Source organism: Phaethon aethereus (assembly GCF_964289735.1).
Source record: "Phaethon aethereus genome assembly, chromosome: 2".
Taxonomy (NCBI): domain Eukaryota; kingdom Metazoa; phylum Chordata; class Aves; order Phaethontiformes; family Phaethontidae; genus Phaethon; species Phaethon aethereus.
The window spans coordinates 100,121,143-100,193,231 of record NC_138582.1 but is presented as its reverse complement, the minus strand read 5'-3'; the positions used below and the strand labels follow the sequence as shown (position 1 = coordinate 100,193,231).

The window sequence follows — 72,089 nt, the reverse complement described above, 5'->3', positions numbered from 1 at the left end:
ACATCAAAGAAACATTGCAGCGTGATCAAATTTACATGCTATACACTATTGTCTTGCAGGAAAGTATTATTCAACTGGATAAAAGGGAGTCATGTGTCAACTGCTGATGCTGTTGTTCACAGCATATGGAAAGGGAAGAGCAGTGTTTTCATACGTATGTCACTACCTGTGAACGTGTGTCATAGGGGAACCCTTAGTATTTCCAAGCTCATGGATTCCTTCTCATCCAGGGCTATCCTGGGGGGTGTACACCAGCACTGCCCCTCTGCCTGGCACCTTGCTTTGGGATCTGCCTCTCATTTTGAGCAATGTCTTCCCACCGGTTCCGTGTGTCCTTACACGTGCACCTCCTGTCTCCTGACTCAGACTGAAATTGCTTTATTCTCTCATTCTGTTCTGCATTAGTTCAGTGGGATGCCAGGGACAGGATCCTTGGAACTGGAATGATTGTTAGCCTTGCTGTCAACAGCAAAGCAGGGGTGTGCAGCACCCCGAGAGGATGGGGAGGGGATGGGGATGCATCGCCCGGACTACACCATGTGCCATGACAGCACAAGCCTCTCCTTGGGCAGCACTAGCTGGGAAGGGGGAGCGCAGGGTAGTTACAGTCCTCTCAACTTGCCTCGTTAAATTGGCTCCCTTAAGAACGATTCAGGCTGACCTAGAAAATGTAACAGGAATGGATATGTCGGTTACCAGGTTACTGCTGTGCCTTGTGAAAGCAAGCTCTTGGCAAGCTCTTTCCTAAGGGATGAACTTTTACTTCCTGCCCCAAGTGATAATGCCCTCTGAAAGCACAGGGGTAACTGTACGTTAAGTGGATTTAGTCACAGCATAGTTGAGACTGCCTACAGGGTGGAAAAGACAGCAACATCTGTGAAAAGACCCTTCTGCGTAAAATTCAAAGAAGGATTTCTGCAGGAGCTCAGACTGCACGTCTCCAGCTGAGCACTGGAGAAAAGTCACAGTGGGCTCTCAACACCCCCAGAAACCTCTGCAGTCACATCACCAAATCTACAAACAATATTTTTATGTGTTGTGTTGAACAAAATAGCAGAATTTTATCTTTAAAGACAGAGGAAATGCGCTGGGCCCCACGGTAGTGATTCTTACTGACTTTAGTATCAGATTGTCACCCGTGTAGAACGCTCTGCCTGTATTCCCAGGCAACGTGAAACTACAGCTAGGAGGACCATGAAGCTTGCCCATTTGTTTACAAAGTGGTGATAACTCTGAGACTCAAAAGGGACATTACGAATCTATAATCTGTCGCTTGATCCACTGCCAGAACTTCTAACCTTTTGTCCTATATCCATCAGTTTCTAGGAGTTTGTGTTATTCTGGTTCAAGAGCACTGCAGCATAGCAGAAATGAAAATTTGAGAACTAGCAGAGAAGAGAGAGAAGAATTTTTGATCTCAAATGAGTAGCACTAAAGCTGCAACACTGGGTGTATTTTTTCTTTCCATACTTAAATCAATCCTAAAGAGGGATTTTCCAACTAATCTGCATTTGTTACAGAACTTGGAGGATTTCTACCATTGTGCTACAGACCTAGGCAATCATGTGGCAGAATTTAGGCTTCCCTCCTTACAGAGTACACCAGTTCTTTGTTAAGATGGCGATGATAGAAAAAAAAGGACCAAAAAGGCTGAACACAGGCCGGGAAGGGCTATATACCCTGGGGTTGTGGAGAGTCACTGGCAGCACAGATTTATTTGCCTTCATTCAGTTAACTTGTGTTAGCAACAAAATTGCCAGGTCTGCAGGAGGTGGGGTAGCATCCAATTAAGTGACTAACCAGCTATTAGCTGGACAAAACACACACTTTTCACCTGAAATGGCATGTATCTCTCCAGTGAGCCGGGGGGGGGGGGGGGGGGGGGGGGGCGGGGAGCTGAGATTTAAGGGTGTAACGCTTCTGATTTCAGGGTTGCCGAGTATGAAAATGACAGAAATCATCTGTGGGTGGGAAATGTGGCAGCAAGGCATTGTACATATGAGCTCAAAATCTGGATTTTTGTTGTTTATCTGGTGCTACTAAAACTAGCATTACACATCCTGAGATCCTATCTGAGGGTAAAAACACCGGGGAAAATGTGTAGATTATAAACCAAAAGATATTTCACAAAACTGCTGGAAGTTTTTTTTTAATTGCTGTTGTTTTGGTTATGACTCAGAAGTTTGACTTGTAAGGCAACTTGGTATTTTGTTCACCAGACCACTTCTTAGTGCTTTGGACAATGTTGGTACAATGATTTAGGAGCTGATTTAGCAGGAGTAAGTACACCGAGTCCTGCAAACAGCACATTTTCCATCATTGCTGGCAGTGTCCCAGCTGTATTCAAAGCATTCACACCATGGTTAAGAAGAGCTGGAACTGGAATATTTGCACGTGAACTGACCTGTGGCATGCCTGGCCTTGCATATCTCCAACCTGTGCACAGCTCACGTGTAAGAACTTGGTCCTGCATGTGTGATCAGGCTCCTTCCTTGCAGAGTGCATGCTTACATGCAAATAGTATAGATGAGAGGTAAACCCGGTCATGACCACAGGGTCAGACTTGCATTTCCCAGCACAGCCCGCGTATCACTTGAAGAGTTGTTGTCCTTCACCAAGAAACAGGCAGTACTCACGTTGTCGGTGCTAAAAGACAACTAAGTTAATACTAGCACGCAAACTCTGGGGTTTGCAGATGCTTGGCACGTCTGAAAATCAGGCATTTTATTTTGGTGCTTGTATACAACTGCCTTGGGGGTCTCATTTCAGAAATGCCATTTGCAAATTTAGTTCTAAATATTTTATCATGTCTATTCCCTTCAGAAGGCGCTGCGCAGATTAAATACAAAACGCTTGTAGGGTCCTCAGATAAGATGCGCTACTGACACAGAATGTGTTGTTAATTACGATTAATTATTATTATGCTGCTGTCTGACAGACATCTGACTGACGGATACTTTCTAATCCCTATTCTCTCCCCAGATTTTCTTCCTAATTAGTGCCCTCTAGAACCTTGTAATCACTTGCCATGCAAAAGAACTGTATGTTATTTAGCCAAAAAGACGATAGCAGATTGGGTGACTCCCTCTGTCACAAGCAGGCTTCAGAAAAAGAAAGAGAGAGAAATTACACGATGTAAATTGTTATTTTCTCTTGCCGGGAAGAAAGAAGTCGGCACTGCTCTGAGCTCTGAGCGGCGCGGATGACACAAAGCAAGCGGCGGCGGCGGCCTGCGATGCAAGAGTAAAGCTGCCCTCTGCAGGTTAGTCTGTCCACGCACAATAAATCACGTCACAGCTTCTAAAGGGCGTAATGACGTGGTTCGGAGATACGGGGAATAAATCGCTTCCTACTACGTTGCTAAAAGATCATCTTCAGCGGAAAAAAAAAACCAACAAAAAAAAAACCAAACACCAAAACAGAATCTGGAAGATGTGGCATCACCATTTGCCAGTGGGAATCCCTCCATACGTTCACGCGCTGGCCCTGAGGCAAGGCCGAACGCAGGGGACGGGCTCTTGGCCTGCCCAGCCTGTGGTGCGAGGTGGGTGCCTGGCTCGGACCCCTCTGAGCCCCAGGGGCCCTGTGCCCATGAGCAGGGGTCTGCGGCGTGGTGGCAGCGGGCAGGGAGCTTCGCCGCAAGTGCTCGTTCCCCTCGCGTCCTGGTAGAAGGCGCTGAAGGAAGGAGTGTGGTACCTCCGACGCACAGAGGGCATTGCTTGAATGGTCCAAGAGTGGCTCGTCCCTTTTTCCGGCTTGTGCATCCCCCAGAATGGCAGTAGCTCGGTTGCTCCTGGTTGCAGAGCTGATGCTAAATCTCCCTCACCTCAGAGGAGACTGAGCTGCTGCTAATGGCTAAGAGCAATTTGCAGTTCCCTGGCTGAGGGAAACACAGTGTACAGACCTCTGGCAGTCACTGATCCCTTCCCACTCACTGGCACCCTACCTCCCAACCTGCCTAGTATCGCCTAACTCATCTAATATTTGCAACCACTTGTGCGATGCCTCCAGCACTTCCACAGTTTCCAGAGATGCTGCCACGTGTGTTTCTCCAAGGCACTTACACCCCCACTTGCTCCAGTGCCTGTGTCTTTCTTACTGAAGCTCTGGCCCAGCTGTTCATGTTGCCACACCTGAAAGCAGGTCACGGGATAAATAAAACTTCTTTTGCTGGATTATCTTTCAAGTTGAGCAGCACTTCTAATACAGTTTTTGTGCAGAGGCACAGCCTGAGGGACTTTTGCAATGAGAGGAGTGTGTGGGGAAGCATGGAGGCAGAGGAAGGGGAGGAGGAAAAAAGCGGGGGGCTACTTGTGCTAGTTGGATCAATCCTGGAGCCAAACATGAAACTTGAGCCTGTGAAACACTGACTGACACAAAGCTGTGGACAAGTTAGGACAGGACTGTTGTGGCCACAATGCATGTAGGCCTGTTCTTTACCAACAAAAGCTTACAAGCTCAATGTCACCAGCAGCAACATCCGCCTGAAAAACCTCTAAAGCCACAGATGTGGCATCACAGACTTGTTACAAGCTGTATTGTCATAGAAGTGGAGATGGCTGCTGTCAGTTGTTGCCCATTTGATGCCTCTACATTATGTAAGTGACTCTCATGTCAGGTCTTGGTGAGCTTTCCCCGATGAGTGTTTACTAAATTGCTGTGACAGGATCAGATGTTCATTCCCATTAGGTCCACAGGTCTTGACAATGTTTAAAGATCTTTTCCAGGTCTTGCATGTCAAGGTATGTAGTTCATTTGCATGCTTACACCACAGAACAAGAGAACAGTAGAGGCTGGAAGGGACCTCTGGAGGTCATCTGGTTCAACTCTCCTACAAAAGCAGCATCACCTAGAGCTGGTTGCCCTGGACCATGTTCTGATGGCTTTTGAATATCTGAGCCTTGTCTTTGATGCTCCCATCCGGCTGTTGAGGCATTAGAAGCAAGTTCCCACTTCTCCTGAAGGTCACCTCTCCAGGAACATGCACTAGAGGAATGTGTCACAGGTGTGGCACATACTCCCTCAGGACTCCACTAGTCTTCCTCATCAGAGTCAGTGGGGTCAGCTTTAATACCAGCCCTCTGAACTCTGAGACTGTAAAACTCGGTGACCAAAATGGAATAGCGTCAGCTCTATTAAGTACAAGGACCAGATGATTTTCATGCTCAACAAAGCACCCTCTGATAAATCTGTTCTGGAGTAGGAGCAGCCTGGTGTCCCCAGCACCCAAGATTACAGAATCACAGAATCACAGAATCACAGAATCACTAGGTTGGAAAGGACCTTTAAGATCATCAAGTCCAACCATTAATCCAGAACCACCATGTCCCCTAAACCATGTCCTGAAGCGCCACATCCACACGTTTTTTGAACACTTCCAGGGATGGCGACTCCACCACCTCCCTGGGCAGCCTGTTCCAATGCCTGACCACCCTCTCAGTGAAGAAATTTTTCCTAATATCCAATCTAAACCTCCCCTGGCGCAACTTGAGGCCATTTCCTCTTGTCCTATCACTAGTTACTTGGGAGAAGAGACCAACATCCTCATCGCCACAACCCCCTTTCAGGTAGTTGTAGAGAGCGATAAGGTCTCCCCTCAGCCTCCTCTTCTCCAGACTAAACAACCCCAGTTCCCTCAGCCGCTCCTCATAAGACTTGTGCTCCAGACCCTTCACCAGCTTCGTTGCCCTTCTCTGGACACGCTCCAGCACCTCAACATCCTTCTTGTAGTGAGGGACCCAAAACTGAACACAGGATTCAAGGTGCGGCCTCACCAGTGCCGAGTACAGGGGCACAATCACTTCCCTACTCCTGCTGGCCACACTATTCCTGATACAGGCCAGGACGCTGTTGGCCTTCTTGGCCACCTGGGCACACTGCCGGCTCATATTCAGCCAGCTGTCAACCAGCACCCCCAGGTCCCTTTCCGCCGGGCTGCTCTCCAGCCACTCCTCCCCAAGCCTGTAGCATTGCATGGGGTTGTTGTGGCCAAAGTGCAGGACCCTGCACTTGGCCTTATTAAACCTCATACAGTTGGCCTCTGCCCATCGATCCAGCCTGTCCAGATCCCTCTGCAGAGCCCTCCTACCCTCCAGCAGATCAACACGCCCACTCAGCTTGGTGTCATCTGCAAACTTACTGAGGGAGCACTCAATTCCCTCATCCAGATCATCTATAAAGATATTGAACAAGACTGGTCCCAGAACCGAGCCCTGGGGAATACCACTCGTGACCGGCCGCCAGCCGGATTTAACGCCATTCACCACAACTCTCTGGGCTCGGCCATCCAGCCAGTTCCTCACCCAGCGAAGAGTAAACCCGTCTAAGCCACGAGCCGCCAGTTTCTCCAGGAGAATGCTGTGGGAGACGCTGTCAAAGGCTTTACCAAAGTCCAGGTAGACAACGTCCACAGTCTTTCCCTCATCCACTAGGCGGGTCACCTGGTCATAGAAGGAGATCAGGTTGGTCAAGCAGGATCTGCCTTTCATGAACCCATGCTGGCTGGGCCTGATCCTTTGGCTGTTCTGCAGATGCCCTGTGAGCACTCTCAAAACCAACCGCTCCATAATCTTCCCTGGAACGGAGGTCAGGCTGACAGGCCTGTAGTTCCCAGGATCCTCCTTCCGGCCTTTCTTGTAGACGGGCGTCACATTGGCAAGCCTCCAGTCTTCTGGGACCTCCCCTGTTAACCAGGACTGCTGATAAATGATGGAGAGTGGCTTGGCAAGCTCCTCCGCCAGCTCTCTCAGTACTCTTGGGAGAAAACCAGCAGCAGATATCCAAAATGGAGTCCAGTTCACCCAATGGTTATGCATAAAGAGCCCCCAGTAAAAAAACATGTTTATAAACTATACATAAATAGCTTCTCCAAATCATTCCACATGCACAGATTTTGTAGGGGAGCTACATAGCTGGCACTCCTGGTACTCATGGGTAACCTGCACCATGTAATGGAGGAGTGCTGTGCAGCCCAGCACTCCTACCTCTCAAGCCCTCCTGACCCGTGCTAAACAAAATACCGGACCTATATCCAGCCAGGCTGGAGGGCTCACAGAGCTCACCAGCATGGCCAGCATGATGCACAGGGAGAGAGCACATAGCATGCATGCCAGAAACATTAGTTCTGATCACTCAGTCTAGCTGTAGAAATTAGCAAGAATTGAAGAGTCGTTTGCAAGTAAGAGGAGACAAAATTCTAGACAAGCTATAATTGGCAAACCTGAATGAGAACAAGGAGAGAGCTAAGATCTCCTTCACCTGATTAAGTGATGCCTGGAAGTGTTCCAACGACGCAGTAGGAATTTTTAAGTAGTAGCCATATATACTTGTCAAGATTGCTTCATGACAAAAAACAATGCCAAGATTTCTGATCTGCCTGCCACTGAAATAAAATCTGACTCATTCAAAGGCATTTGATCAATTATAAATATAAAGTCTACATTCTTCAGAAGAGCTATACCAGCTGAGGTTTAGCCCGTATCTCCCAGGAACTGGAGTTCCATTCTGTCCTTTGAATATCTACCAGTTCCTAATAATTTCCTCAGTCTATAGGTTTGCTGCAATAGGAGTGCTTCTGATGTACAGTTTTTATATATATGTACTCTGTGTATGTCTATGTCCCTATTGTTCTCTAAAACACAAATTTAAACCCACATTGTGCTCCAGCATCAGAGGCATATAAGAGTAGAAGGCTCCACGTGTAGCATGGACAAGCTAGACAAAGTCTTGGATGTATTTTCCCTCCAGCCAAGCCCACCACCACATATCCCATCACATCCTGCAATGCTGGGCAGAGAAGTCAGTGGCAAGTCCCCTCCTGGAAGGGGCTGTGGCATGAGATGGCTTACTGGGAGCCACAGGCAGCTGAGCTTTGAGTGTGTCATGGCATTTTCCGTCGCCTCTGGCTTGCACTCCCCATGGTAGCAGGGGCACGGTGCAGTGGAGATCTGCATCCTCCCTTCAAAAACATTTGGTACACAACCCATCATGCCTCCATTACCCTTCTCCTCTGCCAAGCAGCTCAACTACCATGTTCATCTGATCAACTGGTTTGATTTTTCCTTTTTTTTTTTTTTGAACCACACTTGAGCCAGCAAATTTAAACCTAGGGATTACTTTTTTTTTTCATAGTCTAGAGTGAGCAGGGGGACAAATAAGCTGTGGCCTCCATATTTCTGTCATGCAAGACAGAATTAACACTGTACCCTGTTACCCTCTTCCACCTCACAGCTGTGTGCAAGCCCTGCTCAGCTGAGATTCAGACTCCTCTCTATCACATAAGAAATTTATCATCATCAACATTTCATCACATTCTTTTCCCCAGACTTCCTGTTAGTAGCCAACCAAAAAAAGGTGACAGGGTGGGAGGAGGGGGAGGATCTTAACATTGCAGAAGCAGAAATCAGCTTTCATGATAACGTCTGATGACCCAGTAACTGATACAATCTCTTCACACATACACTCTTGTCATAGCAATTAGCATTTCTGGACTTTTTGCCAGGAAAGAATTGGGAAATTAATGAAGGCAAATTAAGTATTTGTCCCCATGGTTTCTGATGTAAGAATACAGCTGTTCTTTATCAGCATAATTCATTATTAATGTCTCCCAAAGCTCAGCTCAGATATATGCCCATTTTCTTCACCTGCCACATCTCTGTTCTGATTAAATATCAAATGGTTTTTAAGTATCAAAACAGTACACCATTTCAGAGCTCTGTTCCGAGTTGTGGGAAAAGAAAAACAATGACTCCTTTTGATCATACACACATGAGTTTTACGTGATGACACCGTCATTGGCTCCTGTACACGTAGTCCCAGTTTACACTTATGTAAGTGAGGGAAGCTAGATTCACAGACTATACCAGTCTGCTACACCACAGCCCAAATGTTGGCTTAGGAAAGTGATTAGGAGTAAAGAAAGAGATGTCTTTTTGTCAGATTTGGCACCAGACACAGTAATTCAAGTGGAACAATCTCAAAGATCAGGAAATCAAATGTTTACAGCCATTTATTTATTCCTATCTTTTTCCCCACATGACAGTGTAGCCCCACACAGCTCATTTAACAAATTCCACAAGACTTGTTTACCTGGCCCCAAAGGGACACTGCAGCTCATCGATTTTCTTGACAAGTTCTTGCTCTGGTGAGCGATACATATTACCACCTGACAGCAGTGTGTCAGGGCGAAAAGAAGTAGCCTGCAGTTGAATGCAAGAGGGTCCAGAAACATGGGAGCAAAAATAATTGAGCTAAAATGATGTGGAATGAGAAAGGGGGAGTGTGAGGAAATGCCCCGCTGTGTTCTGCATTGACCACCTGAGCTCTCCAAGGGCCAGTTGTGCGGCCTTGGGTGGGTGCCACAGCAGCATACGAGGAAGAGCAGGGAGCGGCGATGTGGCCACAGCCGGGAGCGGGGCTGGCTGCAGCTCCAGTGCAGGGGGGTCAAGTAAGGGGATTGCAGGGAAGGCAAGGGGCTGCTGGCCCCGGAGCTTAATGAGGCTAATTATTCCCTTTCCCACAGAGCTGGGCAGAAGGGCTCAGAAAAGCAATTGTGTTTTGCCTCGTTCTTTCTGAGAAGAGAATGAGGTGCTGCTTAGGCAGCCTGGAGGAGCTGATTATTGCTTTCCTCACAGCGCTCTGCCTAAAGAGGAAGAGCCTTTGCCATCTGAACACAGTGGAAGGCAGAGACAGAGACGGGACTCAGAAGTCCAAAGAAATACCCTTACGCTGGTCCTTTTTGCTCAGGATACAGGATCAGCACAGACTTTACAATGTACTGCAGGTGATCCGATACGGCAAATGGGAAACAGGACCTGAATGAAATCCAGATGAAGCAAGCAAACTCAAGGGGAATTGTCAGAGAAGCTATTGAGAACAAAGCGGCATTTGGTAGTAGGAGAGCCAATTCTGCCTTACAAAAGAATAGCCACCCTTTTGTAAGGAGGGAGCTAACAGAACAGTGATTACGAGCGCGCCTGAAGCAAACGCTCATGGTATCGCTGAGATGTTTGACAATTTAGTCAGGGGAGCTCAAGATAAAAGCAAAACCCTTTAGCACGGTGTGTGCTGCGGGGAAAAAAAAAAGGAATGAATGGTATCTTATATTTATATCACACCTTTCATCCTGAAGGATCCCAAAGCATTCCGCAAACGACGTATGGAAGTGACTTCTGCCTTTGCTGAAATATGGATGTCAGGGGTGAAACCTGCCAACGCTTTTAACATCAGAAACCAGCACTGCTGCACCGCAGCTCGGGAAAAAGGGAGACACAGGTAGGTGCAAATCAAAATGCAAAATAATAATTTGCTAGGCAAGGATGTGGAATAACAGACAAAAAATATGCGGTATTTTTGGAAGTCTTCATTATGCTAATGCAAAAAGACTGAAGTCAGGATCCATGCCTTACTGACTCTGGGTGCTGCATACACACTGCGACAAACAATGTTCATACTCCACAGAGTTTCCCAGCAAAGGCACTACGTACAAGACCGAAATCCAAGTAAAGAAGTGATCGTGAATTTAGCCCCTTGTTCTCCTACCAGAACAGTCACTTAAATTCCTTTGAATTCTCTTGACAGAATGCATATATCTATCTATCTACCACTTCTAAGGACTTCATTTTAGTTTATCCCTGGATATATTTTGTAAACACATGAGTTCACAGGAAGGGCAGAACAGCTAAAGAGGATCTGCTTTCTTCCTAAAAGTTTCAGTTTCACGTCATATTTGTCCTATTCAATTACTGAAATATCATGGACACGCAAACTGCATGTTAGATATAAGCCAATAGCTACGGATGCACAGCTACTGTGGCCTTACATGAAAATAATCTTCATTTTTTAAACAGCCTTGCAAAACTAGTGCATATTTTACAACCTCGGGCATTAAATTTTCCCTTCCCATTTTATCATAATGATATATGAGAATATTTAGCAAGGTTTTATTTGCTGTGGGAAAGAGAGGGAGCATTTTCTAGGTCATTTTAAGAATATCTTTAATTTTAGGGAGTGAAGAATTACGGGTAAAAAAGGCATAGTGGTGACAACTGAGTTGATGTTACTTATAATCCCTATGTAGGTGTTTTATGAAAAAGTGTGTGACAGCTGATAAATGCAGAAGCTGTTATCTACATCCCATTAAACTCTCAAAATGCAATAAAGGTCCAAGCCAATCTTGTTTTCTATTTCCCCATGATAAGACGCAAATTAACACAAGTTCTGCAGAAGCAAAACCCCCTGGCCAAAGCATGCAAAGTATTTAAAGTTGTGGGAAACGTAATTTTAAACACAAAATGTGTAAACCCTTCATACTTATTGAGATTAAAACTGGAAAAATCCACTTTTATTTATTAATTGCAATAATTAAAGTGCATAATACAGTTCTAACATTTTGTAGTATCAACATGGGGGGGGTTTGCCTGTAGGTGGTGCAGTTGGGCAGCAAAGTTATTAAGCTTTTCTTTAAATAAAGATTAAATTGGATTTGAAAGCTAGTCATTACCAGACGTTCATAGTCCAGAAACATTTCTGCAGCTTAAAATTTGTAGCAAGACTTCCACCCAATACGAAAATGTCAAGGAAAGCCCAGAAAATAAAGGGAATGCCATTTGGTTATATATATATAATTTTTTTTTTTTAATTAATGATGTTCTTTTAATTTCTGTCATAGAGCAATGGCAGTGTGCTTATTCAAACAGGCTTTGGGCACCAAACCAAAAAAACCCCAATTACCAGGGTTAAAAAAGGCAATGTCCTGACCCTTCTCCATAAGCAAGAAATGGCCTTTCAGGACCTTAGTCTGTCTTATGCCTGAAGGACTGACCAAATCAATAGTGTTAAGCACAAGAAAACTATTTTTTTTTCTTTTCTGTGTTAACCACCTTGATCCTGAGTAATGTAAACTCAGGGATAAACCTACAACTCACTAATTCCACAAGAAATAGGTTAACATGAAGGAAGCACGATGTACAGGTACATTAAAAGTAAAAAATTAAGAGGCAAACAGCAGTATTAGTCTTTGCATTGCCCCAGCAGTGCTGTGACTTCTCTATTGCATACTGTAAAATCAACTGCTGGCGAGAAAAACAGTTGTGCAAAATTACTTCTTGAATCCCATATTATCCTCTCCTTACGTGAGCAGGTTGAATTGACAATGGATCCTTGGGAGTCTCTAGGCTAAAAATGATGGATGAAGCTCAGGTGCAAGCTTGCATCCAAGTGGAGGATCCCATGCAAACACAGCGGCGAGGATGGGGTACAGGCAGACCCAGTAAAGTCTAGCTTGTAACATGATGAAATTCTCACGCACTGTTATGACAGTAGGTGATTTGCTGACAAAAAATCATCAGCTGGTACAGAGAAAACACCGGAAGTTTATTTTTGATGAATTCTTCTCAGTCCAAAGCCTTCTGCAATTTTGCGCTATTGCTTTTTTAAATTTATGTATTTATTTGGAATTATAATTCCTTATTTACTGAGGCAGTTTTGCTAACTCACTTGAGTATCTTTTGGAAAATCCTGGTAAATCAGCTTATGTCCAGTCAAGACAAAAGACCTCCATCCCCTCAACCTGAGATGGGGGACGCCAGGTAGGCAGGCTGTCTAATGATTTTAGAGGACAACAGATACAAAAACATGGGCACGCATGAGGCTCCAGGGCCAAAGCAAGATTCGGATGGAGGAAAACACAGGAGAGGCCCTAGAAATGCCCACCCCTCCCAAAAGAAATCCAAGGAGCCACAAATGGCACACCAAGGAACTTTTTAAGAGATTTAAGGAAAAAGTATAGATAGGGACCATTGTCAGAGGGTCCCTTCCCTACTGAGCTTTGTGATGTTGCGAATAACCACATTGGGTGCGGCTAGGAAGAGACTGATGAAGAAGTGACTCTGTGGGCCTGCAGGCAATGTGTATGCAACACACAGACAAAACCTCATGAGAGCAGAGGAGGAGCTTGAACATAGAGCGTGACATGGAGCTCTGCCAGGCTGAGCGTACCCTGAGATGAGAGCTGAGAACTCCTGCTTGATTTCAGTACCAACCCTAAAAATGACCCTCTCTATGACTTCGGTCAGGAGGGCTAACAACTCAAGGCCAAAATTCACCGTGTTTTGGTGGTAACAAATCCTAATGATGCTAATGTGAGTGAGTCCACTGTATTTGCTGTCTGAAGTCAACTTGCTATAAACACCAAATCAGTGTAGGCTATGGCACTTTGCCACTCATCTCAGATGAGTCTACTCCACAGCCTATTTCTCCCTGTAGTGGTATTAAGTAGGGACAACTCCACCGAGGTCAGTAGAGTTTTACTGCTATAAAGCCAGTGTGAGATCATAATCAGCGTTCCGATATGTAACTTGGATAGGTTTTTGCTTCATCCCTGAATTTGTCTTTTCATGCCTTTCTGTTACATAAACAAGCTGTAATGATGCTTAGGACCATCAAATAAAGTATTTAATGACCGGAATTTTTAAAGTCCCTCGAGATCTTGCAAGGGAAGATACTCTGTAACGACAAAGTAATGTACAGAACCACTGAATCATAGAGTGTCTGAGGTGGGCAGGGACCTCTCAAGATCACGTAGTCTAACCCCTGCTCAAGCAGGGTGAGCCAAGGCATGTTGCCCAGGACCATGTCCAGTCAGATTTTGAATGTTTCCAGGGACAGAGACTCCAGAATCTCTCTGGGCAACCTGTGTCAGTGTTCCACCACCCTCACAGGAAAAAAAAAGCATTTTCTTGTGTTCAGATGGAATTTCATGTGTTTCAGTTTGTGCCCATTGCCTCTCATTCTGCCAGTGGGCACCACTGAGGAGAGTCTGGGTCTGCACACAAAGCTCTGTAGCAGCAACAGAACACCTGTTCCATCCTGTGAGATGGCTTAAAATTTCTATGGACAGGAATCTCTCTTTCTTTTACCAGAAGACTTGTGTGGGGCTTGGATGTAATTTACAGAAATATCAGGTCACAATGCATAGTATACAACAGGTTTTGTCCCATTTTTCATAACAGTAAAGCCCTGTACTGGACCAGTGCATGGCCATAAGCTCTACCATGCAATGGTCCATACTCTTTAATTAGTATCACACTCCCTTGGGCAACCTGGCCAGCTAGCACTTTGCCAGGTAGTCTGAGGACAGTTCAGGGAACAGCATCAGACTGTTTCCAACATGCAGTATGAGTGAAACCCCTTGAAGGTCACATATGGCATCTAAACGGATGCTATGTGTGATCAGCACTCTGTCCCTTGCCTTGCAGGAATAGAGATTGGGTTTGCTCCACTATATTTATCAACACAGACAGACCCTAAACGTATTTCATAAGCCAAGGAAGGTCAGAGTCTCATTAATCATTAATTGCTGTGATACTTATAATTAGCATTTGAAACCTGCTGAAATCAAATGGGAATGGATACTTACTTACTCTTAAGTAAACTGTACCTTGAATGAGAGGTTCTCCTACTCAGTTCAATGTGGGCCCAGGGTTGAGTTTATGATTACTGGTCTACCCTAAGACCTTTGAATTTAATGAAAATACTTATGGCATACCAGTCTCTTCACTTCATAACAAGTGATCTTCACACACGTGGCTGAAGTCTGCTCGACACAGCTGTGTACATCAGGGATGTCAGCCCCACTCCTCCCATTTCTGGTGGCTATCAAGGCCAGCAAAAGCTCTAGCGTAGATGCTGTAATACTAGTGATAGTTCAGAGAAACCTCCTTATCTCCACAAACAAAAGAAATCTTCTGCTTGCATTTGCAGGGTTTGACGAGTTAGGTCTCTTGATCCACCTACTGGGAAATGCTATTCAGTGTAGACAAGGCCCAAATTCAAACAGAATAATAGAAGCGGTTCAAACTTCTCGTAAGAAAAACAAGGCTCTTTTCCCAAAGGTACTGCTTCTCCTTAACAGTGAAAGATCTTCATCACACATGTCCTGCAGCATATTGTTCTTTCCAGATATGGGATTTTGCTGGGAAGTTATGACACAGAGTTTGCAGGAGCACTTGCCAGCTGAGCAATGCTTTCACTACTGCTCACCATGCTCCTTAAACACGTATGCTAATTACATTACAGGCTGGCTGTATGGAGCTATATGAGGCTAGAGTATTTTCCTAGGAACCACAGCAAAGAAATCAGCATGTGCCTTCAGTTGTGTCAGCTGTGTGTCTGCTGTGACCAGAGTTTCTGTTGATAAATAATGACCACCTCATTAAGCATTCACTCTAGAGGTGTTTCTGGTGCTCAGAAGTGCTCATACTTTAAGGTTATCACTGAATGCCTTTGTCAGCACCAAGGAGTTGGTGAGGAAGGTGTTCTTATTTAAATTAGAAGAAAACTGAGCATGGGTTAAAAGGGTTGTTTTTAATGCCATATACAATTAACCTGGTACACCACAAATGGCTGACCTTCAGCTGGACTTCATGTCACTGATCACAACGCTTTAAGCCAAGAAGTTCAGTCAGTTTTCAATCCACTTCATTGTCCTTTTAGCTAGTCCGCACTTCAGTTTGTCTATGAAGATGTTATGGGAGTCTGTCAAAAGCCTTGCCAAAGTCAAAATAAACAATATCCATTGCTCTCCCCTCATCCACCAAACTAGTTATTTCACTGTAGAAGGTAATCAGGTTAGCTGAGCATGATTGTGTCAATTCATGCCAACTACTTCCAGTCACCTTCTTGTCCTTCATGCATTTGGAAATGGTGTGATGGGTTGACCCTGGCTGGATGCCAGGTACCCACCAAAGCCGGTCTATCACTCCACTCCTCAGCTTGACAGGGGAGAGAAAAGATAATGAAAGGCTCATGAGGCAAGATAAGGACAGGGAGAGATCACTCCCCAATTACCGACACAGGCAAAACACACTCGACTTGGGGAAAAAAAAAATTTATTACCAATCAAATCAGAGTAGGATAATGAGAAATAAAACTAAATCTTAAAACACCCTCACCCCACCCCTCTCTTCTTCCTGCACTCAACTTTACTCCTAACTTTCTCTACCTCATCCTTCCGCAGCAGCACAGAGGGTCAGGGGATGGGGGTTGTGGTCAGTTCATCACACGCTGTCTCTGCCACTCCTCCCTCCGCAAGGGGAGGACTCCTCACACTCTTCCCCTGCTCCAGCGTGGTGTCATGGGAGACAGTCCTCCATGAACTTCTCCAACAGGATTCTTTCCCATGGGCTACAGTTCTTCATGAACTGCCCCAGCCTGGGTCTCTTTCCTTCCTGAAGCAGTCCTTCCTTCCTTTTGGCGCTTCAGGACATGGTTTAGGGGACATGGTGGTGCTGGATTAATGGTTGGACTTGATGATCTTGAAGGTCCTTTCCAACCTAGTGATTCTGTGATTCTGTGATTCTGTGATTCAGAAACAGATGGCTCCAGCATGTGTCCCCCACAGGGTCACAAGTCCTGCCAGTAAACCTGTTCCAGCATGGGCTCCTCTCTCCACAGGTCCACAGGTCCTGCCAGGAGCCTGCTCCAGCGTGGGCCTCCCACGGGCTCACAGTCTCCTTTGGGCGCATCCACCTGCTCCAGTGTGTGGTCCTCCCTGGGCTGCAGGTGGATATCTGCTCCACCCATGAAGTTCCACGGGCTGCAGGGGAATCTCTGCTCCACTCCCTGGAGCACTTCATCACCCTCCTTCTTCACTGACCTTGGTGTCTGCAGAGCTGTTTCTCTCACATATTCTCACTCCTCTCTTCGGCTACAGTTGTGCAGTTTTCTTTTTCCCTTCTTAAATCTGTTATGCCAATGTCCTGGTTTCAGCCAGGATAGAGCTGGCTTTCTTCACAGAAGCTAGTGTGAGACTATGTTTTGGATTTGGGATGAGAAACTGTTGATAATGTGCTGATGTTTTGGGTTGTTGCTAAGCAGTCAAGGACAGTCCAGCTTCTTGGGCTGGCCTGCCCGCAAGAAGGCTGGGGGTGCACAGGAAGCTGGGAGGAGACACAGCCAGGACAGCTGATCCAGGCTGGCCAAAGAGATATTCCCTACCATACGACGTCATGCCCAGTACATAAACTGGAGTTAGCTGGGGGTTGGAAATTGCTGCTCGGGGACGGGCTATCGATCGCTGGGTGGTGAGCAATTGCTGTATTGGGCATCACTTGTTCTTGTACATTCCTTTGTTGGTATTATTATTATTGTTATCATTGTTGTTTCTTTCTCTCTTTCTGTCCTATTAAACTGTGTTTATCTCAACCTATGAGGTTTTTTTCTAATTCTCTCTCCCGTCCCACTGTGGGAGGGGGAGTGGGTGAGCGGCTGCGTGGTGCTTAGTTGCCAGCTGGGGCTAAACCACGACAGTCCTTTTTGGCGTCCAACGTGGGGCATGAGGCTTGAGATAATAATGGTTGCAGGTCACAATATAATTTATTTGATTTGCATGATGCTCTCGTCTTTGCCGTACATGTTAAGGATCAGTGTTGGTTTCTGTGGGCTGCTGTATTCTGCGATGATTAGTAATGTCTCGCCTGTGAGATTTGTTTTTAGAACACTGACCTTGAGCTTAATGTGGTATCTGAGCTCTGTACTGAAGCCGTTACTGTATTTTGGCTACTATCTTGTGGAGACGATTAGCAATTATACTTCTGCCTCCGAAAGGCTTTTTATGGAGGAAATGCAGAATGGTACCTTTGCTACCCTCTATCATAATGTTTCCTCCTTCATCACAATAATTTTTCAGTATTTTGAACAACCTTGGGTAGTTAAAATACCTCTATTGCTACTTCTGGGGAACATTGTTTCGGTTTTCTCTAAGGTTAGCAAGCAATTTAAGAATATCACACAGAGATCTGCCCCAAGGCTGGATAGTTATGAATGGCAGGGTGTGTGGAACAGCATGGGCAAATGCCTGGGGCGGTGGGCACCTCCAGTGTTTTGGAACTTCACTCCCGAACAAGTGCAGAATCCTGATAAAGTGGCAGAATATTTGGAAGAAGTATGCTGTCAGCCTGGCAGTTCCAAGGAGACACAAATCATTGCCATGTGCTGGGGCCTGGCCCATGCCTACCGAGCTCTATTTAACACTATGCAGAGGGGAGAGAGGCTCTCTGGGTCTGATGGCAATGTGACAGGCACTGTGTCTACTCCAACCCCTGTGGCAGGCACTGTGACTACTCCAACCCCCACGGCGGGCACTGTAGCTACTCAGACTGTTGCAGCTGAACCAGAGAACGAGCCCATCCCGGTATCAGTTGCCCCTGTACAAAAGAAGAAATCTTGGAAGCGGAAGTCAGCTTGTTTAGTAAGGGAGGAGGAAGATCCTGCTAAGAAGGAGGCAGAGGAAGAGAGTGAGGAGGCAGAGTGCTCTGAAGCAAGGCCATCACAAGCACGGAAGAGGGAAGAGAGCGAGTCATCACTTGAAGAGGAGGAAGAGGAAGAACTCATAAAAGAGACGGTAACTACCCGATCTCTATCCCTGAGTGAATTGCGAGATATGCGAAAGGATTTCGGCCGTCGTCCAGGTGAGCACATTGTCACCTGGCTGCTCCGATGCTGGGATAATGGGGCCAGTAGCCTGGAATTAGAGGGTAGGGAAGCCAACCAGCTGGGATCCCTTTCTAGATAAGGGGGCATTGACAAAGCAATTGGAAAAGGTGCACGAGTCCTCAGCCTCTGGAGATGACTCCTGTCGGGTGTGAAGGAAAGGTATCCCTTCAAGGAAGATGTTCTATGTCACCCAGGCAAGTGGACCACCATGGAGAAAGGTATCCAGTACTTGAGGGACCTAGCGGTGCTGGAAGTGATTTATGGTGACTTGGACAATGGACAATCATCCTAAAGATCCAGATGAAGTCAATTGCACGCGACCTATGTGGCGGAAGTTTGTACGGAGTGCACCATCATCATATGCCAACTCATTAGCAGTAATGGCCTGGAAAGATGGAGAGAGACCAACGGTGGATGAATTGGCTGGCCAACTCCGGCAATACGAAGAAAGTCTCTCTTCCTCCCTACGGGCCTGCGTCTCTGCTGTAGAGAAACTGTCCCGGGAGTTCCGGCAATTCAAAGAGGATATGCCCTACCCTCCACCCGTACGAACCAGTGTCTCAGCCATTAGGAGTAAGTGCTCTTCTGTTCAAGAGAGAAGATATAGAGGATACACACCACGAGCCACCCTGTGGTTTCAATTGCGTGACTACGGAGAGGACATGAGGAGATGGGATGGAAAACCTACCTCGACCCTAGAGGCACGAGTACGCGAGCTGCAAGGAAAAACAATTACAAAAGGGGATTCAGGTTCCTCCAGAAAAATCATTGCTCCACTTTCCAGTGGGCAGTTTCCCAGAAAGAATAGAAGCATTAGTACCCTAATGCCATCGAGCCATACAGGGGTAGAACCCATCTGTATTTCTGGAGTGACAGGGGGATCCCAACAGCTGACACCACTGGAGGCCGAAGTGAGGCTAACTGGGAATGAGTGGCAGAAGCACCCCATTGTGACTGGCCCAGAGGCTCCATGCATCCTGGGCATAGACTACCTCAGGAGAGGGTATTTCAAGGACCCAAAAGGGTACCAGTGGGCTTTTGGTATAGCTGCCTTGGAGACGGAAGAAATTAAACAGCTGTCCACCTTGCCTGGTCTCTCAGAGGACCCTTCTGTTGTGGGGTTGCTCAGGGTCGAAGAACAACAGGTGCCGATTGCTACCACAACAGTGCACCAGCGGCAGTATCGCACCAACAGAGACTCCCTGATCCCCATCCATGAGCTGATTCGTCGGCTGGAGAGCCAAGGAGTGATCAGCAAGACTCACTCACCGTTTAACAGCCCCATATGGCCAGTGCGAAAGTCTAATGGAGAGTGGAGACTGACAGTAGACTATCGTGGCCTGAATGAAGTCACACCACTGCTGAGTGCTGCCGTGCCAGACATGCTGGAACTTCAATATGAACTGGAGTCAAAGGCAGCCAAGTGGTACGCCACCATTGATATTGCTAACGCGTTTTTCTCAATCCCTTTGGTGGCAGAGTGCAGGCCACAGTTTGCTTTCACTTGGAGGGGTGTCCAATACACCTGGAATCGACTTTCCTGGGGTGGAAACACAGCCCTACCATTTGCCATGGGCTGATACAAACTGCACTGGAACAGGGTGAAGCTCCAGAGCATCTTCAGTACATTGATGACATCATCGTATGGGGCAACACAGCAGAAGAAGTTTTTGAGAAAGGGAAGAAAATAATTCAAATTCTTTTGAAAGCTGGTTTTGCTATAAAACAAAGTAAGGTCAAAGGACCTGCACAAGAGATCCAGTTTTTAGGAATAAAATGGCAAGATGGACGTCAACAGATCCCAACGGATGTGATCAACAAAATAACAGCTATGTCTCCACCAACTAGCAAAAAAGAAACACAAGCATTTTTGGGCGTTGTGGGTTTCTGGAGAATGCATATTCCAAATTACAGTCTGATTGTAAGCCCTCTTTATCAAGTGACCCGGAAGAAGAACAATTTTAAATGGGGTCCTGAGCAACAACAAGCCTTCGAACAAATCAAACAGGAGATAGTTCATGCTGTAGCCCTTGGGCCAGTCCAGGCAGGACAAGATGATAAAAATGTGCTCTACATGGCAGCCGGAGAGAATGGCCCTACCTGGAGTCTCTGGCAGAAGGCACCAGGAGAGACTCGAGGTCGACATCTAGGGTTTTGGAGTCGAGGATATAGGGGATCTGAGTCCCGCTATACTCCAACTGAAAAGGAGATATTGGCAGCATATGAAGGAGTTCGAGCTGCCTCAGAAGTGGTTGGTACTGAAGCACAGCTCCTCCCGGCACCTCGACTGCCGGTGCTGGGTTGGATGTTCAAAGGGAGAGTCCCCTCTACACATCATGCGACTGATGCTACGTGGAGTAAGTGGGTCACGCTTATCACACAGTGGGCTCAAATAGGAAACCTTAATCGCCCAGGAATCTTGGAAGTGATCATGGACTGGCCAGAAGGCAAAGATTTTGGAATATCACCAGAAGAGGAGGTGGCGCGTGCTGAAGAGGCTCCACCATATAATAAACTGCCAGAGAACAAAAGGCAATATGCCCTGTTTACTGATGGGTCCTGTCGTATTGTAGGCAAACATCGAAGGTGGAAAGCTGCTGTATGGAGCCCTATATGACGAGTCGCAGAAGCTGCTGAAGGACAAGGTGAATCAAGTCAGTTTGCAGAGATAAAAGCCATCCAGCTGGCTTTAGATATTGCTGAATGAGAAAAATGGCCAATACTCTATCTTTATACTGACTCATGGATGGTGGCAAATGCTCTATGGGAGTGGCTACAGCAATGGAAGCAGAGCAACTGGCAACGCAGCGGCAAGCCCATCTGGGCTGCTGAATTGTGGCAAGATATTGCTGCCCGATTAGAGAATCTAGTCATAAAAGTACGTCATGTAGATGCTCACGTACCCAAGAGTCGGGCCACTGAAGAACATCAAAACAACCATCAGGTGGATCAGGCTGCTAAGATTGAAGTGGCTCAGGTGGATCTGGACTGGCAACATAAGGATGAATTATTTATAGCTTGGTGGGCCCATGAAACCTCAGACCATCAGGGAAGAGATGCAACATATAGATGGGCTCGGGATCGAGGAGTGGACTTGACCATGGATGCTATTGCACAGGTTATCCATGAATGTGAAACGTGCACTGCAATCAAACAAGCCAAGCGGTTAAAGCCCCTCTGGTATGAAGGACGATGGTTGAAATATAAATATGGGGAGGCCTGACAGATTGACTATATCACACTCCCACAATCTCGCCAAGGCAAGCGCTATGTGTTTACCATGGTGGAAGCAACCACCGGATGGCTGGAAACATATCCGGTGCCCCATGCCACCACCTGGAACACTATCCTGGGCCTTGAAAAGCAAGTCTTATGGTGACATGGCACTCCCAAAAGAATTGAGTCAGACAATGGGACTCATTTCCGAAACAACCTCATAGACACCTGGGCCAAGGAGCACAGCATTGAGTGGGTATATCACATCCCCTATCATGCACCTGCTTCCAGAAAAATTGAACGATTTAACGGACTGTTAAAGACTACACTGAGAGCAATGGGTGACAGAACATTCAAACATTGGGATAAACATTTAGCAAAAGCCACTTGGTTAGTCAACACTAGGAGATCTACTAATAGAGCCAGATCTGCCCAATCAAAACTTTTACATAATGTAGAAGGGGATAAAGTCCCTGTTGTGCACTGAGAAATATGCTGGAGAAGACAGTCTGGGTTACTCCTGCCTCAGGCAAAGGCAAACTCGTTCGTGGGATTGCCTTTGCCCAGGGACCTGGGTGCACTTGGTGGGTAATGCGGAAGGATGGGGAAGTCCGATGTGTACCTCAAGGAGACTTGATTTTGGGTGAAAATAGTCAATGATTTGAATTGTAATATGTTATTTGTTACACAATACAGTATGAAATTACTACTATGGTTGCTATCTACCACATCAATGGTATTATAGGAAGAATCACCCAGACTGATGAAGAATGAGCTTCACTGAAACCAAGCAACGTGCAGCAACCAGAACTGGCTTCAGCAGTTTGCACCCAACAATTCCCTTGAGATTGACATCTTCGACCTGCAGATCATGGATATGGACTGTGCCAGACAACAATCCAACACCACATACCATCTCCCCTGCCCTGAGAGACTGCTATGATGGATGAAGCCCAGAGTCATGGACTGAATGAACTCCACAGACATTTTAAAGTGATGGCCCATGGACTAAGAAAGTGATATCTGTGTGTATACATTAAAAGATGAATAACCGGAATGTATTGAAAAGCGTAGGACCCGGGCATGGTGTAAATGATATGGAATAAGGGGTGGACACTGTCCTGGTTTCAGCCAGGATAGAGCTGGTTTTCTTCACAGAAGCTAGTGTGAGACTATGTTTTGGATTTAGGATGAGAAAATGTTGATAATGTGCTGATGTTTTGGGTTGTTGCTAAGCAGTCAGCTTCTTGGGCTGGCCTGCTAGCAAGGAGGCTGGGGGTGCACGGGGAGCTGGGAGGGGACACAACCAGCACAGCTGACCCAGGCTGGCCAAAGAGATATTCCCTACCATATGACGTCATGCCCAGTACATAAACTGGAGTTGGCCGGGGGGTGGAAATTGCTGCTCGGGGACGGGCTATCGATCGCTGGGTGGTGAGCAATTGCTGTATTGAGCATCACTTGTTCTTGTACATTCCTTTGTTGGTATTATTATTATTGTTATCATTGTTGTTTCTTTCTCTTTTTCTGTCCTATTAAACTGTGTTTATCTCAACCTATGAGGTTTTTTTCTAATTCTCTCTCCCATCCCACTGTGGGAGGGGGAGTGAGTGAGCGGCTGCATGGTGCTTAGTTGCTGGCTGGGGCGAAACCATGACAGCCAGAGGTGCTACCACCACCGCTGAGGGGCTTGGCCTTGGCCAGTGGCAGGTCTGTCTTGGAGCTGGTTGGCATTGGCTCTATCAGACACAGGAGAAGCTTCTAGAAGCTTCTCACAGACACCACTCCTGTCAACCCTGCTACCAAAACCTGGCCACACAAAACCCATACAAATGGTTTCCAGGATTATTTGCTTCATTACCTTCCCAGGCATCAAAGAGAGGCTGGCTGGCCTGTAGTTCCCCAGGTCCTTCCTCCTTCTTGCTCTTTTCAAAGACAGGACTGGCATTTGCTTTTTCTAGTCCTCAAAAAGCTTTCTGCCCTCCTCCCCTGATCCTGCTCTTCTGAGGGTAAGTCTTCACTGCTCCTGACTTTCCCATGGGTCTCAGAGGCCTGGCATTCCCGAGGCAAATCTTACCAGGGAAGACCAAGGTGAAGACACCAATGAGTACCTCTGCCTCTTCCATGTCCTTTGTCACCAGATCCCATTTGTGAACTCATTTATATTATGAAATACAACAGCATTTACAATTACATCAACAGGATGAAAATCACAAGGACAACAATAATTCATAGATAATCATAGGCTGAAGTCAGATAGATATTTCTTCTTGAGACATGGCAATAACTATTTGCATTATTATGACCACTTCTGTCTCTTCTCAAAAACACCAAGCTCAGAAGACCTATGGGGCTACACTGGCGTTGGTCTTTTCAGCTACAGTGGCTGAGAAGTTCTCAGCTGAGTGCATTGCTCCATCTGCTTTTAATTATAAATATAAACCAATGAAGTAGAGAAAAGAACAGCTCTGAAGTAAAGTAGCTGGAATAATTTACATATGTTAATTTCTGAAATCGGTGATAGCTCATTTGCACTTGCAGGATAAATACCAAAACTGCATACAGCCTGGCTGAACAGCTCTTTCTTCCATAGCACAAAGAGATAATATGGGATCACTGCAGGTATTAAGGGGAATAGCAAAGATACATAATGAGGTGATCTTAATTTCTGGCTATGATATTAATGTGATTACTGATCACATCCCTTCTGGTGTCTGTACTTCAGAAAGGACACTGAAAAAGACAGAGGTGGCTCAGCAAGAAACCATAATTTTAATTACAGAAAACCTATCTTGAAGTAAGAAACTGGAGGATTTTGTAAATTTTAAAGATGACCGGACCTGATCTCAGAGACCCAACTAGTCTGTTGGTACGTGTACATGGGGAAAATATCAGATATTAGCAGATACTGTAATCTACAGAATAATAGCACAGTGAGTTCTGTGAGTGGAAACCAAAATTAAAATATGGGAAATAAGAAAAGGCATCAGGCATGATTTTCTGGGGCTTACAAGTATCACTGCTAGTCTCCATCTCCTACGCCTCATGGCAGTGCTGAGCTTTTGCATTCACAGTGCAGCGCAGTGGCTTCTTTCTTTCTTCTCAGCATCACATGCCTGCCATGAGGGCAAAGAGAAGACATGGTGCCAGGCACAGACAGAAGGCATTTGTTTTTTCTCCATTCTCAATCCTCTGCTACAGGCATGCCACTTTCACAGAACCCATTCTCATCAGTACCCTCTGCTCCTGAATAAAATTTATTACTGAACAGCAAATGGTGGGAGATGTGGCTATCTGTCTGAAGGAAAAATTTTAGTAGTTCTGTTACATTGTTGAATCCAGTGGAGAAACCACCAAGTGAATGGCCTCTGTTATGCAGATGAGACTAATTATAAAGGGTCCCATTTCACCTGCATATTTCTGTGGGAAATACCCACAGCAGCAAGGCTCTCTTGGAACAGCATCTCGAGTTCTGAAGCCTCTGGTTTTCTTCCTGGAAACCAGATTCAAAGCCTCTCAACCTGGACAATTCAAAACCGCAAGCACTCAAATGCCCTGCCTGCTGTGTAACGCCCAGGCCTCATGCTTGGTCTTTTTGAATTATGTGGGACACTTGGGCAAAGAGGTGTAAAAGAGCTCTGTGAAAGAGCTGGAGGCAGGGTGTTGACCAGATGTGTGCAATTTTCAGATAAAGAAGAGCGCAGTACCTCATCCTGCAATATGTCTGAGGAATGGAAGCCAGCCATGACCCTCTTGTACTTCAGTTTCCAGTCACTGACGAGGCTTAGCTCATGTGTCTTCCAAAGAAGCCCAAATCCTCCAACTCACTGACTTAATAAATAAATAGACTTTAAGGCTCAAAGCTCCTGTGAAAGTCATCTCATATGGTATCTGGTAACCCTGTATTGATCCCTGTGCCAACAGATGTAGATGGACCCAGCATGTGTAATTCTGTTGCTATAGGTGTTTTGCGACTGCACGTTGCACACAGCTAGCTGTTGAGAACGGATCTTACAGTCACAAACCAGGCTCCTCTATGCTATGGAGGGCAAAAAAACCCCAGCTCCCTGTTGCTTTTCTACGTGTACTAAAATAGGCAGTTACAGCACGGAGGGAGGTCCAGGTGGCTGGTGCTGTGACTGCTCTCCTGTGACCGACCAGCTGCACGTTTCTCAACGCTTCTAACGCCAAAAACACGCGTCAGCCCTTCGCTCTGCAGCCAGATGGGGAACCAGCTCCGAGGGTCTCAGGAGCCGGGCAACGCTCACTTTTACCCGAGGGTGACGGGCAGGGAGGGGGCCAGGTCTGGGCTCAGAGGGAAGAATCCGGAAAGTCGGATTCCCACCAGAGCCCAGGGAGACCGAAGGCTGACAGTCTTACAAGGTTGGGGGCACAAAGTTTGGGGCCGTGCCGCAGCAGCCCGAAAAACGTTGGGGAGCGTCGCCAGCCTCTGTCGGTGCGGCCGCCTCAGGACCGCCCCCGCGCCGGTTAGTCCGCAATCGTTGGTCCGCAACCGTCGCCCGGGGCGGTGGAAGGCGGGGGGAAGGGACGGGGCTCCCACACCCGGCAGCGGCGGCGGGCGCGGCGGCCGCCCGCTCGGTCACATGGAGGCGCCATTTCCTCTGCCCTTGCTGTGCCCTTAACGCCACTGTGCCGCCGGCGGTACCCGCGCCTCGCCCCGCACGGGAGGCTGCGGCCGGGCGCCGCGTCCCCGTCTTCCCCCCTCCCCGCCCCGTCTCCCCCGGCCACACACTGAGTGCCCAGCCCGGCGGAGAAGCAGGGATGGCTATGGCGGGAGAAGGGGCAGGGGGCGGCCCGCAACTCGGCTAAAAACAACCCTCTCCTAATAAAGCGATGGGGCTCGGGCCGCAGCGCCGCGCTCTCCGCGCCCTATAAATACGCTCCGTGCGCGGCCGCCGGGCTTTGGCCGGCGCGGCTTTGCAGGCGGTGCGGTGCAGCCGAGCGGAGCGAGCGCAGCGGGGCCGCCACTGTCGCCGGGAGAGCCCCGGCCCCCGCACCCCAGCAAGATGCCCCGGGTAGACGCAGACCTCAAACTGGACTTTAAAGATGTCCTGCTCAGACCTAAAAGAAGCAGCCTCAAAAGCAGATCAGAGGTGGGGGCATTCAAACCCAGCATGCTTTTTTCCTCCGTTCTTAGCGCCTAACTTCCTTAACCCTCCTTTCCTCCCTGCTTTATTATTCTCCGGTCTAACGTAGTAATGCCCTCCCCGGTCGCAACGCCCTTTACGTGGCGGGAGGCGATGCCGCTGCCCCGGGGAGGAGGGGGCCGAGGTTACGGACCCCGCGGCGTGTCCCCCCCCCGCCCCTTGGCGGGGCGAGCCCCGGCCCCGGCGGAGCAGGCGGCGGCGGGTGCTGCAAGCCGGTTCCCGCGCTGTCCTCCTCCGCTTCTCAGCCAAAATAAAAAGGGGCGCTCGGAGCGGCGTGGGTGGGTGGTATTTGCTCCTAACGGGTGCCTCTGCGGGTGTCTGCGGCGCTGAGCGGAGGAGTGATCTCCTGTGTCCGTGCAGTGCAGCAGGGAACCCAGAGCTCTGCCAGCCCCTCTGCGGGGCGGGGGGGTGGGTGTCCGGTTACGCGTCCCGTAGCTGGGGGCCGGGCAGAGCCGGGGGTGCGGCCGGCAGGCATCTTCGCCCTCGGCTTGGGGGTTGACGGCAGTGGTGTTGCACCGAGTAACTGACGTGCTGTTTTTAAAAAATAGTAGTAATAAAAAACAGCCAGCGAAGATGCTGGGGAGCGCTTCGCACGGCACGGGGTGCCCCGGGCTGTGATCCCATCAGGTGGACAGCTGGGGCTGTGGGATGCGTTTCACTCTCACTTAATGTTCACCCCCGCGACTTGCCTCCTGCCGCTGCGTGACCGGCGTGGGCAGAGCCCGGCCGTCCCCCCGCGGCCCGTGCTGCCTGGGGCTTTGCGTCCCTGCTGGCCCAGGGCCACTGTTAGCCAGGATACTGCTGGAGTTCTTCCTGAGCAGGGGTCAGGAAATCCCATGAGGATTGGTTTTACAAAAAAGATGGCTGCCTCGGGATTGAAGGTGCCTTCCCGTATACCTCACGTAACCCCAAGGTTAACAAAGGATTTAGTTTGATTACTGAAGGAATTACATTGTGTTGGGGGTTGGAAAGAGGATTAAGCTTTTCTCCAGGGGAAACGGAGTTGTGAGAGAGAGAGAGACTGAGACAAATCAACTGAGGTAGAAGGACAAGGCTGGAAAGGGAAGCAGGGTGGCCATGTTTATTGCAGGCCTATGGCCAGGGATTTTGAGGGCAACAACTAAGCAAAACTTTTTTGCCATTGTGAAAGTGTAAGATTGGAGAGGCCCACTCAGTAGAAAGGTAATCTCAGGCTAGTCATTTTTAATTCACAAAGATCTGAGTAAGTCATATGCAGTTACTGCTCATGAGGCCTGTAGGCCCTTTCTGGCCATTTGCTTGGGGACCTACGGTCCCTCTTTAAAACTCACCATGCTGGCCTGGCAAACAGGTGGAGCTGTGCTCCACCAAGTGATACCCGGCTCCTTCAAAGTGCAGTGTTTTGTATCTTTAAAGGGCTGCGTGCTGCAGGCTGCGGAAAGCAGGGCTGCTGGGAAGGGAAAATGAGAGAAGGAATGGGAGCTGATATAGCAGGGTTGTAACGAGTAGCTATGATGAACTGTTAAAAACATGTCACATGAGAAAAAGTGCATGTCATGGGGGGGGTCCAGTGAAAACCGATGAAGGTTAAGAAATGGGACACCATCACTGAGGCTGTAGCAACAGGAATAAACAGTGTCTGTGAGAGCCAGATCTGAAATGGACAGCCCCAGTCAGCTTCAAAACAAGAATATAAATAAATAGTTCTGGCAGAAGAACAGAGGCAGCATACTAGTGCTTGTTACCCAACAAGCTGCTGCTTTGAAGCTTATATCAGCAAGCGTCTGCTTTTCTGGTGTGAATGCCTCATTTTTGCGCAAGGATAGCTTTTTATGCAGTAACTAAGATTAAGTCAGCTTCTTAGAGAGACAGTTTGGGGTGTTTGCAGCTCTTCTTGTAGGTCTGCTATGTTGGTACTTGTTTTTGATTCCTTGCACTGTCTTCATTTTCCATTATTGCTTTCTCTTTTTGAAAAGATACCAGGAAATTTGAAGCTTGAATTCAAGTGTCAAAATTGGTTAAAGCAATTATTGGAGTGGAAGCAGCATTATCTGTCTGTGAGGTCTTGGTACTCACGTAGCTTGCTATTCTTGCCTTTGCTTGACTTGCCTCTGCAGGCTGTCCATTTTAAGTTCACCAGACAAGAGCCCTGTAGGGAGTATAGTCATTAATTTAAATAGTCATTAATTTAAATTTGTAAATTCAAGTAAGTCCAGGGAGCTTTAACAGAACAGCCCATGTCTTAGTACTTTCATATGTTGAAGATCTAGGTAGGAGTTATAAAACACATTTCATTATTTTCTTTGTAAAGAAACTTTTACTGTTGTTGAGTGATGGTGAGCAGTCCTAGAGTCAGAAGTTATTTTCTTACAATGCATAGAACAATAAGCTATAATTAGTTGTTACCACTCAGGAAAGAGACAAAGAGATGGTCAGAAGTGCTACTAGAGGAACTAAGGAAAACCAGTTAACTTTGTGGTGCTCCTCGGTATGTTATTTTGAGTACATGGTTCTGGTGATCCCCCTTCACAAGAACAGTGTAATATGCTAAAATAGGTACAGAGAATGGCAGCCAGGATGATCAGCAGTATTGACTGGTTTCCATGTGAGGAAAAGACTAGACATACTAGGATTATTCAGTATGGTGAAGAAGCAGCTGTGGAGGATATGCTAGAAGTTCATGAAGTGAAGAGTGGAATGGAAAAGGTGAAACTGAGAAGCGGCTGTTGATCGTCTCTCACAAAACAAGAAGTAGGAAGCACTGAATGTAATTATCAGGCAAAGGTTGTAGCTTTTATGCAACGTGTAATTCATCTTTGGAATTTATTGCTGTGGGATATTGGAGAAGCTGAGACTAAAAAAATTACAAAGCAAGTTCTTTGTCCATGAGTGGCTATGTAGCACAATGGATTGGAGGCGACCTTTGCCTCTGAAGGTCTCTAAACATCAGCTTCTTGGGACCTGGGAAAGTAGGCTAGGGAAAGAGTCTTTCAAAACTTGCCTCATTCTTATGTTCCCTTCCCAGACATGTGGTACTGGCTGTTGGGAGAAACAGGGCACCACCTAAAGATCTCCAACCCAGTGTGCCATTTCTCCTGTTCTTGCAGAACAAAAGCCTGATTAGGGGAAGCCCAGCCATTATACCTCATAAATGCCTGCCATTACAGTACTATCCGTTGCGTGGATAATTGCATGAGATCCATCTGTCTGGCTGGCAAAAGGAGGTCACATGTGAGAAGTTACAGTAAGTGGAGGTGAGAATCACTGAAAGAGTAATGGCCTTGTGTTCCCTGCATAGCTTTGCATCTTGCCTCAGTCATTTCTTAAACATACTCTTTTTCTCTACTTCTTTCTTAAGTTCATTTGAAAGAGATGTTTTTCCTCTGTAAAACTGTAAGGCAGTGGTTCTGGTGCTATTTTCTGTGTAGAACTGGTTGTGTGATACTATCTTTTTTTCCTTGGTTCTAGTTAATAAATTGCACTAAAAGGGAGTAAAATACATTAAATTTTCATACCTATCATTTTCATACTCTTTTCTCGTGTTAGCTGCAGCTGAAATTCCTATTAGAATGTTATGTCAGCAGTGATGGGTGGAGAATTGGGCCTCTCTGATAGTAAATGAGAAGAAGGATGAGTCTCCATTAAGATGTGTCTTAGTTGGTTCACCAAAGTGACCCTTCCCTTATGAGCTTATACAAAATGAGAACCAGTTTCACAATATATCACTGAGGCACCAAGTTCTTTCTCTTACACAAATCTGTAATAAACACCCCACCATATTAATCAATCAGAATGTAGCCTGACATATGGTGCTCAAAATATGTTGTAAATAAATAATCAAAGTCCTCTATTTTTTATATTGCTTCCTTTCTGGTGATGGATTTCAGTTCAGGTCTCCGAATGTTCCTGGATTAAAGATGAAGTGAGGAGTAATAAAAATTATGAAAGAGCCTTCATTTTCACTGTTAGTAAGGACACTAACCTAATATCTTACAGTTGTGCATTTCTCAGAGGGTTTTTTTTCCCCCTTTTTCAAGATGCTAAGTAGACCAGTGGGTACTGTTCTAAATTTGATACTACCTCTTGCAAATGTAAGGAACAAAATGCCTGATATTACCATGATCGTTTGAGGATGCTGCAGAAGAAAGAACTTCGAAGGTGAAGGCTGATGCAGTTCTAAGAAATTCACTTAGAAACTGGCAGCCTCATGGTTTAATATACCAGATTATGATTGTTCATTTTGTATGGCAAGAGTGCTGGTAACCATAGCCAAAAGTAAGAGCTTGCTTTATTATATTGTCATTTACATTAAAGACTGGGACAAAGCCCTCTGTTCCCTGGAGACAGAGGGAGTTCCAGTTCTGACTTCTGTGGAGTTAGGACTTCAGCCTGGGTTTCTCAGGCAGCCAGAAAGCTGAGATTACTTCTGTATAAAATAATCTACAGTCCTGATTGTCCTTTCTTTCCTTTCCAACCCCTTCTGACTTGTTTCTTTTTTTTTCCTTTTTAAATTTTGGTTCTCTTTTTTTCATCAAGAACTCTAACACAGAAAACATTAATTTACTTTTATATTTTCTTTCTTATTTGGAAGGCAGAAGTTGTAACAAAATAAATAAATGAAGTGAGGTTATAGTGGAATGAAAGGAGGAAGAACAGCAAACATGAGGAAAATTAAGCAGCAGTGTCCAAACCTGCTGTATCTGAATCAGTGGCAAAACTCTTGTTAGATTGCAATGAAGTACTTAAAAGAACGTGTGCCTGTTCATTGCAGGTTGACCTCACGTGCACCTTCACCTTCCGCAACTCCAAGCAGACATACACAGGAATTCCCATTATAGTGGCAAACATGGACACTGTGGGGACATTTGAAATGGCCGTGGTTATGGCAAAGGTAAGTCTTGATTCTCATTTCTGCAACAATTGGGAAGCCACTGGGTGACGGTGAGCAGCCTTTGTTAATTTTTAGCTATGTTTGTTGGAGAACAGGGGGGCATGAATTAAAAAATCCAGAAAAAGAAGGTGTGGTTTCACTGCAGAGCAGCTGTGCTTTTACAGCAATACAGTTACCTGAGGCAGGGCTCCAGATAGAAGATAGTTTCAATGGAGATGTTTACTGGGAAGCATCCATCTTGGGTGTAGCTCAGCTTCAGGTGAAGCTTCTAAGAGCTTACTTTTTGAGGTCTATATTGTGCTCCCTTCCAGAAAAAAATTATTAGCTGACAACAGTTTTGAAAGTGTAGGTTACTGGAGAAAGCTGCAGCAGTCAGGAGTCACTAGTTAATTAGCCTCTGGCCTCAAGGCTCACCTTAATTTCTTAACAGTTCTTAGGCACATTCAAAATACTGACTGTAACTTCATGAAACACATCAGAAACCTGATCTTGAAAGGTCAGCTAAGTATGCTAAATTACCTTTGAAGAGCCCTTTGGAGTTGCCTGGTCTGTTAGTCACTAGTACTGTTTCTTTCCAGCAGGATGAACCTATACTTAAAATGGGAATTTCTGATATCTTGTTATTCTGCAGCAGAGGGAAAGATGACTAACTTGGACATTAATATCAGTTTTCTTATTTTTGCTAGCATGCAATGTTCACTGCAATTCACAAGCATTATTCTCTGGAAGAATGGAAAATGTTTGCTGCCAATCACCCAGAATGCCTTGAGGTACATTTTTGTACTGTAAATTATTATGGTTTATTGCTTTGTTCTGAACTCACACACACTGGAGTCTCTTGGGAATACTGTTGTCAAGTGAGGTTTTGGGGAATGAAGATATTTGCTGTTCTTAAATGCATCAAGAGTAGTGGCTTGTCCTGTTTTAAAAAGAATAGCTATGTGAGTCCATTATGAAAATACTTATATTAAGATGCAAAAAAGCAAAGTTTATATATGCCTGGAATGGAAACAGAGAAGTATCCTGAACAAAGAAGAAGTAAATACTTGGGAATAGGTCTAACTGCTGTGCTTCTGTTGCTGTTGGGAGCTGTGGTAGTGCTGGGCAGGGAAAAGGCCAAGACCACAAATGCAAATAGCCTTGAGTAACCCAACCACAAGCTGGCGCTACATGCCCTTGAGCCAGCCAGAGTCCTTGCCATCAGATGTGCAAGCGGACCTGGAGCCTGGGGAGTGGAAGGGGCCCAGGTGCTGGGCCCAAGCAGGGATGAGCATTAAAAGTTGTCAGAGCGTATTTACTTCTTGCACTAGAGCTCATGGTGTGCTACTACTAGCTGTGCTGCCCCACTTGTTCACAGGGTCCTAGCCTGAGCCATTACAGAGAAACATCATTTAGTAAATTTAAACATTGACTTAAGTTCTGACTTTTTCATATCCAGATTTCTTCTGTGTTCTTCTGGCAGGCCCCTACACCAGGAGAGGCAGTATAAGAGCATATCTGGCCGTCTCTCCTCCTCAGGAGTTCAGTGCAGTTTTGAAACTTGTTCTGTATAGAAAAGAATACCACACAGCTGTATTCTATCTTTACCTGTGGCACATTTTAGAATTATATTATAAAGACTATTGATTACAGGATTGTCTGAAAGCTAGCCTGTCACTTAGATTCAGCAGGGTTGCTTATATGCCACTACAGGGTAGAAGGTGGTCCCAAGAATATCCTGTGGCTTATTATGGAACACTTTGGCATTTTGCTTACTTGTGGTTCACAGTCACTGGAGTAGGATCTCCTAGTTGATTAAATACTGACTTGCTCTGTGACCTTGGATCTCTGCAGATGTTTTGTGGGCCCACAGCTGTGGAAACTATTCTGTCAGAACGAGTTCATAGGAAGACAAAGGAGGAAGCAATCTGCTTGTTTTCAGTAGTAGCTGACCCTGCTTGAGTAAGGGGGTTGGACTATACAATCTCCAGAGGTCCCTTCCAAATGCAACTGTTTTGTGATTCTGTTGATCCAAGGGAGTGTCTTGTGAATTTAAAGACCCAGATTCCACTCTCTGACAGTGCCCCAAATTTTGCCACTCTGCCTTCCTGGAAATATACCAAGTTAGGGATTCTTCTGTGTTTGTGTTAGTATGAGTACCGCTGAGCCTTCATCCATCCCAGGTGGTTACATATTTGCCCATGAGAATACACTTGTGAATGAAGAGCTGATGAAATGCTAATTTTGCTTTATTTTGGAGCCTTTAAGCAAAACTGAAGTAATACATTGCTATTCCCAGGAAGGTATTTATTTCATATTATATAGTACGATTTGTATGATTTTCACTAGTTTACAGCACAAGTCCTCCCACCACAATGCAGAAAAAGACGTATGAACTGTGTATTTTTCCAGTTTTTACAAACTGCTACTCCACTTTGTTCTCTCTGTCTTTCCAGCATGTAGCAGCAAGCTCAGGTAGTGGAAAAGCTGATTTGGACAAGTTAACAAGTATTCTAGAGGCCATTCCACCTATCAGATACATTTGCCTGGATGTAGCAAATGGCTATTCAGAGCACTTTGTGGAGTTTGTGAAGTCTGTCCGTGCCCTGTTCCCACATCACACCATTATGGTAAGTGAGTAAAAAGCATGGAGGGGGTGTGTGGAAGTTCTGTCCAGGAACAGGGCCTAGAGTTTGACTGGTAGGCATCAGAAGCTCTGTGGTAGCTCCATTCATTTCTGAGTGCTCATTTAAAAAAAGGAAGGAAAAAAAGAAAAGAAAGTTGGACTCAAACCTCTTGTCTTCCATACAAATACATGTGGACAGATACCCTTCTGAGAATACAGAGGGCAGGTCTATTCAAAAGTACCCTTTCAATTCAGCAAGATGTTGACTCTGAGCCAAATGTTGACTGTTTAATAACATGTCAGTATTGTCAGTCTTCCATTGCTGATAATTTCTGTGGGAATGTTCAATGTGTGCTCTGATACAGCAGTTTGATGTTGGCATGGCAGGCTGGGTGGATCCAATTTTTTTCCTACTCACATCCTCCTTCCCACACCAGATGTGACCTCTAATCATAAAGTGTGTAGGTTTACTTTGGTGATTCCAAGCTGAGGTTTGCTGTGGGAATGCACCAGTGTTTCTGGCCAACTGGGGCCAATGGCTGTTTTCGTCTGTTAGATCACTATGAAGACAGCTGAATGTAGACTAATCGTTGCCTACAATAAGAATCATACGGGTGTTGTACAATTCTGAATGGGGTCATCAGGGAGCAAAATAGTCAATGCTGGGGCTTTTCATGCGCCTTCTGTGATGTTACTATCCCTTCTCAGAGTGCTAATGCTGCTTCCTCCAGCCCTTTTGCACTGAGTAGGGTGTTTGCATTGACACAGGACTCCTTGCAGCAGAGCCCTACTGCTCCTGCTTGTTTCTCAGGGCCCTTGAAGAAACGAGTCTGAATTTGTTTCCATGAGAATATCCGAAATTCTCAAACGAGCAGCAGATTCTTAGTGAGGCTACCAGCCTTTCTTCAAGCCAGTGCAGAAAAAAATCATGTGTTTAGGCAACACCGTCTCACTTTTTTGTGCCAGACACAAAGCTTCACACATGTAAAGTAAATGTGAAGTAAAAATGGTCATAAATGCACGCTCTGACTTGGTTCAATAGGGAACTGCATGTTCAAGCGGCTTAGGGAGACTACATTCCTTCCTCCCAAGTCAGAAGAAGGCAGTGTTATTGCCTCTGAATGATGGTGGTATTGGAAAATGGAAGTGGTCTGGAATGCCTGTGTGGCATCCTTCAAAAGCTACCAGCAGACGTGGGACGTTTTTTGGTATGGCCATATTTCCCATGGCTTTTGGGAGAGCTTTTGGAAGTCTGAAATGATAGATGTGGGCTTTTTGAGCTTCCTGCTCCATGTTCACTGCAGTGGGGGAAAGAGCTGTTTCCTTTCTTTGGATCTGAAGTATTGTCCCTGGTGATGTGATTACTCCAGGGTCGTTGGCTTGAAGTGTTGTGGGAGGGAGCTTAACCGCATAGTTAAAAAAAAATCTTCCCTATCAGGAGTGGAAAGAAAATTGTGTGTCATCCCCTCCTCCACCTCCCCATAGACTGCTGACTTTGCTGACTGAGGAGGGAACTCAACCAAGATGAATTGCTCAGAAGGCACGGGAGGTCAATGTCAAAGTCAGGTATCAAGCCCAGATTTTAGTCCAAGGTCCTTAAGCCAGTCTCCCACAGCCACCTCCTGCATCTGTTAAGCTACCAGCTTAGTTTCTCTGCTTCTGTGACTAAGGTTACTGTTATTTCAAGTCTCATCGTCCTGACAGCACCACCTGCTTGAGCACATATAGAGCCCTGACCTGTTCAGTTGCCTTCTCTGATTGTAGGTCCTTGCTCTGAACATGATTTAGTATGGCTCATGTTTTTCATCTCCTGTACAGAGATAATTTCCAATTCCAAAAGGCATGTTAACAAACTTGGGATGTTCAAAAACTTTGTTTTCCAAAGCTTCCAGAGTCTGTGCAGTCCCTGAAAGTTTCTGATTCAACTAGGGACACACACCTCTATCCCACTTCCAAATGAGTTTACTTTACACTCTGCCAAAATGTCCTTTTGAAGCTATTCCTGGCTGAAATGCAGGAGCTTGTCTAGGCTCCTTTTTATGATACTCTAGAAGACACGTCCTGCTGCTACCTGTTCTGTCTGCTTTGATGTCTCTGTGCTATGCCTGCAGCATGCTCTCTGCTGTTGTGGATTTCAAACAAAAGGGTTAGCAGTTAAATAGAAGGTATAAAAATAAAGAAGCTTTCTCATAGCTGAAAGTGATCTCCAGGACCTTGCAGGCTGTCCTGTTTGCTTTCCTCAGCATGACCATTCATTCTACAGTCAGCTGCAGTGCAGTACATTAACAGTAACCCAAGCCCGGATCTCAGGGAATGTGTGTTCCCAGGGGCCACGTAATGGGTTCAGCTCTGAGGCTGAAAGGTGATGTGCAAAGCAACTGTGCTTAACGTAGTACTCCAGTGCAGATAGATGACGTCTCTTGTGTAACAACCTTTCAAATGCATGTTTTTGTGTTTTAAAATACTTGCTTTTATAATCACATTACTTTATTTTCTTCTGCTTGGCTCTGACACAAACTCTTTTCACTCCTGCCTTTCATATTAATTTACAAAGAAGATCAATTTCTCCGTGGAACACAAAGGATAGGGAAGACAAATGGGAGGGCCACAAAGGTACAACATGACTTGCCTTAAATCACTCATTAGACTGAGGATGGAGGAAGAAGCAGTATTCAAGTCTCACGAGTGTCTCACAAATGCAGCACTGTCTCCCAGAATCAAGAGTAATGGTCCAGTGGGCTGTTTTGCTGTAGCACAGCATCATGTGCTTGGGTTGTGCCTACTCACTGAAGTCTAAAGCAAAACTTAGTTGACATTCATGATGGAGGGTCAGAGCCTTTATATTACAGTAAGCGCAGTCCTTATTCATTAGTGTAATTGTAGACGTTAGAGTTCTTCCATTTCACTGGAAGTCTGTTTAGCAAGCTAAGATATCTTTGCCAGCAACCTTTGCCAAGTTTTTATCCTGGATTTTTCTTTTCGTAGTGTTGTCTGTTCATTATACAGAAGAAACCCTAGGGAGGGGAGCAGGGAGTGTGGCAGGAAGGAAAAGGCTGGGATAGGAGCACACTTGCAGATGCAGTAGCACCCACAAGATGTGGACCAGAGAGGGAGGCAAGTGAAATTGCAAAGCAAGAACAGAGGGAAACAGCAGGGGCCAGAAACTGTTGCTTCCCTTGCAGTCAGTAGCAGAACTTTTCAGGGCCTTGGTGGAGGCAGAATTTAGGCAGAAAAAGCCATGCAGACTGCTCCCAGTTCATCTCTGGAACAAGCAGCAGAAGCAATCCTGTCATGGTGTGTCCACCAGGGCTGGGGTCTCAGAGCAGGGCCAGCTGGGATCCCAGGGTAGGAGACAGTGTTGCTGCCCAGGGCTGCCTTGGGTCAGTCACAATACTGAGTGCAAACACCCACCTGGTATGGCTTAGCCTTGTAGAGGGCATCATCTCTCCATCTTACAGTAAAGCACCCCTTGCTTTGGTGGGTGGAAGTGTCCTTTGGCAGTGTTCCTGATAGCATGGAGGCACAGACTGTGCTTTCCTCTAGGATACAAGAAGAAAGTTTGAGAACTGTTGTCACAGACACTTCTCCCCAGCTCAATCCATTGCCATTTGCCAGCAGCTTTCAATCAGTGCAGCAGTGTTCCTGTCTTAGTGTGAGTTGATATTTATAGCAGGCTTTTTATGAGGCACAGTATCAAATGCCTGACTGAAATTCAGAGGCACTGCCCTACTGTGTTCACTAATTTTCTATCTGTCGGAGAAGCTGTAGCCTTTATAATCCTGTTAGGTGAAATCTTGATCCCATTAAAGTCAGTAGTGAAACTCCCTTTGACTTTTCTGAGGCCAGGATTTCCCTCAGGAGTGACCCTCAGTTCAGTTGTCCTGGATAGCACTGGAATGAGCCAGGGTGACGCTCACTTGAAACCTCATACGGAGCGATGGTACAGCTGAATGTTACCCTGAGTGTGTGAGGCCAGGCTCACAGCCAGAGGAATTTGCTGTTGCCCTAATAACTAACCGCACTGAAAACATGATAGTTTACCTTACTTCTACTTGTTACTGATGCTGTTACTTTACTGCTAGGGGTAGCAAAATTAGATTAACAGTAAGGTAACTACGGGGCTATACCTCTTTCAAGAAAGCCAGTTCTGCAGCAGATTAGAAATGCATTGGTACATGGACTCGTCATTAAGATGAGCATAGTTTTCACTAACAAAATACTTCCACTAATTTCTATGTTCCCTGACTGCTTGCCCAAATATGCCACAGAAGTCTGTAGTGACTTCTTTGTACAAGTTCCAATTACTTTACTTGCTTTATATTCTTAGTTAATTTTAAGGGGGTTTCATCTCTGTAGTGTCGATCTTTCTATATTCACCTTTTCAGATTTTTTTTAGTTGAAGTATTCTGGCTTTACCTTAGAGGTGGGGCTTTCAAAAGCCCTTTTGCCTCTATTCAGCTGTCATACTGGCATCAATGGTAAAGCAAGCATTGGTTTCAGTGGAAGGAAGAGTTCAGCTGGATGTGAGAAAACAGCTTTCCCTGCTCTTCAGCTGTGATACTAGGGTCTCATCACATACAGATAGCTTTGTTTCTCTTGTAGTGGTTTTTTTGTGCTCTCTGAGATCTGCAAAAAGGTACCTCAAAGAAACAAGCCTGTCATTGTCAGGTTGAAGTCTGCTATGTAGAGCTCCACTTCTTCCCTGAAAATTTGTTAAGGATCTGCAGATTCAGAAAGACAGAAACCACTGATGTGTGTACATGCGTTCCAGGAAAAAATGTATGGTGGGGACATAAGTGCTTTTCCCTGCTAGGATGAGCATTTTGAATCAACATATGCAGTTCCAACATTCTCTAGCAGTAACTTAACATTAAACATCTGGTTAGCATTTCTGGAGAGACAGTTTGACAACGCGCCATGCTCTGCTAATAAGAAGACACTGCTGTTTAAGTTAAATACATATTTGATCCCAAATCTCATGGAGCCATTGACTTTAATACCCATTCATTCCTGTTCATGAATCCGTTGCAGGTACTCCAGTATTTCAGCAAGTTGTAATGTGCTGCATGTCATACTGCACAACTAGTCATCTGCCACCCAGATGTAAACTGCTTCCTTAATGCTGTAAGCAGCATGCTCTCCGTCACCTCACCTTGGAGTGTACAACACTTAGTATAACAAATTACCACTGAGCAGAAAGGAAGCAGCACTTAGCTGGAAACACTATACCTATTATGTATTCTTTATTTCCCCAACTATTTTATTTTATTTTATTTTATTTTATTTTATTTTATTTTATTTTATTTTATTTTATTTTATTTTATTTTATTTTATTTTATTTTATTTTATTTTATTTTAATGAATGTCATGCAGTTTTGAGCAAATTTGAGTGGTCCTGTGTCATAGACTACAAATTGCTGCCTAACACTATTATTGTTTTTATAAGTGCCACAGGTGGTGACTTGTCAGCTGTTTCAGAGTAACAAAAGGAGGAAGTAAAAGTCATTAAAAATAAATAAATAAATTATTAAATAGGAGCAAAAAATCAGTATGTGGAGAATAGGCCTTGCACTTTCTCTGGGGTAGTTCCTCTTGACTTCAGCAGGAGTTTTGTTTCAATAAAAACTAAGAAAATAGTAAGTAAGGATTTTAGGATTTTTTTCCTGCTCTGCCTGTATCAGTACTGCTACAAACACTTGCTAAGTCCTGGAATATCATTACTTAAGAGGTTTCCTGAACATCTCTAGGTCCTAAATTCAGATCTCCACAAATGAATAGCCCATCTTGGTACAAGGGCAAAACAGGTGATGTGAGCAACTGGGCTCGTGTTTCACGCAGGTTTATTTTGTGCAGTTTTTTTTAGTTAGGAACATGCCATACACAGGAGACAAGCCACAGAGCTGAAATCCAAACTATACTTGGTTTTCAAATGTCTGATGGGGTGATGGGCCTGATGGAATTCATCCCAGAGTACTGAAGGAGCTAGCAGATGTTACAGCAGGAACCCTCTCAATCACCTGCTAAAGGTCTCGGGAGTCTGGGGAGGTCCCTGCTGACAGAAGGCTAGCCAACATTATACCAATTTACAAGAAGGGCATGAAGGAAGACCCAGGAAACTACAGACCTGTTAGTTTAACCTCAGTAGCTGGAAAAATTATGGAGAAGATCATGCTGGGTGCTTTTGAAAGACTTTTAAAGAAGAATGCAATATTCGGGCATAGTCAACATGGGTTCACAAAGGGAAAGCCCTGTTTAATTTAATATTCTTCTACTATAGGGTCCACCCACCCAGTGGATGAAGGGAAGGTAGTGGATGTAGTTTTTCTGGATTTTAGTAAGGCTTTTGATATCTTTCTGGACAAGTTGTCCAACTGTGGGATGAGCAAGTAGACAGTGTGCTGAAGAACTGACTGAATGGCAGGGCTCAAAGAGTTGTCATGAATGGGGCTACATGTGGCTGGTGACCAGTCACCAGCAGTGTACCTCAGAGCTCAGTTCTAGGGCCGGTTCTGTTCAATATTTTTATCAATGATCTGGAGGCAGGAGTTAAATGTACCCTTAGTAAGTTTTCTGATGATACTAAAATGGGAGGTGCTGTTGACTCTCTCAAGGGACAGGAGGCCTTGCAGAAGGATCTAGATAGGTTGGAGCAGGGGGCAGTCATCAATGGCGTGAAAATGAACAAGAACAAATGCCAGATTCTGCAGCTGGGATGGAGTAACTCCAGACACAAATACCAATTGGGAGAGGAGTGGCTGGAGAGTAGCCCTGCAGAAAGGGGCCTGGGAGTGCTGTTTGACAGCGGGCTCAGTAGGAGTCAGCAGTGTGCCCTGGCAGCCAAGAGGGTGAACCACACCCTGGGGTGCATCAAACCCAGCATAACCAGCCGGTCAAAAGAGGTGATGATCCTGCTGCATTTAGGTGCGGCCTCACCTTGAATACTGTGTGCAGTTGTGGGCCCCACAATTTAAGAAGGTTTTTAAGGTACTTGAACACATCCAGAGGAGAGCAACAAAGCTGGTGAAAGGGCTGGAAGGAATGTCCTCTGAGGAGTGGCTGAGGACTTTGTGTTTGTCTAGCTTGGAGAAAAGAAGGCTAAGGGGTGACCTCATTGCTCTCTACAGCTTTCTGAGGAGGAGAAGTGCAGAGGGCTGTGCCAAGCTCTTCTCCCTGGGATCCAGTGATAGGACGTGTGGGAATGGCTCAAAGCTGCGTCCCTCAGGGGAGGTTCAGACTTGACTTGAGGAAACATTTCTTTATCCAGAGGGTGGTCAAACCCTGGAACAGGCTTCCTAGAGAGGTGGTTGAGGCCCCATGTCTGTCAATGTTGAAGAGGCATTTGGACAATAACCTTAATATCACGCTTTATGTTTTGGTCAGCCCTGAAATGGTCAGGCAGTGGGACTAGATGATCATTGTAGGTTACTTCCAACTTAACTCTCTCCTCTCCCTCTCTCTCTTTCCCCCTCTCTCTTCTCCCTCTCTCTCCTCCTCTCCTCTCATCTCTTAACTCTCAGAAAGGTTAAAGTCACAAATGAGCCATGAAGGTTTTACCCCGTGGCTGAAATGCATTTTATATCCTATATAAGCACAGCTGATTGATATGTTTAATAGAGGAGCTGCACAGCTTGGGTTCAGTGGGAAAAGGGGGTGTGACATCGACAGCAGCACGGGGCTATTTTTACAGTTTGAAAGAGTCCTCATTTGCCTCACTGTGATTTGGGCACAGATCCAAATGTTCTAAGTCTGAAAATGACCAACCTTTCAAGCACACCAGTGTAACCTCCACTCAGGTGTTTTTCAAAGCTGTTTCAATGGCAGTCTGTTGGCGCTGTCCACCCCACCCTATGGCTCTGGTTACACTTTGGCTTTCTTCCAGGCAGCATCTGCTGAAATCATCCCCACTCGGCCTCCCAGAAAAGTGTTTGTGTCCAGACAGATCAAGTCCTTGGTCCTCCTTGCTGTGTGGCCTCATGGATGTTAGCTCTGGCACAGAGAGGGTATGACTAATAGAGGTGGTCTCTAGGCTGCATGGTTGGTTTCTGCCATGGCCTGAGAGAAGAGTAACAGCACTAGGTTTGTCTTTGTGAGCTGAATGGCAGAGGATGCATCAGGGACGCGCAGCAGCTGTGCCCAGTGCATGGTCACCAAGGGCAGGGACAGCTCCCTGGGCACAGGGACTGCCTCGGGGCCAGCACCCCAGAGGCCTTTCTGCAAAGGATGCTATGCTGGGTGGAGGGGCAGCAGGCGGGCTGTGCACGGGGTGAGTCTGGTCACCCCCATGGCACAGTGCCACCACCTGGCAATGCAGCAGTCACAATGCCCCGGGGAGGATAAAGGGGGCATCCTCCCATGCCTCGCTGCCAGCCTGCCTGGCTTTGCTGTCAGGAGAGAGCTAGCCTGGGGGCAGCCAAAAGACATCCAAGAGGAAGTCCTTGAGGAGCCAAAGGAGTTACTTGGAGGGGGTTGAGGGAGGAAGACTGGAGTCTGGACAAGGCTGCTGGAGATGAGAAGAACCACCAGCACCTGGAGGTGCCCAAGGATATCAGGCCTTTTCAGCTGGAGACCAGTAACCAGACCAAGGGAATGCTTTCTTTCAAAGCACTTGAGGAGCACTGCAAAGCTCTCTGTCCTCATCCCCTGCAGAGCTAGGGGCAGCAGCCATAAGAAATGGGGTGCAGAGGTGTTGCCAGGGGTCCCAGTGCTTCAGAGCACCCACTGGTGTCCTGCCAGGTGCTGGAAGGATTCTTGTCCCCAAGGTTGAGCAGGCCAGGGGCATTTGGCCACTGTCAGAAGCCCCAAAGGTGGCTTCAGGTGGAGGGAGAATAGGGCTTGGGCATCTCCTGGAAGGCGTGAGCAGGCTGTGGGATGAGGAGGCAGGTCTTGCTCACATGCTCAGGGAATAGCCAATTGCCAGCTCTGGGGTCAGGAAGGAATTTTCCACCGAGGCACATTGGCACTGCTCCCTGGGTTTTTTTTTGCCTTCTTCTGCAGCATTGGGCAGGACCACTTGTCAGGGCAGGGCTCCTCTGGTCTATTTTGGCTAGGTTACTGCCTGCTGCTTATGCACCATGAAGATGGCCCCTCGTGCCCTGCAGCTGGGGGGAGGAAGGCTTTTTTTCCCCCAAGGTGGGCTAGCAAGTGTCCCCAGGGGTTTTTCGCCTTCCTCTGCAGCACTGAGCATGGCCTCTTGCGAGGGCTCCTTTGGACGGTTTTGGCTAGGTACCTGCTGCTCCTGCTCCACAAAGGTGGGCCCGGTGCCCTGCATCTGGAGTGAGGGAGCTTTCCAGACTCCCAGCGTGGGCCCTCAGGGTGGCCTCTGGGAGATGCTTCTTGTCCTCTGTAGCATTGAGCACAGCCCCTTGTCAGGGCTCCTCTGGGCCATTTTGCTGAGCTTCTTGCCTGCTGCTCTTGCACCTCCAAGGCACTACTTGTGCCCTGGCTCTCTGGAGGCCTCTTGCTGATTGCAAGTTCTTAGCGGGAGCGAGCTCTGCTTTTCCCTTGGCTCCGTTTCCTCAGGGCTTCTTGCTTGTGCACAGTAGCCTGTGCTTGGAAGGGCTCCAGGCTTGCTGCACCATCCGGAGCTGCCACTTTCCAGCTCTCCCCTCCATCAGAAGGTACAGGCCTCCTTCCCACAAAGTGACAGACCCAATGCCTAGGATGAGCCATGATTAGCCATTCAATCCCTTCTGCTAGTGCAGAGCTGGGGAGAAATGTCTCAAAGATTTCCTCAGCATGTACTGGTAAGGAAAGGAGGAGGTAAGAAATTAGAATAGAATAGAATAGAATAGAATAGAATAGAATAGAATAGAATAGAATAGAAGTAGAGTAGAATAGCATGGCATAGTTCAGCTGGAAGGGACCTACAATGATCATCTAGTCCCACTGCCTGACCATTTCAGGGCTGACCAAAACATAAAGCGTGATATTAAGGTTATTGTCCAAATGCCTCTTCAACATTGACAGACATGGGGCCTCAACCACCTCTCTAGGAAGCCTGTTCCAGGGTTTGACCACCCTCTGGATAAAGAAATGTTTCCTCAAGTCAAGTCTGAACCTCCCCTGAGGGACGCAGCTTTGAGCCATTCCCACACATCCTATCACTGGATCCCAGGGAGAAGAGCTTGGCACAGCCCTCTGCACTTCTCCTCCTCAGAAAGCTGTAGAGAGCAATGAGGTCACCCCTTAGCCTTCTTTTCTCCAAGCTAGACAAACACAAAGTCCTCAGCCACTCCTCAGAGGACATTCCTTCCAGCCCTTTCACCAGCTTTGTTGCTCTCCTCTGGATGCATTCAAGGACCTTAACCTTTTTAAATTGTGGGGCACAATTTATGGGACTGCATTCCCAAACTCTGTTTCCCCACAGTCATTAGTACAGCTGTAGCGAATTGTTTCAGGATGTGCTATGTCAGCATTTATTTTCCTTGTGCGGCCCGTTGCAGAGAGGTAAGCATGGTCTTAAAATGTGCTGGCTAACTGTTTCCAAGCATAACTCAAAGCACAGGTTTTAGCTCAGAAGTCCCATCTTATTTGAAATCCTTTATCCTTAAAGACTGTCTTTTTCTTAAAAGCACTCTGGAGGCACTCAGGGGGCACTCCTGGTAAGGGAATTAATCTCTAGCGTCACTCTGCCTGATGATCCATCAGATCCACATTTGGACCCTTGCAAGGGCCTGTCTCATCACACAGAGCTTGCATCCAAATTTTGAGATTCTTTGACTGAATAGACATAGTCTAGCAACTTTTTGTGCTTGTTGCACCACTTTTGCAAACTAATTACTCTGTGTGTGCTAGAAGATTGTTTTTCATAGTTTCTTTTATTAATTAAAAAAGAAGTTCCTTTGTATCTGAATAACATTGTCAGTAATTTTATCACATCAACATTCTCAGGTGGTTTCAGGTGGGTGTATAGAAAGCAAAATCTTCAGTCCTTCCTTGCAGCTATCTTACAGGTGCATAGGGACTCTTAAAGAGGCCATTGCCTTTTCATGTCGGATGGCCACCTAGCCAGCCAACTGCTTACCCGCATCAGCATTTACCAGCAACAACCTTCCTCTTCACTAAATGCCTGCAGAATTAATTTAAAAACTTGATGGCCTGTATTCAAACTCCTGGAGACTAAAGGTTATCCCCACAGGGAGCAGTGCCACACACTGCATCACACTGACCTACCAGTGTTTCATCTCTTGTAGATTTTTCAGTGTCTGGGCTGATTTGGCACTTTCTCCAGGGAAACTTCAAAAATGGAAGCTCAGTTAATGCCAGCTGTGGTTATTTCCTTTTCTTAGGAGGAGACATCCATTTCTAAAGAGATAAGACTGACGCTACCAGCTTCATGTTCAGAACTTACCCACACAGTGCATCCGTTGCTCACCTGGTGGGTGAAGGGCTGGATCTGCTGGTCATGACTGCGTGGAATTGGACTCCATCAGGCTACTGATGAGTGAAAGCCCAATTAGCACATCTCTCAGGCTCCACCCTTCATGCTTTGATGTCATCAAATGTATGAAACAGTAATGTTCATGGTGCGGTCTTTTGAATTTACACTGCAGAAAACCATTGTTCAAGAAATGTAGGTTTCCTTGTTCACTTCATATTCTGGATTTCATGGCATCCATGAACCAGAAAAAGCTGTATCTCATGGTATGTTTCTACAGCCCCCATACTTGCTACCAGCTGAAGCTCTGACAGAAGAGATAGCCCCTACATCAATAAACCATGCATGAAGAACTGCACTGTAGAAATAGGTAACACAAAGTCAGGTGGAGCACCACGAGTTTCTGCTACAGTTTGGAAACACAGGACTAGGCAGATGTTCCTGAGGGCATGAGTAGATCACAGGGTGACTATAAGCCACCAGTGTGATACAGGGAAACATATTCTTGTGTGTCAGGCAAGATGTTTCTGTAGGAAGGGCAAGCCTTGTGCAAGACCCTGGTGAGAACTCACCTGTACCACTGTGGACAGTTCTCATTCCTCAGATTCAAGAAAGAGAAATTCCATCTGGGGTGAAGGCAAACAAAGACTAAGCAGTTGATTAGGGGCATGGAGGGCCTACAGAAGAAGATGACGACTAGAAGGAGCAAGGCAAAGGCCGAGAAGACTGCCATCACTTTCAAGAAGGGTATCAAGGATGTATGCCAAAGGAGGAAAAGAGCTATTGAAATGCAAGGAAAAATATGGTAAAGAACACAAAACAATTCAGGACTTGTTTCCAAGAAGAAGACATCACCATAAATGGCATGCTCTCTACATCTCTGCAAAATTCATGCAGAGGGAACCAAACCCCTTTCTTTCACCTTTGGCATCACCACAACCAAATGAATGTATATGGTATAAATGCCCTTACTTACATAGTCTGAATGTACATACCAATTTTGTCACCAACATATAAAATGACAAGAATAGTGTCTTCCTTACTCTTTCAGTACTCAAAATACTAAATCCTAAAAGAAAAAGAGATTTGTCAGGGTTTTAAATAAGATCTGAACATCTTCCCACAGAGTGAGGTAGCCAAATGAGATAGAGGGCTATAGGCTATTCAGGAAGGATAGGCAGGGCAGGAGAGTTCGAGGAGTTGCACTGTATATAAGGGAGAAGTTTGACTGTATAGCCCTTACGGTTAGGGATGATGTGGTTGAGAGCCTCTGGGTGAGGATTAGGGGGATGGAAGACAAAGCTGGTACCCTGGTGGGATCTCGAGGATCAGGGTTTACTGGACCAGTCATGAAATTTGTTTGACTTGAGAATATACCTGTATGATTTGTTTAATCTCTGTGGCATGCACAATGAACAATATGGTGAACTATATTCTTCCTGACTCTATGTAGCTCAACTTATAAAAGCGCTGGATAAAACTCTACATTATCATCTTTACTGCAGTAGTCTTGAAATTTCCCATATATGTGATATTGTTCCTTCTGTCTAGGCAGGCAATGTGGTGACAGGAGAGATGGTAGAAGAACTTATTCTTTCTGGAGCGGATATTATTAAAGTGGGTATCGGACCAGGTAAGTCAAATCCAGTCAAATAAGTGACTTACGGTAACACAGTGGAGTTTTCCAGGTGGAACCAGTGTATAATGCTGTTTGCTTGCCCATTAGGATGCCTAGACCCACTCAGGTCAATAAAGTAACAGTGCCCTTGCACATAGTATATTTAAGAAATACATGGGCAGGGTGCTAGTGTTTTGTACTGCAAACTGTTAACATATTGCATCTTCTGGCAGTGAAGATGCCTATTATTGGAAACACTGAGTTCCCTGAGTTGCTGACATTATCACTGATAATGTGTGTTGTGTTTAGGAACACTTTTTCTAGCCTGTTGAAAAGAGTCTGTCATCCCAGATAAAGCTCAAAGGATACTGTGTTCAGGTATCCATTTCTATCAAGGAAAGATAGGTTTCTAAATAGCTTTATGATTTGTGTTCTGTTAAGTTGAGATTGCCCATCTTGTCATGAAATGGCATTAATTAAGTGAGAAGTATGGATAATATTGCCTCTGTTACTGTTGCCTGGGAGCTAAAACTTACATTAATGCACTTACCTGTTGCCTATCACTGTAGCATTCCCATGGATAAATGAGAGGACTGAAAATTTCTTACAGTGTTTTTCCTACCTTCCCTTCTCTAATATTGTTGTCTGGCATATACTGCCATGTTCTCTTCCCTCTTTTCTATCCCTCCCTTGTGCGTTTCTTCATGTGCTCCTTCCTCTTGAAATTTTCTTCTTAGACTGCATCTGGGGTCACCGTACGTAGGCTAGATTTTAAACTGGCTAACACAAGTGCCACTGACAGTAAAGCTGTGATCAGCCAGTGCAGTGCAGGCAGATTGTTTACTCTACAATGCCAAATAGTTATAGTCCATGAATGGATAATTTGAGCAGAGAAAATGATGTAATAAAGGTTGCAATTGTGCCCAAACAACAATAAATACTAAAAAACACACGAAGAATAAACAACAGAGATGGCATGGTGCAATTGTCACAGACAAGTTCAGATGTAGAAGAAAAGCTACTATATTTTGTAGCCTCAAAGTGGAAATAGTTAGGAGTAAATGCTGTATAACCCTCCTTGCAGATCTTCCTGGCAGATCTGTACAAGTTGACCACCCAAAACCGCAAGTAACAAATGTTCCTCACAGGAGATCAGATCTTGAGGCTCTTTTCCAGGTAACGGTCCATCCCATGGAAAGTGGCAGTGTTTTATTGTAAAGCATTACATATATATACAAAGTACATACCCTGTGGAGATTATTTTAAAACTAATCTTCCTGCTTTGCAGAAATACTTCTCAGTGTTTTCACCTTGTCAGTTCTTTGAAAGATCTTTGGAAACTTACTTTAATGGTAGCTTGAGTATACCTGGATATCAGCTGGGTGAAGGGATCCAGATTTCACTGTGTTCAGTTTAGAATCTGTTTTGGAATTCTTGTTACCATGCAGACCTTCATGGTCTGTATCCTAAATTATAAGACCTGGACTGGCAAAAAGCAGTCCTCCTTTCGACTCTTAACCTGAGGAGAAAAACAGAGAAGGTATTCCAAAAGATCTATAGCCATGTTACCATGTTGAACTGTAATTGAAGTGAGGTTTTTATATACGTATATATACACACCTTTATATATACATTCACCATGTATGTATATAAATAATGTATTTTAATAATCAGCTATAATTAGTATGTTTCCTGTAATATTGCATTATACAGCTTTCTGGTGATTACTTACATAACTTTTAATGCTGTGCGCTGCTTTTCTTGTTTTCCAGCTATTGTAATCAACCAAATATTTCGGCTTTTGAGTATTAGGCAAAAGATGGGTTTCTCTCCCTTGTGGAAAATTGCCACAAAAAAAAGAAAATAAAAGCACAGATTTTCCTTGAGAATTATTTTAAAAAACATATGTAGAAAAGAGATATAAATATTTATTGGAAGAAACATCAGATATTAAAAGCTGCTGCTGAGTCTCATGGGTTGTGATTGTGGTCCTTTTGTCCCCCTTCCCTTCAGGCACCTCAGTCAGATTTGCTTTCTTGTGATGCAGTAATTCCCTCACCGGGAAGTATTACTGATGACACCTAAACTGAGAACTGTGGCCCTGGAGAAGAAAGGGGGGATATTAGTCACTTCAATTACAGGTCCCATGAAGTGGTGTGGTAGCATTTCAAAACAAGTTCCTATGTGTTCCTTTTATCCATGAGAAGCCAACATGGGCTATAGAAGCTTCTTGAGGGAAAAAGTAATACAGATGGAAACACATTTTTTTACAAGAAAGAGAAAACAAGCTGTATCTTTTCTGTCAGTGTAATGGGCTATGTTTTTTCCTCTCATTCTTTTGTCTAGGTTCTGTGTGTACCACTCGGATTAAGACGGGGGTGGGCTATCCGCAGCTAAGTGCTGTTATTGAATGTGCAGACTCAGCACATGGCTTGAAAGGACATATAATCTCTGTAAGTAAATATCATCTACTCTCAGATTCCCACTGTGCGAATCATTGTGAAATAGGAGAATCAAACAGTCCAGTACCCTGCATGTTAAAGGCTATCCTTCTGTCATCTCCAGTTGATCCCTATACTATCTAGGGGTCAGTGGAGTCAGTGGCGATTTAAACGTCAAGAAACCAACTCCCTCTAATGTTTAAGGACTCATTCTTGTTTGTGCCTTTGGAAAGCTGCTTCTTGCTCCCTGAATGGAGTAAGCTGTTATGAGAACAAAGTAGGAAGCTTGGTAGTGTTTTCACATTGAAGCAAACAGTAATTCCTACAAAAGATTACTGAAAAATTAGTAAAATGTAAACATGGTGAACTTGGCAGTGCTAGGCTAACGGTTGGACTTGATGATCTTAAAGGTCTTTTTGAACCTAGGTGATTCTGTGATTCTATGGCTTTCCCTAGAGAGTGGGACTGAGGGACAGGCAGGCAGTAGAGGGGAGTATGAAGGTAGAACGATACGAGCCCACCTGCACCTTAGTAGCTGGATTGATTCAGAAAGCACCCTCACAGAGCTCTCTGTGCAGGGGCAGGAGTGTTTCAGAGGTGACTCTGTTGAGCACAAGCTGGCATGTGAGCCACTTAATGTTCTCACAAAGCTCTGGGGAAGTAATGAGCCTGTAGAAAAAAAAGAGCCTGCATCTGTATTGCCTGATAATGTCAGCTTCTGCTCTACCAGCAAGACGAGATTCACCTCACATAGAAAAAGTAAATCTGTAAGCATGGCCTCAGACTGAGCTGAACTGCAGCCGACAGCACCCAAAGGTCCTGTATGCTTAGGTACGCCCAGCCAGCCAGTGTGCCCCTGACTGTGTCAGGCTTGCACAGTCTCTGCAGGCTGGCTGTGAGGCAGCTGGTAATCAGGAAGGTATAGGGACTAGCCAGCGTGCTGGGCTCACAGGTACTCTGGCAGCCAGAGTCTCCCTCTGCATCCCTAGGATCAATCATAGAATAGTTTGGGTTGAAAGGGACCTTTAATGGTCATCTAGTCCAACCCGCCCCGCAATGAGCAGGGACACTGAATTTTAGATCTGCTGCCAAGTGAAATCACTGGAAGGCCCTCATTTGTTCCACCCAGTTGTGACTGGTGTCTGTGTGAGGAAGGGGATGTGTTGTGTTACTGAGGAAGGAGGAGAGAAAAGAACAGACTGTGGGTGAGCAAAGGGCTTGACTGTATTTCTTGAAGCTGTGGGTATAATGGAGCAGGAAAACAAGTATGTGTTATAATTGGATTTCTCTTGCTCTTTATTGTTAATGCATATGCATTCCCTCCTCTCCATGGCTCCCCTATATGAATTTTGCCGAAAAAAAGAAAAGCAGTCTGATTTTATGACTTGGGCAGTATTACAAATGTTTATGTCTATAGCAGACAGCAGAACATGTATTCGATGGAGCGTGAAAGACTGACTCATTACTATGAAGGCTGGATAGCTATAGGTGTCATCCTAGCAGTGGTGCTCAGAGACCCATCCTAGTTTTGCAATAACCGTTTTCTGCTAGCAACCCTCAGAAGAATGTTACTATCCTGATTTTACAAGAAAACAGGGAGTGTGTATTTAGACTGTTGAAAAATGAGACAGTTCTGTACTATTCCTCCTCTCCTTTCCTGCTTTGGGGATGGATCAGTTCTTGACCTGGCTTCAGTGAGCCCACACCTATCAACCCCCTAGCCATTACAGGTGGAGTATAGGAGGGCGATTTAATACCTGTCTGCTACAATATTTGGGCCAAGAGAATTACCTTCAGCTGTAACTGGGGTCTCTAACACCGGTCACGCAAGCTTAGGAGACTAAAGCAAAGGTGATGAGGATATTATGCCTGAATTCTGCAGCATTCAGATAGGTATTGGTGTGTATATTGGGGAGAGGAAAGGCTGGACTGCATGGTCATTGCCAGAGCTCTGGCAAGAGTATCACAAAAGAGAGGCATCCTCCTGAGGGAAAAACACCATATGGGAGTAAGCCTAAGTATATTATTCGGTCTAGTGGTAACAAGTATACATGGGATCCCTCAAAACGTCTCACTGCAGTTGTTACATAGATTCAGGAAGCGGCACACGCTGCCTGAGCAAAAGGAGACCTCTACAGGCAGGGTATTACCACAGCTATCTACATCAATTTGGCAGGAGAAAATACATCCAGCAGTTTTTTGTTATATTGATGCGGAAGTAGCAGGAAGGATGGGAAAAGCCTACCAGCTATCTTCATGTAGATTATAGCTGTTGGTGTGATATGTGTTAGTCTCTTGATACTCTTTCTTGCATCCACTTTCATCGTGTCCAGTACCTTCACTGAATTGCTCCTCTTGTTAATGTTGGCTCAGCTTACATATGAAGGGAAAGAATTCCCACTCACAGAATGAGAAGGTGACGGTGCTGAGCACAGTACAGGCACTGCAAGGAACGTAGCACTCTTGAAGCCCATTCTGCAGTAGCTCTGCTAGGATGGCAGCACAAGTTGAGATTTTAAATGTTTGCATTACTGAAGTGATCCTGTATGATTTTTGGAGCTGATATGTTGACAAAGGTGACAATTTTTAGGCAACATGGTGGTCCAAGTGAACGCCTGGTGTCTCTCTCTAGAGTCACTTACACAGAGAAGGGGGAGGTGAGATTGTACCAGTTACTTTCCTCATGCTAAATTATCTTTAAGACTCAAAGCTCACCTCAGAAATGAATCTTTCATGACTCACTGAAAGAAGAGAGGAAACCCTGTCTAAGATACAGGCACTGCTTCTGTCCCATGCTGTTTATCTGGGAGCCAATAGTCTCAATTTTCATTCTTGCTCATCCATTGGCCTTGAGGAAGTGCAGCAGTGAGTTACAATCAAGGGGCCACTTAGCAGGAGAGCTCTTTCAGAAACGCCCTACTTGAGATAAAGTTTCTGTTTCTTGAAGGTCAGAGAACTACTCTGCTGGATGGAGAGGCAGTCACGTATTCTAGTAAGCCAGCAATGTGGGGAATGGAAAGCAGCCTTGCATGTGTCCTCTCTCATTTGGCTATCATTTCATAGAGATCCCTATTTCCCCTTTACCCTGCCTGGGTGATGGGCCACCAGCATTCAGTGAAAAGAATGACTAAGAGGATCTTCACCCAGCTGCTGCCATGCCATGTCTACCTCCATACAGAACACTTCCCACACAGAAATATGCCCAGCATATGTAGTTCAGAATAAAGCACCATATGTATTGTTTCTACTGCTGTATATGCCATATACTTTATATTTCTGCATAATAAATATCTGTTTGCTGATACTGTAGGAAGGGCTGGTTATACAGTTTATTATAAAGGTTGCTTGAAACATATAAATCATAGTTATAAACTTACTATAAGTTGCATATAATACTAAATATTCAACCAGTTCATACTGGTTTTCCATACTTTATTTTTTTTCCTCAGGCTAAATTTTATTATAAAATGGTTTATCTGTTCAGAGAACAAGATGAGGAAAATAACATTTTAGCCACGTTAAAATGATTCTGTTGACTGGAAAGCTCTTTCCCCCTCTCCTTCATCTTAGCACCCAGTTGTCTCAGAATCATGCTCTCTGCAGGCCCCCTGGCCACCCTTTCCAGTGACTGTCTGACTTCAGAATAATACCAGTTCCCCTGAATTCACAGGGAGATTTGTACATGCATGTCTCCAGGGCTCTGAAGTAGAGGCTGAGCTTGCAACAAGCTCTGTGACTGAAGCCCAGCAGTTCCACAAGTCATTTTGAGTCCATTTTGAGGCCAGGCCCCTGTTGGGATGAGCTGAACTGCAAGGGGAAGCTTCCCAGACTGTGCAGCAGAAGCACAGTCTTGTTTTCTAAACAGAGCACTTGATTTTTCATGTGGAATGAAGTGGTTTAATGCATATAGATTTATTATATAGCATCTTCTGGCATAACTGCTTAGTATGTCCCCTTTTTGTTTCCTTTTCTGTGAATCGTTACATTTACCTGCATATGTGAAGTAAGTGGAGACATCTACAGATAAAGAAATACTGTGAATCATCATCATCAGTTCCTTTTATCTTAAATGGTAATTTAGGAGCTTTTGGGAAAGTCTCTTAATGTGCTCAGCATTTTGTAATTTGGTAACATTCAAAGTGATATTTTTTGAAGGTGATGATGAATGATTACACACTAAGGCCCCCATCCCCATGGTACTTCCGAAAGCATAAAGCTTCCATCAGTGCCACTACTGGGTTAATTACAGAAGTCAGACGCTGGGCCACCTAACAAGAACAGACTGAAACCCACCTACCAGAGAGCATTCATAGCCAGCTTGCCTCAGTCAGACAGCAAGAGTCAGGCAAATTCCTGATGCCACTCTTTGAAGATTGCTAGACCTCTCTTTCTACCTTGGCTCTTCCCCCCTGACACGTGCATACACACTCACACCCTCCTCCAGGCTCTGACAGAGTTGTCAGAGGGAAAGAATCGCACAAGCCCTTAGCAGGAGAGACACCTTCAACTGTCAGCCCAGCATTCCTTTCTGGAGCTGACAGCAAGGGTGTCTGGCTCAACAAAAGGCATAATGTGCTAGAGGTTACCAGCAAATGGAATAAAATCCTTTAAACCTCTACCAGGCACTGTTTGCAGTGGGATGCCCTTTGAAAAGCCTCTCACTTTCGGATCCACCTGCTCAGTTTGTGTCTGAATCCTTTTCTGCGCACAGAGAGGTTCTAACACTCAGCCCCACTGCCAGCTACTTGTGAAAGCCAGCTCTAAAATGGCTGATGGTGGAGGTGTCTGGCTGTGCTCAGCCGCAGGTCACACACAGGCATGCATTTCTGCCAACAGGGAGGTGAAACAAAATGAAGTAACCATACAGTCTGGGCAGTAGCTTCAAAAGCAAGCAAAGCTGTCAGCAGTCTCCAGCAGACCCTGATCATCAAAGGAGTGGGGAGCCCTCTTGGTGCAGTGGCTGTGTGGAGTAGAAGGATCTTTCATCTGATGCTCAGACCTTTATAAAACCTAAAGAACGGTAGCGCATGAGGAGCTCTGCTATGTGCCATTCCTTTTTTACAGCCCTGTCACACATATATAACTTCCCTACCCTTAACCGAAACCCCCCTCATCAGCCACGTCTTTGCTCTGCACTGAAACGGAAACACATAGGTCTAAAATGCTAAAGATCTCAAAGAGCTCTTGTTTCTTTACCAAACCCATAGCAAACAGTGAGGAGTATGAGAAGAGATTCATTATCACTTACCAAAGATTAGATTACCCAATTTGCTTAGAGATTATCAGATCAAAATCCAACATAGTCGATGGTATATGTCCTCAGCCCTCCCACTGTGACCTTTTAATGCATTGTAAACTGCTGAGAAAGTTATTTTAAATGTCTTTGGTGGTTGAAGGTAGGGATTTGTGGTACCTCTGCGTCACACAGCCTTTCATTAAAATGGCAGGGAATGATTCAGATCATGAGAGGAGGTTTTGTTTTCCAGTTTCTGGGATTTAGGAAAGTGCAGTCAGGAATTTGCATCACTGCTGTTACCAGTGGCATTGTCAGTAGACTATACGGTAGAGTAAATGAGCCTAAAGAAGGAAAGTAGTAGAAAGGATAATATGGATCCCCCAAAAACCCAGCCAAGAGGGTGTATACCAATGGTGAGTGGTCAGCGCTTGACACACGCCATTCCCGAGTAGGGGCCATTCTGCGGCAGGTCACTGGATCCCCAAGCAAGCTCACTGCCACTCACTGCCTTTACGCCTTGTCTTTACGCAGGACGGAGGATGCAGCTGCCCAGGAGATGTCGCCAAAGCGTTTGGTAAGGACAGCATACGGTGCCACCCGTCACACCCCGCGTGTCTCCAGCACCCTCAGCAGTGATGCCGGAGTCCATTTGACCCTGAATGTGTAATCAGCAATAGGTTACATTCGTCCCTGTGGGTGACTCTAGTGAAATTAATACACCAGACATAAATTTGCTCTTTGGACTAGACAGTCCAAATTCTGCAGTGTAAAACATACAGTGGTCGAAGTCCTATTTAGAAACTATCTGCCAGGTCTGCATGGGATACAGCCACTGGGACAGTAATACAAAGAAAACTGATAAGGGTTTCTTCTGAGTAGGGTTCAAAGATGCCTGTAACGTTGCCAGACCTGGCTGACCCCGACCTTGAATGGATGAAGAGATGGTGGAATGTGTGTTGGACAGAAGAACAAAACAAAAAGGCAGGCCACATCCCTGGAGATGTTCTTGGGATCAGCTGTCCACTTGAAGAGATGAAATTTTATTTATACTGTATCCCCTAGAGCTGAGCCGATGTCTAAAACATCTAAGTTAATAATTAACAGATCTTGCTCTCATGCCAATAGTTTCAGTGAATTGCTTGCACCAGCTTTTGCTGATAGGGAGTTTAATCTGTGAGTATTTTCTGTTGGGCATGAAAGTTACACTGGGGGGGTTCAAGGTCAGGATTGTCACTTAGCCATAACCTTGTTACAGCAGTGTATGTGAACTAGGCACTAAATGCATCCTGGGCTGACAGGATATTTAAGGACACTCCCCCGCTCTCCAAAATGCCAGACCCTTTGGAGACGTCACAGTGGGGTAATAACCCAGAATACAGTGGGACAGCACAGTCTGTCACTGGGATTTCAGGGTGGTACAATACAAGAGATACTGCATTATGATACAGCATGTCTTCTTGGCAGGAAGCTTTGCAAGTATGGGAAGCCGGGGCAGGCCTAAACTCAGATTACAGACCTGCCAAGAAAAACTCTGGGCCTGCTGGAAAGGTTGAAACTAAAATCTGTCCTTTAAGTTTGCAAACAGCTCTCGTTTTTAGACAGGTCAGATGACAAGGGAGACTTAATTAGAGAATTTTAAGCAAAGCTGTGGAGTGATTGCTACCAGCAAGGAATCTGGTCAGTCACAGGATTTCACATCACCCTTGTGTTACCCAGTGGGTGATGTGATGTAGGGAATAGATACTGCCAGTTGGGTGATTCTGACATAGCTGAACAGTGGCATCCACCCTCTTTGACAACAAGATTATGTTAAAAAAACCCCAACCTCGCATCAGCCCAGCCCGCTCTGACATCATACTGCCTGCAAGTGAGGCCTTTGTTCTGCCTGACTGTCTCTGGCTCTGCAGCTTGCCCAGTTCTTGCTGGAGTTGTTGTTGTCGTGAGCTTGTGAACAGAAATTGCGACCTCACTGCATTCCCAGCTGCCTGCACAGAAACCTGGCCCATGGAAAAGGTCTTTCTTCAACAAGAACATTTCCAGAAGTTAGAACAACAGGAAGCAACTTCAAAGTATTTTAAATGTTTTCCTTTGTGATGTTTATAGCAAGTCTGAAGGGTCCTTGTAATCTTTTTTGGCTAGCTGAACAGAAACTTGCTTGAAACCTGTGAAAGGGCAGATTCTGGCCTTGCTGATTGTCAGGAGGTGCTGGGATTCACAGTGGTGTGTGTTTGAAGGCTACCACAGGTTGTCCCTGGTACAGAGGAGCATCAGAAAACAGAGATTATACAGGCAGTAGTTCTACACTGACAGTAGCTTAGACAGATCATTCTGACCTGTGTGTCACAGGGCTGGAACTGATAGAGAGTACCCTGAGGCAATAAACTTACCATATCTGGTTATGTATAGTTGAGATAGACAACACTGTGGACATCTGACTAGCTGGAGCCAGGTGTGCATTTGTCAAAGGTGGGTGGCAAAATAAGCTTCTAGATAAAGTTATTACTGTCAGTGTTTATTGAATGCTGTTGAGGTGATTGGCTATGCGAGCCACGTAGAAGATAGCCTCCATGCCCAGCATTTACAAGCCAAAGCCTTGATACTGATACTGAATTGTCTAGCGCAGACCTCTGTGCTTGCTGAGAGTCTCTTGTGGGAGGGAGTTACATAAATATATTGGATAGCAGATAAAACACACAGATGTACAATTTTACCTGGAGATGTCGGCCTGGACAAAGCATGGACAAGAGACCCAAAGAGGACTTTTTGTTAAAGTGATTATACTGTCTCTCTTTGGTGGATCATTGTAAAGTCTTCATGAAAGGGATTTTGAGGTGTTCATTATAAAGCAGTGACAAAGCAGCCATTTGAATCATAAAAAGTGTGACGGAGTCCCAGATGTGGAGACTAGCATTGAAAAATGGCTAAAGATGTGACTGGAGGAGACAAGTTCATGGGAGTAGAGTGGATGGAGTGCAAGTGAAGAACAATGAAAAAGATGCTTGAGAAGCTTTCCAAGTGGAAAGTGACACCACTGACTGGTGTCAGGAATCAGAGGCAGATTTGGCATTTTGACAGAGAGGAAACAAGGTAGAAGCCTATTTAAAAAGGCAAGGAACAGAGAAGCACTGAAGGTGGGGGGCAAAAATGCCAGGAGCGACAGATACTGTAGGAGAGACTGCTGCAATTCTGGAACTGCTGGATGGGAACCTGGCATGGATTTGGTAAACTGAAGATGTCACTGCCATCAGGGTATTGGAGAGATGTAGGTTGATCAGAAAGAAAAGAGGTGCTTTGATGCAGGAATGAGAGAAAGCATGAAAGAACTTTGTGTTGGGTTCTCAGATGGTTCACATTAACTGCACCCTTGGAAAAGCTGATAACATGAACACATTTCTCAATGCCCCAGGGAGGCACTACTGTCTCCTTTTTTAAAGATGAGAAGCCAAAGCACAGAAATACTAAGTTCAGTTGCCTGAGGTCACATATATTTTTGTGACACAGCCAGGAACAGAATGTGCCTTTTGAATCCTACGCCAGCATCTTTAACACAATACTGCTGTTTCTTACAGCAGTGGTGAGAAGAGGTGCAGGAGAAGAGAAGGAAAAGGAAGGAAAAGTCATGTGGAAAAGTCAGCTCGGGACATATACTGGTTCCAAAATATACCTGACATATTATAGTGACTTTTTTTCCTGTTTTCAATAGCTGTGTGTGTCTACCTACTGTTGCAAAGGCTTGCTGGCTCAGCTGGAGCACAGGTGAATGTTGATTCCAGGGCCAGCTGTGGTCCAGGAAAACTTTAGCTGCATCTGCCTGGAGGGCTGCCTAGGCTACAAATCCAGGCTGACTCCATCCAGCTGAATTTGTGCAGAGACAATCTGGTTATCAGCAACTTGTATTATAAGGCATACAAAAGACGTCTGAGGGACTCCATCCAGATCCAGCAGAACTGTGTGAGTACTGCAAGATTGGGCTGGCGTCAGCACACATATTCTGTTAACGGCTTGAAAAAGAAAGCACTGTGAAATGTGAATGAGCAATATCAGGCCAGATACAGCATAGGCCTCGAGGGGGAAGTCAGTGCATTGAAGTGGCATTGTGTAGAAACAGGAAGAGTCTAGCAACCTCTGGGTGAGCTACTGGTATGCTTGTACGCAACGTACCCCATGACATCTAGGGGGCTGTTACCAGGTATTCCCAGTCCCCCACAACCTAAAATAATAGCACGTTGTCTATCTGTACTTGGAAATTAAAGACTACAGCTGGGTGTTGCAAACAACACCAATGCTTCTGGTTGTACAAAACCCCATGCATAAGTAAAGAAAGACCGTGCTAAAAACTACAGCCTCCTGGTTGGATGTTAACTGGTAGAAAAGTAGTGGAACAGACTTGAAACTTTCAGACATCTTGCAACACTGAAGCAGGGTGGAAAGTTCTGGAGGGCGTTAGAAAAGTATATTTAATATGGGCTTGTCATTCCTGGAGCTGCAGGGCAGTAAGCATGTGTCATTCCAATGTTTAGACGTGCTGCATCTGCTGTAACATAGCTCCTCTCTTCTGGAAGAGCTTGATGAATTATGTTGTAGTTTGCACAAGTTGGATGAGTTTCAATCCTGTAATTCAAACATATTTGCTTTCCTCCCAAAATATGCAGTCAAAAGAAAAATAATAAATAGGTACTTAAGTGCACAGGAACCAAAATTCTGTGATTCTGAAGTGTAGATTTCATGTGACTGTTTTGCATTAATAATTTGGAGGCTGTGAGACCCACAACCAGAGCACTAGAATTGGGAATCGGGAGATAGTATTGACAAGGCAAAGAGTCCAGAGTGTCCTTTGGCAGGCCTTTGACTTGTTTAAATGCTGCCTTTGAAACCTTGACCCCAAATACATCCCTCCTTCCTCATGTTGTTTTCTTCCACCCATGAAGAAGACATCAGCTAGATTTCCCAGGGTCCTTATTTTTTGCAAAGGTGGAGCAAGATTGCACCAGGTAACAACAGGAGCTCCCCACCAGTAATTGAGAATGTCTTAAAGGATGAGCTTTCCCTTCCTTTTTGGCAGGTTAATAGTAGTATCAGATGTGAGTCAAACTGAGGCTTTAAGACTCAGCCATCTGAAACAGGAGAGCTCAGGAAAAATCTGCCAGGTAGCTGGCGTGATAGGACATCTGAATGGGTGCCTGGCTATGCATATTGCTTGTGATGTGCTCAGCGGTTTTGCACAAGCCTCATTTTTAATAGCTGTTTACCACGGACATACTGTTCCTTTCAAACAACAACCAGGCAAAGGGAGGTGAGGTCAGCAGAGCAGCTGGGTGCTCTGCTCCCAGGCATTGCTGCTAGGTCTGCTCTTTGGCAAAGGGATGGAGGGAGGGATCTGGCCTTTATAAATCAGTGCACACTCCACTGTTGTCATGTATTCTAAAATCAAAATATTCCCGAGTTCAGGTTTGTTTACTTTGCTTTTAAACAGATGGCAGAAGCTGAGCAGATTTGATAATGATTTCACTTACTCTTCAGATTTCAAGGTCCAGGGCTGTTGTTTGGATAGTGACAGAAATCAGAGCAAATCCTAATGCCAGACTTACCTAGCCTGCAATCTCCCAAGAGTTCGGACATGTTCATAACAGGTTGGGGTTAGTTCAGGCTCATCTGCTTTCTATGAAGTGAGGTTTATCACCTTGTTCTTTTGCCAGTTCTGGGAACAAGCTGGGCAGAGGGGAGGCCTGTTCTGACACATCCACACTGAAGAAGCAGAGAATCTGAACAGTAAAATGCTTTGTTTCAGGGATGGGTCACCACAGGCTCATGAAAGAGTAAAAGCCAAGCTTTTCCAAGCAAGACTAGGTATGCCAAAATATCACAGGAGGAGCTGCTGGTGGAATAGTTCCAGCCCAGCTGGAAGTGCTGGAAATCACAGCAGAAAATCAAGAGTGATTCCAAAAACCTTCTTCCTGATCTTATTCCCAGTGGAACTGATTTCATGATTTGCAAAGCCTGGGGAGATGGACAGACTGAATAGGCATGACTGAGTATTCAGTGTTGTTATTCAGTATCTGGAACATATTTAGGAGTTGTAGCTATGGGTTAGACCTTCTTTGCAGTGCATGCTGAGAACCACAGAATCTGGGGTGGTGGTCCTTGGCCCAGAGTTTTTAAACAACAGGAACCAAATGCAGACTCTTCCAGATCTCTTTGACAAGGGATCACCCAGACCTACACTGAACACATATGGCTGATGGACTTGAAAAATCCATAATTTCATTTAAAAATCTGCTAGTTTTATGTCAGTGTTGGGAGGAGTACATTGCATTCATGACTATGCCTTCCTTCAGGGTACATTCCCACTCACAGCTTGTAGCCTAGAAAGGTCTTGAAGCAGGAGCTGCCCTCTCCTCTGTACATCATTGAGCTCAACAGGTCCCAGCCCTGTGATTAAGGCTTTTGAGTACTGCAGTCACAACAGTAGTTAATAAGGAACTGTGCTCAGATACTATTATGAAGTAAAGGGCTAAAACTGAATTTGAAAATAAAGAGTGTGGGGTGGAGTAGAATAATCTATATCTTTGTCATCACAACAGAAAAGATTTCTTTCCATTTAAAATGCCAAAGAAATACAATTCAGCATGTGTCAGTTCTTCAGTAAAGCATTTCTTCCAAGTTTGCTATGTCTATTACAGGAGGGGACTCTGTACCAAACTATTTAGGGCTGGCTATTGTTTTTGGAGGCCACTATGTTCTTGCTTTGTCTTTCACCCTTATCTGCCTTCCCTGCTTTCTTACGTGTCACTTTGCTGATCACAGGAGCTGGTGCCGATTTTGTCATGCTCGGAGGAATGTTTGCAGGCCATGACCAGTGTGCTGGAGAGATTATGGAAAAGAATGGCAAGAAGGTGAAACTCTTCTATGGAATGAGCTCTGATACAGCCATGAAGAAGCATGCAGGAGGGGTTGCTGAATACAGGTATGAATTCCACACAGGAGCAGTTGCAGTGAGCCAGCCAGTGACTTCTGGAGTGGAATTGTGCAAAAGGCATCTGTTGGAAACAGGCCCATGCCTCTATTTCCATTTAGGAAGCTGTTACCAACACTTACGGCAGCAGATCTGAGGGAGGGATGACATCAACGGGGAGACAGGGAGAAGGAGCTGGGGGTGGCTAGCTGAGAGCAAACGTGATTCACTCGGTTGCAGCCAGTGCAGTGTGCTGTCACTGCAGCACTAGATGCGTGGTCTGGGAAGTCATTCAGTGCCGTTCTGACTTACGGGTCTCTGAGGATGTGTATGAATTAAATGCTGGAACGTGGCATACCAGGCTGCAGTTTCTGGCCCTCTGCTTGTCCAGGTTGGGTGTCTTGTTGGTGTATGGGTTCCCAGCTGGCTCACATGCTCCCTTCTGTTTGCAAAATGTGTGTGCCTGGAGAATGGGTGAAGCTCAGCTGGGGTTTTCCCAGCATTGAGTTGAGTTACAGCTGTAACTGATGAGGGCCCAGGACCTCCAAAGCACTCTCAGTCACAGCTGGTAGTCCCAGGACTCCCTCCTGCATTTGCGGGGCGGTCTTCATAGGCAGCAGAATCCTGCTGTACAGATTTTCCATCCCTTTTTGTGTAACACAGTACCAGAGTAGCTCCAAATCATGCAACATGCGGGAGCTTGGGTTTTGAGCTAAAATCCTCAGGGGAGAGGAAAGGAAGGCAGGCTTTGCAATGGAATCTCTTTTCCATTGCTATTTTACTCTGAAAAGTCATGAGAATTTTGACTTTTTGAAAAAGCAGATGACTCCAAAAAACCTCTGTGTCTTTTCTCTTATGAGTGGTGGGTATAGTCACTGCCCTTAAAAAACATGGTTCTTGCATACTTCGTTAGAGAATGTTACCTGTCTTACAGTATACACTGGTTTATTGAGGGGTTTCTTTTGATTCTTCTCTTCTGCTGGGGTATATTCAGGCAGTGGTCCCATCTGGTAAACTGCTGTTTGTAAGAGTCTCAGAGCCAGTGACCTTACCTACTGTTCCAGACATTCAGGATTCATGGGGTTTGTTGGCCTTGTCTGCTGCAACTACTCCAGTATGTGGGTTTTTCCCAACGTGTCCAGCTGGTACCATGGATAAGAGCTGCAGCACTGTGTAGGTGACAGTACAGAACGTAAAGCAGAATGCGGTCCACAAAACAAAGTGGAATTCACACTTTGACACAGAGACATGCTGATAGGATGATGACAACCCCAGCCAGAACACTAGGTAGAAAACATCTTTGATCCCACCTCCTGTCCTTCATGCTGACATTGGCTGTTGTGGTGATTTTCTTTGACACTTCTAAAGAGTTAAAATGCACCATAAAAATGTGCACTAGTTCACCTAGAACTTTACAAAGTGGTAAGACACAGCCTACTTCAGAGCATTTACACCTGTCTCCTTTGGCCTAAATCATGGAATCGTAGAATCACAGAATGGATTGGGTTGGAAGAGACCTTTAAAGGTCATCCGGTCATCTAGTCCAGCCCCCTTGCAATGAGCAGGAACATCCTCAACTAGATCAGGTTACTCAGAGCCCCGTCCAGCCTGACCTTGAATGTTTCTGGGGATGGGGCATCTGCCACCTCACTGGGCAACCTGTGCTGGTGTTTCACCACCCTCATTGTGAAAAATTTCTTCCTTAGATCTATTCTAAATGTACCCGTTTTTAGTTTAAAACTGTTACTCCTTGTCCTGTTGCAACAGGCCCTGCTAAAAAGTCTGTCCCCATCTTTCTTATAAGCCCCCTTTAAGTACTGAAAGGCTGCAATAAGGTCTCCCGGGAGCCTTCTCTTCTCTAGGCTGAACAACCCCAACTCTCTCAGCCTTTCTTCATAGGAGAGGTGTTCCATCCCTCTGAGCATTTTTGTGGCCCTCCTCTGGACCCGCTCCAACATGTCTATGTCTTGCCTGTGCTGAGGGCTCCAGAGCTGGATGCAGGACTCCAGGTGGGTTCTCACCAGAGCAGAGCAGAGGGGCAGAATCATCTCCCTTGACCTGCTGGCCATGCTGTTTTTGATGTGGCCCAGGATACAGCTGGCCTTCTGGGCTGCAAGCACACATTGTCGGCTCATGTCCAGCTTTTCATACACCAGTACCCCCAAGTCCTTCTTGGCAGGGCTGCTCTCCATCCCTTCATACCCCAGCCTGTACTGATACCAGGGCTTGCCCCAGCCCAGGTGCAGGACCCTGCACTTGGCCTTATTGAACCTCACAAGGTTCACATGGGCCCATTCCTAAAGCTGGTCCAGGCTCCTCTGGATGGCATCCCATCCCTCAGGCATATCAACTGCACCACTCAGCTTGGTGTCATCTGCAAACTTGCTGAGGCTGTACTCAATCCCACTGTCTATGTCATTGATGAAGATACTAAATTATTGTGAGCTCCTACACTACAATAATAATGGAGACTAAGGAAAGCTAATGGTAGACATTGTGTGAGACAGACCTGGAGACAAAGTCATTAGCTTTCCTGGTCTGGTAGAAAAACCAAGCTCATTAAAAAAGAAGCCTATGTAAAAATGGGGAAATAGAGCTTGTGGTTGCTGCACTTACCTGATTGTGCCTACTACTTTCAGTAGGTTCAGTACTACTTTCTGAGGAAGACTTCTGAAGAGAAGAAAATCAGTTGGACATAGGGATGAGAGATGAGAGTAAAGAGTTTTTCAAGGGAAAAAAAGCTTGTGATGAGTTTTGGCAAGTTCCAAGGGCATTTGTTTTTGCAGGGGAAAAAAAAAAAAGATATTTCTTAAAAAGCAAAAATATACAGTGAATACTGTAGTTTGAGAAGAACATGTACATCCTGGCAGACTCCTAAAGCCAGGATTTTTCTGCATCTAATAGGATGAGAAGGGGACAGCAATACCTTTACCTTCTGCCTGAGGAGGGCATACATGTCTGTCTTGAGTGGAATGTACTCCTCCTACTTTACCTGAGCCTATGTATGTCTTTCTGGGGCTCAGATCAGAAGCTAGTGACGAATGTGCAGGGGATTTTTTTCTTGATGTCATATGGGTCTGCATCTGTACCAGTTAAAAGCACTGCTATCTGCAGTATACCTGGCTACACTGAGGACAGCCAGCGGATCGCTTAGGGGAGCAATGCACATGACTGGCTTTCCACCTGGTTGACCTTCAAGGCTCTTTTGGCACTGCAGGTTCAGTATGCATTTGCTTTCAAAGCACAACTGTTTATTTGCAGAAGAAAGAGCTGCACAAGTGTCCCTCTGCATCTGAGACAAGCTGAAATGATGCACCAGAAACATGTGCTGCATACCTCTGAGCTTTGATTCACTCTGCTTTCATATGCCAGTTCCCAGAAGCACCATACAGTTTGGGGGCTTTTTTTGTCCCTCAGCAAATCTGCTTGTCATCAAAGCCTCTGAAAGAATGGTCTGGGTGGACAGCACTAGTAATTATCTCATGATTTAAAAGTGGCAGTTGCCAGCTACACAGAGGTGCTGGCACTCTTTTATCTGAATTACAAGAACTCACTGTCCTTTGCTACCTTGTGTCAGCTGGAGTATGGGAAAGGCCTGATGCTGGTCAGGCATGTAGTTAACTGGCAGCTCCCTGAGAGATCACAGAGCAGCCCAAGCATGCTGCATGGATCTCAGTGCAACATAGTCATTTAGGGCCTGGCCACGACAGAGCTGGTGAAAGCTGCAGGAAAAGTTTCAGAAAGCTTGCTGTACCAGTGGGCCACAGGACTAAGGCAGCTGTTAAATTCTGCTCCACCTAGTTAGGTGTGTGTGTGATCTGGCAACAAAACTTATCGCCAGCAGGAGAATTAATTGACACTGGTCCCCCTTAAAAAAGAGATAAAGTGCAAGTATTTTGTCTTGTAAGAGTAAAGGATGTACAGAAAGGCACTGTATTTGTCTCAGTCTAGATAGACCCTTTCAATTCCTTATGGGCAATACTACACAAATTTTGCTTGACTCGTAGCTGTATTTTTATTTGCATCCTGATGTTAGAGTCCCCAGGGCATCAAGTTCTGAAACCTCTCAGCAACAAGGGAGCAGAAGCACAATCCAAAATTTTTAGTCCCTGTTGAGATACTGCCTTTTTGTGCCATAGCAGGAGTCCCCCAGTCTACTGCTAGCTACAACAGCTCCAAACACTGAATTTGTAAGCCTCGGCTGTTAACTGTGAAGGAGACGATTCTCATCTTGTTCATGTTGCAGCCACAATGCAGAGCTGGCTACCCATACCAGCTTTGGTCTTGGTCTTGCCTGTCCCAGCATGAGTGTCACTGTGTCACTGTGGTTTAAAAATAGCAAGTGTTAGTTACCCAGCACTGTAAATGTACTGGGCATTGAAGGGATGACAGGAAACAGGGCAAGGCTTTGCTCTGAATTACGCTTATAAGAAAAGTTACAGGAAGTTTAGTCACCTACTAGTTCAGCTTATGGCAAACTTGAACCAAAAGGGTTCCAAGCCAGCATTTTAGATGCTGGATACCCCAAACAGGTCAAGTCAGTGGGGCTTCTTTATATAAAGCATTTAAAAAGCCCAGCTGTAAGTCTGTATCAGTGACCCCATTAAGCTGTTTTGTCTTTAAAAGCTGTTTTGTCTTGGCATTTAACTTTGTCTTCTCAAAATTACACATTTTGGCTGAAGAACCTGAGCCTACAGCAGAGAGTTAAATTAAAATTGACACGTAAGGTGGGATGGCTGTAGCAGGGAATAAAGTCATGAGAGTAATTGTTTTTGTAATGAATTTGTCAAGTTGATCCCATTTAATTTTATATGAAATCTGTGTACCCGGTTTCATTACTTTTATGTCATTTATATATCGGTTTATTTTTAGATTTTTACCTCCTTCCACAAAGAACATGGATCAGAGCATGGGAATTTCTGAAAGTCAATTATTAAAGGTTTTTTAATGGGAGAAAAGAAATAAGGCAAGCAGGAACGGAGACTGCAGTATTGATCAGTTAAAGCCAATTGCTTTTGTTAACCCTTTTGAGATTTCTCAGGTTTTGTGTGAATGCCACAGTTCTGCTGTGGTCACTCAGCAATTCACAGCTGCTACTGGGCTTTGGCACTTTATACTAACTGTGGGGTGGAGTTTGGGCTGCAGAGACAGAATAGCACCCGCAGCTGGCTGCTACTTAGTGTCTTTTTCTGTATCCCAAATGATAGCTTGGGAGACCTGTCCCAAATTCCTGCCATTTCTTAAATACTCCACTCATAAGGGTGCCTCATGCTGGGGCAGCGTGACCCCCTTATCCCAACCCACGTTTTTCTGGGCTGACAGAGCACCATCACATGTGCTCCACCTCATCCACCCTGCCAGGATTCCCACCCACCGAGTGCATCCGTCCATGACCGCAGCAGGCTTGAGCTGGCCAGGAGTTACGGGGTGCACCACAGGTTGGACCCTGTGCAAAAAGCCTAAAGCAAATAGTTCTTCCTTTCTATTCAGCATCCAGTGGCTATTGAGAGACATAGACTCTCTGCTGAAATCATCTGAACACACCTTTCCCAGCTGTTGGGAGTCCCAGTTGCTCCATCTTCACCTTTCTTTTCTGAGAAAGGGTTAGTTTCAGGTCATAACTCCAGGAGAGATGTCAGAGCTGCAAATCCCTCAGTGGTTCCTGCTGACTTGCTTATACAGCCCTCTGCCAAGTGCACCAGCTTTTGTGACACCCCTTGTAATACGTGCAAGGCCTGTGCGCAGGTGTTTGTTGCTGGCAAAACAGTCTCAACTTGGGGATTTTTTTACTTAGTTTCATTTATTGCCAAGTAACAAACTTCTAATCATTGTTGGGTAATTAAACAACTACGTAAGTAAACACCTTTCCTCCCACCTTTTCCAGACTCCATTTAAGCCAGACACTTGTCTTTGCCCTTCCATCTCTCAGCTCCCCTTACTTTCACCACAGGTCCCACTCTGTCCCAATTCCTTCAGTGAGGAAGGGGGTCGCACAGGACGTTGTGGTCATGTGTGTAATGGCTTCTCTCTGCCACTCCTTCTTCTTACTCTGCCTGCTCCATCGTGTGTCGCTCACAGCCACAGTCCCTTCGCAGCTGTCCCTGCTCTAGCATGGGTCACCCAGGGACTACCAATCCCTTTGGGAGTGCACACCTTTGGCATGGAGCACCTCCTTTTGAGAGTGCAGCTCCAGCTGCATGTCTCTGCAGGCATGTCCAGGTGTGTCTCCTCTTCCAGTGGTTGCCACTGGTTCTTAAATATGCTTGAGCAGAGGTGTCATCTGCTCCACTGACTGGCTGAAGTTTTGGTGGCTCACACCATTTTCAGAGCCAGATGGAACCGTCTCTGTGACCAGCATGAAGCAGATCATGGCCTTCACCCATACAGGTCACACCAGCAGCCCTTGCTACCCAAACTCTACCATATACGCCCAACACAGCACCCATATTTGTAACAATTAGGTGCTTATATGTAAATTAACAGGGTGCTCTTGCATTAACAAATTGGGCATTCATGCATGTACTAACCGGGTGCTTGGGCATAAATTATTTGGGCACTCATGCATGAACTAATTGCATGCTTCTGCAAAAATTATTTGGACATCATGCATAAATTAATTGGACACTCATGCATGAATTTACTTAGTGCTCATGCATGAGCTAATTTGGCACTCACACAAGAATGCAGTCACCCCAGCAATTTACAGCCTGTGTGGCACTCCTCACCTCTGCAAAAGCACATATCGAAGAACTCTTTGAATGTTAATACATTATGAACTCTTCCAACATCATCACAATCTTAATGTGTATCAGTTATAAACTCCACTCTTCTTCCCTTTGGACCAAACAGTTAGGGATTAATACTGTAACAGTACAGTTACTAAAATGTCACTTCTCCATCCTGGGCACCACATTACAGGGGTTAACATCACAGTTTGGTGATATACCCATCACATGCCGCACCCCTGGACCAGACTACAGCAGTTAAGAGTGCAGCAAAATTCCACCCACTCTCCTGTGGGAACCAGATGACAAGACTCATCAGCATGGTCTGGGCGACATGTTATCTGTTACAAACTCTACCCTTTCTCCCTGAGGACTTAATTGGGTGTTAACATTAACACAGCCTGAATATGTACTCATCACAGACTTCACCCCCTCATCCCTGTGGACAAGACTACAGAGGTTAGTATTATAACAATCTGAGCACGTGCTTATTACAAACTTCGTGCTTTGTTTCAGCAAAATACATAACCAAGAAAACCCCAATAGTTTGAATATATACCTGTTACAAACTCCACCCCTCACCCCTATGGACAATCTGAATACTTGATACAAATTTTAGTACTTGTCCCTTCAAAACAACCAGCCAAGAACATAACAGCCATTCAAGTTACTGTGCTTTAGCATAAAAGCGTATGATTAAGATCATACGATTAACACCACTGTTGAAGGTACCAGTAAGGTCATGAATTCAGTCTCTGTAGGGCTTCATTTACATTCAAAATGGGGGGCTGAACAGTGTTCACATGCAGCAGTGTGGGCATGTCCCCATTTGGGGAGTAAGATAACACACCAAACAGCTTCACTGTCTTGGCGCTTGCTCCACAGCCATAACAACATTAGCTGAGCTCTGACCCTTTTGCTGTGCTTGCAGTTGCTTAATCCACAGCTCTAGATTTTTGTCCTGCTTCCATCTTATACTCCTCCTTTTCCTTCTGGAACATCTGTTATTCCCAGCATGTAGGGTGGGAGCATGGAGAGTTTTCAGCCCTTTTTGACACTCTTTTTTCAAGGATGGACATAAAACGGGATTTTCTGTGGAGCTAATCTCACACCTCTCTTCCAGCATGCTTCCTGCAGTACGGTATCTATAGGTCACTCCTTGATCAACAGGACATCCCACCAGTTTAAGAGATGATACAAGAGGAGCATACATGGTACATACATTTTCCATTGGCTGCTTATTACAGTGTTTATTTAAGAGTTTCAGGAAGAGTCAATTACTCACCAGAGGTAGGGAGATTAATCGTGGTTCCTTATACACATGGCACATTAACACTTCTGCTTTATTGTCTCCCTAGGGCTTTGACCTCACATTTAAACTAACAGAATGAAATATAGGCAGGCTTACACTTGAAGTACCTCCAACACAGCCGTTGTTGTTAATGATTTGCAAATGGGGCCTCCAAATAGGCATGCCCTTTCATTCTTGCACTATCCCCTAGACAACTTGTTTAAGGAAGAAGTAAATAAAAACACATTTACAACAATGACAGATCCCTGCCGTGATTTCTGCTTCCATGTTGTAGGGGAAAGCAATTCCCTCTCCCCTCCGCATTTTTCTTAGACCCACCTTCCCAAGGTCTACCTCTCCAAAGGAGCTAGCATGCCGTGCAGAACAAGCTTGCTCTAAAGCCTAGTGAGATCAGCTGGTGATTGGGGAACTCCATTGCAGGAGGAATTGCTGAGCATGAGGCTGGAGAAAGCTGAGCGGGAAGGAGTGAAAGTTACTTACTTGGATTCTTCCATCGTGTAACTCTTCAGATGCACTTTTGGGAACAGTCCAGTCTGTGCTGGCATGTGCCCATACTTGACAGTATTCACAGCACTGCTATTTTTTATAGCCTTTTTGCTTGGCTCTGAACTGTGCTAGCTCACCTTTTAGCTTCAGGGGACAGCTCTGCAGTGGGTTTCTGTAACAGGTTTCCCATTCCACCTCTGTGGGCTCTGGAGAATCAGGCTGGTAAGAGGCAGCCGGTGCTTTTCAGTGTGCATCAGGTCAGTAACACGGGACAGAGCCCAAGGGCTATGAAGCCTCTGTCGAGCTGTGCTGAGTGGTGCCTGCTCAGAACCAGCTCCAACATTTCTGTAAATTGCCTGAGCCTGGCCATTCCTTATACTTTGAAGCTTGCAGCTCTGAAGGTCAAATTTACCTTTCAGTAAACTTGGAAGCTTCACTTGCTTGTAGGCAGATGGTGGAGGGGAGGAAGGGGCAGATCTGTAAATACATTCATGGAATATTGGGCCATCTACAAGATTTGTCTGCTTCTAGGTCCCAGTAATGGTGATGACCGGAGTTGAGGCATTTCAGTGCTTGAGAGCACCAAGCAGCAACAGGGAAGCAAGCAGTAAAGCTGGGGAACGTTTGTAAACCACAGCATGCAGAGTATTAAGCTCCACATCGCTCCAGTAAACACACTACTATGTTTTGCATCTAGACATAAATGCAGTAACCTATCTCTTCTCCAGGGCTTCAGAGGGCAGAACTGTGGAGGTACCTTACAGAGGGGACGTGGAACTCACCATCCTGGATATCCTTGGGGGGCTGCGCTCCACCTGCACCTACGTGGGAGCTGCGAAACTCAAGGAACTGAGCAGGAGAACAACATTTATCCGGGTCACCCAGCAGCACAGCCAGGTCTTCTCTTAGCCCAGGACAGGGGTCTGGAGACAGAGGGGTGCGGGAGAGGAGCAGGAAGGGCTGCTGTTTTGTTTTGCTTGCTCTTCCATGTTGTGTTAGTGGCAAACTCTCCCCTCTCTCAGAATGGCAGGGTCATAGCCATTGGAGGGGCTATGGCTGGGATGTGGAAGGGGAAGGTTGTGTTATTAACACAGTGCCATTGGTTCAAAATGCAATAGCGTCATCTTTTATTGTTGTGCCTATTTTATCTTTTAATCAACATTTCTTTTCCTGTTTTTTCCCCCCTCTGGTAAATAGCTGCTGAAACCTCAATTAACAAGGAATTAGCTTGTACAAACATGGCTGTTAATGCCTGCACACATACACACATTCCCTTTTTTAAGACTGGCCTGTCCGCAAGCACCGCCTCTCTCAGGGCACCCTCCAGAAATTGTAGGCTGGGAGAGAAAAAGATGCAAGGAATTGCATGGAGAAATCAAAAATCAAATTCTTTTCATCTTTGTTCTGGCGAAATAATGGATGTTTGTGGCACAGCTGCCAGCCTGCAGAGTGTCGGAGGTGGATGGTGGCTGAGGCCTGGCTACTGGTGATTTCTTGCTGCGATGATAAAAATGCCAGATCTTTTTCACTCTCAGTTCGCAGGGCTGGTACTGCCGTTACTTAAATCTCCCTATTCAATGGACTTGCCTCT

General features: G+C 45.5%; 1 protein-coding gene across 1 annotated transcript; it reads left to right on the top strand.

Annotated features, from left to right (window-relative positions):
- Positions 1-26,735: 26,735 nt before the first annotated feature.
- Positions 26,736-71,407, top strand: GMPR (guanosine monophosphate reductase; the record flags this gene model as incomplete). The annotated part of the gene is made up of 9 exons (XM_081996694.1): positions 26,736-26,822; positions 31,627-31,746; positions 32,433-32,516; positions 34,182-34,355; positions 47,280-47,361; positions 49,693-49,799; positions 55,555-55,597; positions 61,828-61,987; positions 71,227-71,407. 9 exons carry the CDS (start codon positions 26,736-26,738, stop codon positions 71,405-71,407), a joined length of 1,038 nt encoding a protein of 345 aa, XP_081852820.1.
- Between the last annotated feature and the right edge of the window lie 682 nt (positions 71,408-72,089).